Consider the following 72089-nt stretch of genomic DNA (forward strand, 5'->3'; position numbering starts at 1 on the left):
GAAGGATGTTGTGCCCATTCTCATCCCATTGTTGTCATCTTGACTTTTGGCAAAACACTTGTAAAGGAACATTTTAACTTTTTAGCCCCTTTGCTTTGTCCCCATACATCCTTCTTTGCCACTTTAGCAAATTGCTCTTATGCTTCTGCAGAATGCTGATATTTAATATTTGATTTTGCCATCACAGGTATTACAAAACATGTATTCCCTGTTGTTAGTTATACTCATCTAGTACACATACATTGGTCCAAGATAAATCACTTATACCCAAATTAACACATTTTAAATGCATAAGTGCCATAATATCTGGTTGGGTTACACAATTTTTTTTAATCTGTCCAGCTTCCCTCTCAAGTTTGATCAGGGGTGTAAAAATATCAATGCTTTAATCTACATCAAGTTTATGTCACTGAAATGAGCATTTTAATTATGTCTGGGTTTTTTTCTGGTTTGGTTTGTGCAATAAAGCAATCAAACAGGCATGACCAGGATTTCTTTCAGACAAAACTAAACAAAAAAAAAATATATTACATACACACCTACTGGTAACTGTGGTTAGAAATGGTCATTCAGTCCCTCAGACCTGGCTAGCATGATAATATGATAGAGATTGGAGATGGTGTCTGGTCCATAAACCTGCTCACATCAGGAAAACTGAGATCTGGTTGCTCAGTGCCTTGCTGTGCAAATATTTCTAAAGATTGAGGTTCCAATCTGTTCTATTGCAGGACTACTCTTGTTCTGCTGGAAAAAACCATCTTTAATAAATAATCAAAATTAACCCTGTTGAATCTTGTTAACCTGTAAACCCTGTAACCTGTTAACCTGTAAACCCTGCTGCCTCCTGACCTACGATTTTTAATCTCTGTAAAGAATTTGACTGCATTTTCTATACTGTCCTGTTAAATTTTTAAAAACAGGCCTAATTCTGAGTCAGAGTAATTTCAGAGGTCTTTTGGAATATTATAAAACTGCTCAGAATTCTGTAGTTTATTATTCTTCAAGCTCCTTTTTTACCTTTTTGCATTTTTTTTCAAATCAGTAAAATTCCATTATTTGAAGAAAAATATTTTTATACTGATTATTGTTGCTCAACTCCAGTTGGTTAAATGTTTTCCATTCACTTTTTGATCTACTGAAAAGAGATCAGAGGTTTGGGAATGACTACAAAAAACTAGAGAAATCTTTGATAGCCTTTTAGGTTCAGCTTTCTTTCCTGGGCCTCTAATTTTAAAAACAAAGTTAATAAGTACAATATGATTAGCACTACATATCTAAATTCATGAATAATAGATAATTGGAAACATTTGTCATTCATTTTGATAAGCAAAGAAATCTTATGCACAAACTACTGTCTTCTAAAGTAAGGGTTATAAAGCCAAAGGCCAGCTTTTTGTGACCACTCCTAGACAAACAGGTAAAGGATTAGTATACAAGCAAAATCTTTCTTGCGTCCTGATGTGGGTAGCTATGTGCAGTACTGCCTACAGTCAATTCATCAGGACAATTAAATAGTTTTAATTTTAAAGGCAGTTAACCACAGGCTCATCTCTCAAGATGATGTGATAAATTTTTCATGCCTTAAAACTTCTGAATCACGAATAGATACATTTATATAATACTGCCTAAGGAGCAGATTGTCACTTGCTAAAGGTTCACAAGAGGTGATCTTCCTCTCAGTTAAAAACTGTGGAAATTTAAGGTTTTATGTCTGGTTGGTTATTTCCATATCTCCAAAATAGCTTTTAGTACTGTAAATAAAAGCTTTTTTCCAACATACTGACTTTAGTTTCACTTGGGAAAGGGAATTAATAAGACTTAATTGTGGTTTTACACTGAAATACAGGAGTTAGTTTTCCTATAAAAAATATTCAGTTTTCTAAAGAATATTCTCTAATGTAAAGAATAAAGACTTTTTTAAAGCTAAAAGTCAATGTCAAGCATGAAGGATGGACAATGAATTGTATGACTAAATAATTAAAGAGATGAAAATATTACTATGCTCACAATGTGATTATGTATTATATTATTACTTCTTAATATTAATATCATCAGTTTCTAACAGACATCACATGCAGCATCAGACGAACGACAGAAGCATCATGACCTTTTGTCACTGCACAAAAAATTTGCAAGGATTGGCACGGCTACTTTTACCAACATGGCATTTTCTTGTGTTCCAGTCTTTCAACTGACCCCAATCTGAATTCATGCAGAAGAATAATTTCACTGTAACTACTGGTGCATTCAGCATCCCACTTACAGTAAATTGTTTACAAGATCAGGACCTCACCAAAGACACTGAGAGTTACCCTTGGCCACATTTTTTAAGGATATGAATGTACCATTGAAATTAAAAGGAAAGAAGAATTAGCAAAAAGATATAAATCTTGAGCACAGACAAAGCCCACTAATTATCCTCTAGGCTCATCCCCTAGCTGTAGTTTTCTCACAATATTTATATTCTCATTTTTAAGAAATTAATTTTATAAGGTGATGTTTTTCTTCAATGAATGATTTTTCTAAAAAAGATATTTAAGACTTTTAATAACTTGTCAACTTGGTGCTTGTCTCAGTTTCTGCTACATAATGAAGTCTTTTCTGTGACTGCAGCACACACAAGTAGAATTTTTAAATGAGAAACCTAATTTTGGCAGGTCTAGGTCTAAGTCCCCTGGTTCTCAAGAGTCTTCTTTATTTCAAGTTCTATTAGCAATGTACGATGCTAACTCATGTCCAAGCATATCCCAGAAATCCCTCCTGAGATATTTAGCCATGTCACTTAGAAGAATACTGAAATGAGCAAGAACAGAGTTTTTTTTTTTTCCTTTGATTCTTTTAAATTCATTGCTCTGACATAACCTTTGAAATAGATATCACTGTGTGAACAGGCTGAATAAAAATAGGTAAGATTTATGAAAAATGAAAGCATTTATAATTATATTCAAATCCTGCTAAGAATGAAATCCCACTGATTTTAATGGGATCAGAATTGGACCCTACAACTCATCTAGTTAAGCCTCAATATCGCAACAAAGAATGGTCATTGTTTTGAGACCAGTTTTAATACTTGAAGTGGGGTCATGCATGCATAGCATGATGAGTTTCATTCTAAGCTCTGAATTTCTTTGCATTAAGTCAGGTAATTTATGATATTTGAACAGCTTCTGCAGTTGAGATGAATCTTTTTAACATTTAAATGAACAGTAGGAGTAGAAATAGCGGGGTACTGAAGAATGTACAGTAAACTGTTGAGCAAAGCATAGAAATAGGAGAATAAATGAATTTTGCAAACGGTTCCTTTAGTTTGAAGAATTTAAAAATCAAACCAAAGGAACATTTCCTCTGTATTCATGCTGCTCGTAATCTATGACTGAATTCCACTTCATATTCCTTCCCCATTGTCCCATAGATAAAATATCATCATTGGAGTTACATCACAAAGAAGTGATTGGGTGCTAGGAGGCAAGATGGGGAAGCAGAACTTGATAAGGAAGCAGTAAAAGTCTCTTGAATTTTACCAGAAAATTCATACTGAGAAGTAGGCTTGTATACAGAAAGGCCTTCTACCTCCTGAGAAGAAAGATGTTGCTCCAGCATCTTTAATTTTTGATTTCACAAGCATCATTTGGAAGAAATGTACTACAGATAAACTTGATTTATTCCCTTGCATTCCCATATTTGAGATTAAAACAGACTGGGCAGATGGGTATTGATCAAGAGTCTTCCAATTCAATCTCATCCAAACATGTCCCTTCATAAATTTAGTATTCACGAAGTCAAGGAAAAAATGCATAGATGTACACACACTCATTCCTGGCACTGACAGTCTAGAACATGAATAACAATGGTGTCATGGAACTATTGAGACCTCCATTAGAAAGTGGCGAAATTATATATGGAGAGATAGCTGTGAACAAGGAAATGAGAGTGATGATGGGAATCAGTGTTCTTCACTTACCATAACTGCTTCTTTTTCTATTAACACACAGAAAACCACTGTTTAGGACACAGTTGCCAAAAAAGAGAAAGAAAATAAAAAGTAAGGAAAAAGGTGCTTCCAGAGATTTTCAAAGGCAAATCGAGTATTTATTTATTCAAGGTAAAGAAATTTTTTCTGATGCTGCCATCTAGGAGGTGCTCTCTCTGAATAATAATAATTTTAAACCACTATTAGGATGGTATTTTATTTTAGTGCTCTAAAGTAAATAAGGCTTTAACATTGTTATTGATGGTCTGGATGAGGGAGTCTACCCTCAACAAATTCATGGATTCACCAGTTTGCATGGGAGTGTCGATCTGCTGGAGTGTAGGAAGGTGCTGCAAAGAGATCTGGACAGGCTAGACCCATGGGCTGAGACCAGTGGTATGAGGTTTAATCAGACCAAGAGTCAGGTCCTATATTTTGGCCACAACCACCCCAAATGCAGCACTGCAGGATGAGGAAGAATGGTTGGAAAGTGGTGAAGTGGAAAAGGACGTGGGGGTGGTGGTTGACAGTGGCTGAACATGAGCCAGTGTGCGCCCAGGTGGCCAAGAAGGCCAATGGCATCCTAGCCTGTATGAACAACAGAGTGGCCAGCAGGACCGGGGAAGTGATTGTTCTCCTATATTTAGCCCCGGTGAGGCCACCCCATTAGTCTGGTGTCTAGTTCAGTTCAGGAAGGACATTGAGGGGTGAGGTGTGTCCAGAGAAGGACAGTGAAGCAGGTGAAGGGGCTAGAGCACAAGCCTTATGAGGTGCAGCTGAAGGAGCAGAAGTTGTTTAGCCCAGAGAAAAGGAGGCTCAGGGAGATCTCATTGCTCTCTACAACTACCTGAGAGGAGGTAAGTTATGTTACTGGCTAAAGTGACTTAAACCATCAATAATAATATGCAATTTCCAGAAGAGCTTCATGTCTTGATGGACATCTCAGGTCTTATCAACATCAAGATAAATAAAGGATGTTAGAATGTGCATCCAGACATGTTTTAATACTTCAATTTTCATCCTTCCCATCCATTACATAGATTACACGTTGGTTAGTACAGTTTTCATAACAAATAAATAATACCAATTCAAAAGATTTTATTTTGGTGGTTTTAATGTGCTATCAACAGCAAAAAGCTTTGATGATGTGTTTAAGTACAGACTTCTAAGACAGTGAACGCTAGAAACTGAGGGTGTTTTCTTTTAACTCAAATATTAATGGTTTGTATTTTCTGAAGTAGAAAGTTACACATTCTGTTTCCCGTGATGAATTGGAGTTGTTCAAAAGATCACTGTGTGGGATGCATATATGTTGCCATGGATCATTACAGCAGCCTATCATGCGAACATGTTTTTAAATAAGTTTTGCAGCACTTTATTTAACAGGCCATAGAAAATAATATATCCTGTGAATTTTATTTGTAGTATTATGCCACTAATGACATATTTATAGAAAAACAGAACCAATGCTTAATTCAATATTTTTAAGGTTCTAGTTTCTAAATGCAGACATTTCTTAATGACATTCTATTAATAACAGATTATTACCCTGAACTATTTACTTAGCTTCTTCCTAGTTTTAATGTGTAAAAGTAGCATTTATGCCCTAGAATGTGAAAATACAAGGATTTCTCTACTAACCCTCATCTCTTTTAACTAATAATATGAAATTGCTATGATAACTTGGTCTTTGTCCTATCTTTTGAATATGGTTACTGCAGCAGTAATAATTTTCCTGTTTTTTTAGTAAGAAGTAAGGCAAATTGATTGCTTTTTCTATAGTTTGCTTCCCCATTCTCAATCAGCTTTCATTCAGGTTTAGTCTAAATTCATAACATACATCCTCCCATGTCTTTTCATAATTGCGTATTTTATCAGAGTTAGAAAAATTCAGTGTAGTCTTTGACAAATATATATTCAAAATTGTAAGTGCATCTAAAAATGCATAAAAAATATGTAAGTGCTATTTTGATCTTAATATCATTAAATTGCATTACAACCAAATTCCTATAATAATTTCAAGAAGGTCCCAAGTGGACATGCACTATGCTCACCAATGAAGCCTTATCTTCCTACCACATCTTATTTAATATTTAAATCTAAATATTGATCTATGGTGTTTATAACTATATATATATATATATATATATATATATATATATATATATATATGCAACATAATACTGATAATTTTATTTAGAGAAATAACCCAAAAATAATTAAGTTTCACAATGTGTACTACCTATTTTAAATCCCAGAGAAGCCATCAGGGTTTAGAGTGAAGATGCTCATAAACATCCTAAGGGCTCTGGAGGATTATTTGCTAGGTGCATTATATTAAAATTCTGGTAAGTATCAGTTCTTTAAAACATCAACATCGGAGTTCTATAGAAGTTCATAATTTATCTCTTGAGGGGCAGTAATTTTCCCTATAGTTATGTGTTTCCGCATCATTCTCCAAAATTATTGTATAATTTATAGGAGTAAGATACCACCAAGCATACATCTGCATGTACTAACTCCTATTTCAAAGTGTCCCTTTTGTACATTGGGTTCTCAAGTCTGTCAAGATAAAGCTCAAAAATACTATTCTACCTATATCTCAAGTAAAGAAAAACAAAGGTAGATTAACACATTAATTTTCATGGTTTGGTTTTGGGTCTTTTTTTTCTTCATATAGTAAGTAATGGAGTCGTTTCATGTACTATGAAGAACATGAGCTTTACCAAATAATCCAAAGACTTCAAGACAAGCTGATAGTTTTTCATTTTTAAATCACCAAGGCTGCTCCCTTTTGGGGGTAAACAACACACAAGTAATCTTTGAGCTGCTTACACTTACATTTATGCTGTCCAGTTATTCATTCTGAGGTGACGTACAAAACACTTCAGCTGGAATTTTGTATCAATTCTGCTGCTGCAGACACAGCTCTTAAAATGGTTGGAATGGCTTCTTACCTTGATCAGGATTTACAGTACTTAAAATGTATGTACAAATATATATATGTATATGTCAATACTGAAAACAAAATATTGTGAAAAAAGTTTAAGTTTGGGTTTGGTACCACTGGAAATTGATGGAGGCTGTTAACAGAAAGGAGAAATAAATATTGTTCCAGTTTTTCAGTGTTCCACAGACACAAAAAACCTAAGGATAGAAAATGCAGCTGGCTTGTGGGCTGATGAGAACATTGTGTCCAGTTTACATTATAGAGCATTTGTTGCTTTTAAATGATAGCAATATAGCACTGACAGTTGGCTAAATAACACAAACAACTTTTTCCTCCCAGCACAACAATATGTAATAATGTAGTTGGAAATTCACTCTTTTTTGTTTCTTTGTTTGCTTTTCTTACAGCTTTTAGAAATAGAACGTTAAATATATTCTACAAATCAATGTAATCAAGTAATAACTTGTTTCTTTATCAAGCCCTTCTTACAGCAGCACAGGACTCATGTTTTGGGGGAATTTTTAATCCTTTTCAAAACCACTATTGAGGAGCATATTTGTTATGGAAAAAGTTTGGAAATGATTGATGTGGAACCTAACAGATCTGTGATTCTGTCTTGCTTGTCCTTCTGTTTCTTCTTTGTTTTTGCAACAAAAAAACCCTCTGTATTATTCAGCCACTGGTATCTTTTTACCATTTACTTGACACTCATGAAATTCTAGAGTCATCTCTTTGATATCAAAAATAATTGAAAAAGTAGTACTAGCCAGCTTCTCTACACCTTTTCTCCAAAATCATTAAAGTTACCACATATTTTCCATTGAAAATGTGGTTGGAGACAGAATGTATTTCTTTTGGACAACATTTATTATTTAATGTCCTCTAATTTTTACTCAGTTTATTTTGCATTCTTTAAGAGCACTAAAAAGTACTAAATATCTTTACTACTTCTTAACAGTGGGAGTGGAACTGTAATTAAATACTATTATGTAATAGTCACTAATAGTAACTTTGGTGTTTGCATAATTTCTCATCTCTCTTACCACTTGCCATTTTCTAATTTCTAACCTGTTCCCTTATTTTACTAATAGAAGCATGAATACTGAAATACGTAGTGACATAGAAAAATGACATACATGTCCTTTATCTGGTACAAAGGTATTAGAGCATATAACTTCCCTCTGTGTGGTAATTCTATCCAGCACATTAAAAAAGACAATCCTGCCTTGTAAATTTGTCAGACCTTTTTAGAACCTTATAGACACACGAGAAATAAACAGAAAAGGATCCCAGCCTCTACAGGATGGTTCCAAAATATTTGATTATTTAATATATCTATTAATAATGTCTAAAATCACTGCTAATGATATCCAAAATACAGCTTAAATTTATAAAATGATAGGTCTGAAATTTCTTTATTATAAATAAAATCTGGATTTCATTATTTAAGCTACTTATCAAGGGGATTTGCATTTTTAGTAAGTTTTTTGTCTTATCTCCGTGGTTTTGTGACTGTGCGTTTCTCTCTGCATCTGCACAAATTTCTACACTTTCCTATTGTTTTTACTTTATTATTGTTTTTCTATTTGACCAGAAATAGATTTGCTATTGTCTAATAAAGGTTTTGTTGCTATTCAGAAACTGTTACATGCACACAGTATCTGTAACACTGTGGCAGTGGAGAGATTTTCAAGTGACTTGACCACATAAAGTCTAAGGAAAATGTAAACAGAATATTTTTGAAGACTTTTTATTATTTCAATAAGCTTTTCGACTCTAAAGACCAAGAAATGCATTCCAAACATTTTAAAAATATACCCACCTCTTTTTTTTTTTTTTTTTTTTTTTTTTGTTTTGTTTTGTTTTGTTTATCTCATTTCATTCCACTTTATGACTTAGGTTTATTCTTTTTTACCCAAAGCATTTCTTAGGCTAACTTAACAAGTGCTGGGAAGTGGGAATTTGCAAACCTTTATGGACTTCAAAGTAGGGGATATCAATCTACATTAGAGACCACTCAACAGAAGGAGGATAGTAGTGTTTCTTTTTAATAAACATTGTACTGCAATTTTCAAAATAAAATGATGGATTATACAATACTACTTTTCTCTTAAATGCAGTTTGAATTTATAACATTGTAATGATATGCAAGGTGAAATGTATTCCTGTAATCCTTTAAATATCTAAAATAAAATTTTAAAAAGTTTAAACTGAGGGTCTTTCTATGTTGATTAACTTTTTTAACTGTAGGCTCATGAATTTCCAAGTTGAGACTTATGCCCATGTATAGATCTTTCAACAAAAAGAACATTAAGTGACTGTAAAATAACTAAACATTGATATGACTGTATTGTTGCTAGAAAGACTCCATACAGATATTGAAGATTAATATACAGAAAGTTTAGGAATGTATGAGGGCATTCCTGAAACAACAAATCCTTTCCAGTTAAAGTCTTTTGTTCCAGCCTACAACAATTCTTTATCAGTGCAGGAAATAAAACAATATCTTGTACAAAATATAGCTAACTTGTGAAATTCACTACTGAAGACTGACTCAAATACTTACTGAATTCTGAATGAAACTGGACAGTGACAAGACAGAGGCTATGAGCACTGATCCTCTTTTTCTATATTTTTCAGAGGAGTACAAGGGCGTAGTGCCTTAGGAGCCTAAACCTCCTCCTGAGTTTCCAAGAGCAACTCAAGCTGCTTGCTTTCTAGCACAGTTTCATCCTCTGAGTAATTAAACTTGTTGAGAGTATTCAGCTTGACATTAAGAAATTACATTCAGCTTCCCACTATGCCTTTTAAGTAGCTCTTGAGTATCCTAAATATTTTAGTTGGTCTGACACATATGGCAAATAAATGTATAGACCATCTGTGTCTTTCAGAAATGATCTTCAGGTTCTTCTCGGACATTTTAGACATTTTAAATATCTCTAATGCCAATATATATGAGTGGATTGGGTGTCCAAATGTAGAGATCTGTTATGTGTGTTTACTTCCCATCAGTCTTCATGTAAAAGCGGTGTCTAAAAATCTATTATAGTAATTGTAAAACTTGAGTTCCAAGATCAGTTGCTCCAGGAGGTTATGGGATCTTCATGAGTCCCCTGTCCTGTCTTCCTGCCCAGTGTAGATGACCTGAAGGCCTGGGCTGCTTCAAACTACATGATATGCCACAGCATAGGAACACAGGTGAAGTCACGAAGGTTTTTGTGGTGGTCTGACAAAGTCTTCCAGGTAACTTCATACACATACATGCACTTATCTTCGACAAAGACCTCCTTTATGTGGAGTTTAATTTTCTCTCTTCTTCTTACCTTTTTCCACTCCTCTTGCATTCCTATTTTTACAATAGTGCCCAACTTTGAAGACACCCTAATGGACACAGTTTGTTACCTTCTAATCAGAGAGATCTGGAATTAAAATACTAAATGGAGAAATAAAATTAAAATACTGAATGGTTTGAATCATACAAACACTCTACCGGATGTTCTCTTCTGCTTCAGTATGTTTCAGTCCTGAAAAAAAATTAGGAGAAAACTGGTTTTGAGTGATAGCATAATTCTCCACAGGCATCAAGAAGAGATGAATATTGTTGTGGATGGTTTTCTGCCCACAGAGGGAAGTCTTTCCATTTTCTTTATTGCAAATCTAAGATCTTGTAACCCCTTAAAACAGATATAATTAAAATATATAATTATATAATTAATTAGTATATTAATTAATATATAATAATTAATTAAATAAGATAGAATTTTAAAAAATCTATTGTTAGACAGTATATATGTGCATTCTTTTGAAGCTGGCATGATAGGTCCCATACAAGTTTTTTACATTTCATCCATTATAATTGGCATTATTAAAAAAAAAAAAAAGATAGGTGGATGGTTGATTCATTCTAATATGCAGTTCATCTTCAAAAAGTGAAAAAACACTCCTTACCCAATTTAAGTGAGATTACTGTATTATACAGATGACAGTAGTTACCCTGGATTGCGTTATTTCAATGACATGACCTTTAGATTCTTCATCCTCTTTGAAAGGATCTTCCAAAGAGCAATGGAACATATTACTGCCTACTGCTCTGTCTCTCAGGGAAAAAATTAATTTCTTTAATTTACTGAGATCATTTTCCTGTGAAGTTCTCATGACAAGTTTCTGGTTCTTTGTACAAATGCATTTACTCTTGATTCATTACAGTTTGGGAAGTAAAGTCATGTACTCTATTCTGGTAGCTCTAAATTCTGGTTCTGTCACGCAAGTCTGCAGATAAATTGTATCTGGATGGTCATGAGGAATCTTGTATTTTGTATTTTGTGTGTGTGGAGAGATTTCTTCATGTTTTACTTTTTCTATATAATAAAGTAGTGGTGTGATTTTTCTTAGAATTATTTTGTTAAAGTTGCTTTGAAAATTATTTTGCCCCTCTTGACTATGCCCAGTAAAAATTACTAAAGACATTTTCTGAGTGTATATTGCTGTGACTTAACTTTGATATTAGTCCTTTTTTTATATATACATCTTAGCCCGTTTCGTTTCTGTGACACGATGGGAAATTCAATTTTCGCATTTTCCTAGGACTTACTCATTTTGACAATTTTTTAAATTTTGCTTGCAGATAAGATGTAGAACTCACATACCATGGCTTTACTGATGTAATTCAGAAATTATTTTTGTGACTGCTTTATATATTCAATTAAGATGTGATTTTTATTAGTAAAGGAAAGCATCATCCTACCTATTTTATTTGCATGAATACATGAACTCCTTTATCTCCACAAAATCATTATTATAATATGATATTATAACCATAGCAGGAAATATCCCGCTCTTAGTTTTTACTTAATTGTTTTTCTATCTATATTTTATCAAAACTGATTTTGCTATAATCATTCATCAAGCAGATTAATAGCAACAGCAACAAGACATTATGCATCTGCAATCACATTTCCATGTCTAATCCTATGAAGAAGGTGTATCTTCGATCTGTATTACATGAAAAGTCTTTAATTGGAATAAGATCCATTGTCCAGCCACAAAGAATTGCTAAAGCTTCTTCAAATTCTTTGAAATTCAGAGTTGAAAACTAATTAAAACCAAACCAACCAAACAAAAAAGCCAACAAAACTCAAAACTAAACAAAACTAATGCAGAGCCAAGACAAACAAAAGACAATAAACCAACCTAGTAAAATTAACAACTAAACCACAAACCACTGCTCTTTTATAGAAAAATGTCATGGGAAAATTTTAAAATAGTGGATCAGGAAATCTTTATGCATTTCTATCCTGGAAGAGTAATAAGACTCTTCCCCAATCTTTTTTTCCCTTGCTTTGGTGTGTCTGTATCAGACTATAAATTGAATCTAAAAAAAAAAAAAAATTAAAAACCGAAGTTGAGCAGGAAAATCTTGGGAAAACGGGGAAAGCCAAATGAAATGTTTTTCTTTAAAAATGGCTTAAGGTACCTTCCATCTGTTTGTGCAGTTAAAAATTGTAGAATATATTGTTTGAATATAAAGAAAGCTGGCTTTCTTAGGCCACCTGGAATAGTCCTTTTGATCTTCTGATACAAACTTTGACACTTTCCCTTGTAAAAACATTGTTTATATGATATTTTAATTTCTATTGTAAAAGAAAAAAAATAGTCTGTTTTGAGCTAATGTAATTTTGAGCTTTATGTAATTACTGATAGAATAGGAAAAACAGTTATTTTGGGGTTTGTTTGTTTTCTTCAGTTCTTTCTCTACCAAATAAACCAAATAAAAAAGAAACCAAATAAATAATGAAAAAAATTCAACTTTGTGACTCCTTGTCCTTTCTTTTTTTTCGTGGCACATGTCCTCTTTAATTACATGTCCTTGTCAAGGAAGAGTCTAAAATTTCAGTCTTGCTTCACAATTTTTTTTCCCTGTCATGTCATTGTGTCTGAGAACTGGTAAACCTTTCATAAAATGCCTTTGCCTAGTGCCTTAAAATCCTGCAAAATAGATAAATACATACATACATACATACATAGAACCAGAAAAAAATCATTCAAAAGAAATAATAAATATGTCAATTTTGTGGCTGCCACATCAAAATAAAAGAAATTTATGTTATTATCATACTATGGCAGTCATTGGCTAAAGCAGCTGAATAATGCCAGCAGTCTATCATGTTTCAGACTTTATTCCCCACTAAACTCTTGCTAGCCTTAAAATCAAGTCTTCAGTGAGAGGGAATAATATAGAGCTCAAAGTAGGTTCAGAAAGATCAAAGGAGCCATTACTGGGCCAGCATTCAAACATCAGGGAGGAAAATACGGTGTTCCTAATTCTCCCAGATACTGTGGTAAAAGCCAGTGAAGGGATTAATAATGCAAAGCAAAAATCTTAAAATCAATAGGATGCTTTACTGGTATTCACAGTTGTGCCTGTAAAGCATGGGGTGGAGAGGTTAATTAATCCATTTAAAAGTCTATGCTTTGAATTAATTTGAAATTGTCTACAGTAAGATCAGTTTACAAATCTGTTTGGGATATAGGAACAGGTATTCATAGCTTTAAACTAGTGCATAAGTGGATCAATTGCTATCTGAAAATCTGCTTTTTATAATAGTAAGAAAAGTTTGGTGTTGTTATTTAAGTACTTTTGCATGTCAGAATAGATCAGATATGTATTATCAGCCTAATATAACACTTCAGAATTACACTGATTTGAAACAAAATAAAAACCAAAATGGAAGATGGGGAAAATGCTTTCATGTTAATACAAAACATTTTGGACATCTCTTAAGTGCAAGGAAGTATTTTACAATTTATAAATCCACCATAAATAATGTGTATTTGTATAATGCATTGACATGATATATACATATATTTATGTTTTTCTAGTAAATGATATATTTTTAGCAATGGGCAGAAACTGATACACAGAAAGGCCCACCTAAACATGAGGAAGAACTTTGTAGTGGTTGACTGTTGACTGAAACAAATTGCCCAGAGAAGTTGTGGAATCTGCTTCACCAGAGTGACTCAAGAATGGTCTGGATAAAAGCCTGTGCCGTGTGCTCTGGGATAACCCTGTTTGAGCAGGGAGGCTGGACTAGATGACACCCTGTGGTCCCTTCCAACCTGACCCACTCTGTGGTTCTGTAATCTCAAAATTCCTGATAAACTAAAAAACATACCAACACAGGTTATATTCGAACAACCACCAAGAAACCCTTGCATTAATCACACTCAAGGGAGCATAATCATATTTTGATAATAATAATGTGACTTAGTTGCTGTTTGTATTCTGCCAGAATAGATCACAAACATAATAGATCATTTGTCCAGGTGATTAAAAATATTCTATGCCTTGTTTTACCATATTGGAGAGATGGATTTTCTACCATGGGCTAAGAGGTTCCTGGGCAGGGCATCCTTATCCATTTATGAAAAAGGGAATCCTATTCATACAAATCAGCATTTTAGAGGAAGTCCAAGTCTAATGTTGTGCACTAAGGAACATGGTGAGATTCAGAATGTGTCTTTTTATTTCTTTGTGTGTACACAGTCTTAGAAGAGAAGAAGGTGATTGAGACTGTATGAGAGACTGAAATGTTCATGATTAATGATTCAGTTGGCCCTTTGCAAAGCAGAGGGTGCTTTGTTTGCTGGTGATGAGCAAGGTAACATCCCAGGTGCAGAGGGCGGTCATGTCCAATCAACCTCTTCTTTCCATTCCAAACAAACTCTTCTAAAATAAACTCTACATATATATATTTATAAACACTGATCACTCAGTTTTATTTATTGTAATCTGCTCCAATGGATCGATTAACAAAAATCTGAGTTACCTTCATCTTCAGGGGTAGATCATAACTGATAATCAGGTTACCTTCCTGGCAACATCAAAAGACAGGGTTATCCAGCACTGCTGTTTAATACCCACACCACAAAATCAGGAAATAAGGAGAAACAACACAAGAGATTGTAATTTTGGAAAAAAAAAAAAAAAGGGGGGGGGGGGGGAAGATAAAATCTTTGTTTTAGTGGTGAGGAACTATGTTCCTTTTCAGGAAAAAGCTAAGTTTTCTTTGGGGGTTTCAAAAAAATATTTCTGAAAATACTCCTAGACTCACCAAACAATTGGTTAGGGAGCAATTAGTACAAGGGAAAAAATATAGCTGCTCTACTTTATAGGCTAAATCCTGACCATGCCATTTCAAAAATTTCTTCAGCCTTCAGATTTCTTTAATCATACTGAGAAGTACCCAGGAGGAATTTAAAAGGCCCTGTGAAAACATTAATTTTCCTTCTTGTGTGGGTGTATGAATTTTAAAAAATGTGTTGCTGTATTAGTTCTAGATTCCTTCTCTCCCCTCCCTGATCATTCTTTGCTAAATGAAATATCTAATGTCAGCTCCTTCAAGATTTGTTAAACTTCTGCTTGTTCTTTCTTTTTAAAAATACAGTGTTATCCCAGCCTGCCCTTGAAAAAATATTTTTTCTGCTTTTCTGCTAAATTACAGGTCTGAATGATTTTTTTTTACTGAGTGAACAAGCAAAAAAAAAAAAAAAAGTTGAGAATTTGGTTTTTGCAGACAGAGGAAAACTAGCTTCAGTTTTTTCATAGTCTTTTGTCTGTGGTAGGATACACTCTTTCTAATGGGCAGGTTTTCCTTTCCTGCATAAAATCACAATAAAATGCTTTGTAAAGAATTTCTTTGTGGAGGTCAAAATAGATGTTTTTTCCCATATAGCTGTGGAATGCCAAAAGACTCTGCAAAATGTCATGGCAGACCTTGGATTTTCCTAGGCTGCACAGCTGCTGCTCCATACTGCTTTTAGAGGGCTTGACTAGGATAAATAAATTACTTTTTATTTCACTATAGTCTTTCATTGTCTATCTCAATGTTTGCATGAATTATAGAATAGAAAAAGACAAGTCAGTGGCTTTTGCACATATAGTTTCGAAATTATTATTTTGTTTTGTTTTTGAAGTAGAATGAATGAGTATTGGCAGTCAATAAAGCAGAATGAACAAAACAAACAAAAAAAACCCTCTCCGTATTTCTTAAAGGCTTCCAGGTTCATTTACGTCTGAAGCTCTCTTAATCCTAATGAGCTCCATACAGATGTAAGCAGCAGTATTAGCCAGAGGAACAAAATTATTATCAGGACAGTGAACACAGAGTCTCTGGTCACCTGCACTGCCAGTGCTGTGCAACTGAACCTGGCCAAAAGACAGTGAACAGATCATTCACACGCGTCTCCCAGAGCATGCAGGCAGCAAGCAAAGAGGTCAGAGAGCAGGGAAATCTGCTCATTGTCTGGATCGAAGAGAACAGCTAGCCAATACTTGCAGAATGCAGCTTCCTAAGCACTTGGTCAAGACTGATTGTTTGGAAGCTATCAGAGATAAGCAGGACCTCCAAATTTTCCTGAATTAATAAAAAACCAACATTTTGGTTTATGCTTAGCAGAGAAGTGAGGACTCCAGAAAGATCAGTTTGGAAAAGGACACTGTTCTGTTTCCTCTAAGGAACCTATAAAAATTTGTTAGCATATTATATTGCAAGGGGTGCAGAAAATAATAACTAATAAAAATAATTCTTACACCTTTAGCTGTTGTTATTATTAGAAAAAACCTTGGAGTAGAAAGTCTTATGCTCTCTCTTTAGTTTTCATGGTTTTCATTTCCACAGAAAGAGTATTGCTTTTGTATTTATTTCATTTATTCTTTGTATTGTTTGCTTGGATTTTCGAAGAGATGACTGGAGTAATTGTGCAAGGTAGAGATATAAATTTTCTTCCTCACTGATAACATGAAGCAGAAACTGAAATGTCACCACATTCAATTTTATGTTGACAGAACAATATCACACATAGTTTTCAATATGTGCTGTTTTCTGCTTTTCTACCAGTTTGAGTATAGAAGTCATACTGTAGAAATAGTTAAGCAGGAATACAAGGAAATTCTCCAGGGTAATTTGAAGGTTTTTGGAATATTTCTGCACAACTGTGGGTTAACCTGTGGCTCAGTATTTGCAGCTGTATTTGTTGTTCTGATGAACAATTTCTTCAATCAAATTAATTTTTTTGAATAAGAATAATTAAATACTGTAAAATATTTCTAGAACTATATTCAAAGATTATCAAACAAGACATGTTTGTATGGGGAGGCAAATACAAACCAAAGTAGAGATTTTGTTCTGTAGTAAATTCTGATAATATAACATTGTCAGGGGCATACTAAATGCATTTGGGAAGTAGCATTATACACTAGTAAAGACAATAATATTGCAGTCCCAGGGTCCCATATAACAAAATAATAGTTGAATTTTAATCTCTCTTGTACTGCCGGATATTGCCTAAGGCTCAAACAGAACCTTGACATTCAGGCTACCATTCTGTTTTCTGTACTAGATGTTTACCTATAATTTCATGTTGCTTCCTGTAAATGCAAACTGTTGGCATATTTCTAAGTTCTTCCCCTTGCTTCCAAACCTTCCAAGCCAGTCAAGGGTCTGGCTTCCATTAAGATGAAAACATATTTCATTACTTTCTCACTTGGCAGAGAGCCTTAGAAAATATGTAGTAACCACCTCACCAAGTTATCAGCATCATCTTCTGTTTCTTAGACTTCAAAACCTTTCAGAAGACTGTAAATAAGCTTAACATTTTTTCTTCCTTCCAAAAGTCTTTTTCACTAGGTGAATGTCCCTACTTTTGCAGCTACAGGACAAACTCTCCACCTTCATATGCAGAAATGGCTGTAGTATGGATGTAGTAGTGAGACTATTTGATTCCTGAGATCTGAGACAGTAAAGCTGTTTATGGAATTACATATGTAATGGTACTACTTTCTGCACTTCCTCATACCATTTATAAGCAGAAACATTAACTTTCTTTTGTAATGGGAAACATCTTCTTACTTTTCTGGTGGACAAAATCCAGCACTGTTCCAGAATACAAATACTCTGAAAATCAACAGACTCTTGAGATGGACCTACACCAGCATCCTCCTCTTTCTCCTTCTTTTCAATTACTATTGCCATGCCAACTTCTTAAAGTAGCTACCTAACTCCAAACCATGTTTATCTCTTCAGTACCATATTCACAAGACAAAAATAGAGGACAAGCTTTCCTATATTCCTTTTCAGCTTTTCTTTTACAGAAATTGACCAGCAGCCCTACATTGAGATGTCCCAGCCTCAGCAGAGTTCTGAGAATGAAGTTTTAGAAAAGTTATCCTCAATTTAATATTTTCATTGGTAATTTCAAGATAGGGTTTCTCACTTTTGTTTTGTTTTGTTTTTAGTTTTGTTGGAGTTTTTTTGTTTGGCTGTTTTTGGTTTCGTTTTCTTTGGTTTTGGTTTCTTTTAAGGCCTGGGACGAGTGTTGAATCCCAGGATAAGAGTATAGAATGGGAAATGTTTACTGCAAGAATTAAGTGAAACTAATATATAACTACTGCCTCATAAAGACATTGCAGGCAGCCTGTGCAAGGATTCTGAGGGAGATTGACAGACTGTCCAGCTGTGCTAGACACGTCCTCCAGAGGCTGATGCTTTCTGTCTGCTTTCACTGAGGATGAGCATTGCTCTGGTCAGGGACTGCAGACAAAATCAAACAGAAAAAGAAAAGTTCAGTCACAGAGAGAAGACAGCACGAACTATCATTTCAAAGGTGGCACTCATCTCATGCTCCTGAGCCATCTGAAATTGGGCCACTGGACTAAGTTATCTGAACTCCTTCGATAGCTGGCAGAAAATGAGTGAACTAAACCAGTCATATACATGTGGGACAACCTGAATTTTTTGACAACAGCCTAAAATAAGAAAGTCAAGCTAAATCTGTAGGATACATAGAAAATAAGATAGTTTCTTGAATATCTGAGAAACTAATAAAGTTCTAAATTTTTTTTTAAAAAAATTATGCAGTTGGCTAGTATTCAAATAAGTATTTTATTTAAACAAACTAACACATTTTCTTTGTAGAAACAGTATTTTGAATTCTAAATTATTTTTCACTAGATCTAATTGTAATTCCTAAAGCTTTTAATGTACGCCTTTAGACTAGAAATGTAAAATAAAGAATAACTTTACATCAGAAGCATTAGCAGTTTAGTAGATATGATTCTACTTTAGGGCTTGGGAACTGGTCAAAACTGGTCAAGATCACATCTACTCTTATTTTTTTAACACTATTTTGAGCAAAAGGTAAGTAAAAACTCTCCTGTCGTCTCCTTCACCCTTCCCCTTCTTCCCTGAAAATTCATATTCCTGAAATGTGCTCTTCCGGTGCCTAGGGTCTGTGGTGGATATTGAAACTCAAAAGATTGGACAAACAATGGAAGAGTCAAGAGTTAAATAAGGATAAGAAATGAATAATAGACTCTCAAACAGAGGCTGAATGAGCAAGTCATTTCAGATACTGTTTTCACTAAGCAAACATCAAGGCACTGTTTGGTGTACCAGATTGATTGGGATTAGAAGTCAAGGTGGTCTGACTGAGCTACAGGTTAACAGCTAATAGCAAACATTCATATTCACCGTGATGGGAGGAACAGATGAAACATCAGAATCTGAAAGAAGCTACTTGAAAGTATCTTGTGTAAGTCTTTGACCTCTGTGTAGTAGTAAGTGGAGAATCCACAGTGACATAATTAGATATCACATAATCACATTCAGTTAGTGTTTACAATACAAGAGTCAGTACTGAACACACTGTGCTGCCTGCATAGAGTCTGACAGCTTTAGCACTTCTTATCTAGCCCTCTGTTCCTGACTTGCAATGTGAGGATTTAAAGATGGAAGAGATACTGCCTGGATCATCTAATTTGTCTGCAGTCATTACAAATTTCCTTTTCAGCCTCTAAAAGCACTGAGTCCTTTATAAAAAGGGAATCTTTGAAGCACTGAGCCTTATCAAGGAGACTAAAGGAGACTAAAGCAACATCCCTCAGTAATTGTAAGCCTTCAGTCCTGCAGTCTTCCCTTTAAAGTAACCAGGAGATCTCATTCTTGCTCAGATGAGGAATTAATGAATATACAGTTCTATTTTCAATAGTCAAACTCCATCTGTTACCTTTTGTACATATTTATATAATTATATTATATAGATTATAATTAATTTTTATGTATGAACTTTAATATTCAACACATTTCTATATTAATGGAAGTTTAAATCTAAGTACAAATCTAAGGTTGTATCTTGGTATGCTTGATTTTTTTTTTTTTTTTTTTTCAGATAGCCAGAATAAAATTACAAGATTTGCACTTCTTACACTTTAAACAGAGCATCTGATGTTTTAAATGCTAGTTTGGCTGTTCTGGAGTTGTGGTCAGGATGCAATGCTGAACAACAGCTCTTTTCTTTCCAACTTTTTATCAATGACTCCTGCAGAGTGGTTTATGCTTTGCCCTTTGTTCATCTGATGTGTTCTAAAAAAATGCAATGAGAATGGAAAGGAAAGAAGGAAGGGGGGAAGGAAGGGGGGAAGGAAGGAAGGAAGGAAGGAAGGAAGGAAGGAAGGAAGGAAGGAAGGAAGGAAGGAAGGAAGGAAGTGGCGGAAGGAAGGAAGTGGCGGAAGGAAGGAAGTGGCGGAAGGAAGTGGCGGAAGGAAGTGGCGGAAGGAAGTGGCGGAAGGAAGTGGCGGAAGGAAGTGGCGGAAGGAAGGAAGGAAGGAAGGAAGGAAGGAAGGAAGGAAGGAAGGAAGGAAGGAAGGAAGGAAGGAAGGAAGGAAGGAAGGAAGGAAGGAATTTTAGTAAAGTAGAGTGTTTTGCATTAGGTTGGTGTAGTAAATGCGAAAATTACGAAACTCAGAGTGCTTCAAATGTTGCACTTTGTCGTGGAGACATCACTGGTTCAATTGAGGACTTCTGTCTGTATGATTGCACAGCACATATAGATCCAGCTCTAGACTGCTTCCTGCCTTTTTTGTCCATTTAGCTGGACAGGTGGTGAAAATTAGCTTGTTGTAGCTATAGTCAAATCCTCTCTTGACTAAATAGAGCCTGGTAGAATTGAACTGGTGAGCAGAAGGAAGAGAGATTTAACGTGGATGCAGAGAATGAGATTAATTTAAAGTCTGCCTTAAAAAAGAACAGGTGTTAGAAATTTTCAACAAAAAAAATCATATTTTATACACACATTCCCAAATCTTGTACCCAGTAGCATAACTTATAAACTTGCTACAAAAAGTATCTGTTAAGTTTTTTTTTTTTAATATTTATTGCATTTATGGATTTCTCTGATAATAAGATTTATATTGTTAACTGAATAATAAGGTCTTAAAATTTCTGGTGTACTTGAAAAATCCTCTAATAACCCCACACAGTTCAAGTTCTAAAACACTTTTTAATACAAACTTGCTTGAAAATCAATGCTTTTGCAAAGTCTGTAAAGTCACTTTGCTCCTCTTCCCCCAAGAGAATGATGAATGAAAAGTCCCTTTGAATTCTACTCTTTTGTATTCCTTATCACCAATCACCAAATGAAGGCAACCCAAATTAGGTATTCATGAACAGCTATTCCAGAAGTGTTCCTAAACAACCATATGTGAAAACATTTCTTATTCTAGAATAGCTGTACTTTATTTTGACTTGAAATAACCTGCCCTTCATCTAAATGGGAACAAATCACTGATGTTGAAACAAAACTCTTGGACTGTTGGCTTGGACTGTTTGAAAATTACTATTGAGCTTTACAACTTAGTGGGAAACATCTTTAAACATAAATATGTTAATATTGCAATAGCTGTAGCTGGTGTATCAGCCTAATAAAAAAACAGAACCAAAGCAATGAAAAGGTTCAAAGCTGTAGAGCCGTCATAGAGCCCACAGTTTCTAATCAATGTAAACTGTGGTCCAGAAATGGTAGTCAGAATGTAAAAGAAAGGAAAAAGTCCGAACATCAGCCTCTAGATCAGGACATTCCATTTGGCACATTTTACTGACCCTAACCTGGTGCAGTCAATGAATGTCTGTAAAAGGAATGCCAAAGCCATATTGTTTGTCATAAAACACTAATTGAGAATGTATTGAACATACCACAAGACTCCTTTCTTAGTCTGGCTTTTTAAACTGCAATTTCAAACAACCAAGATGAACTAAAACTATCATTTTTCATGTTCACATCCATTGCTAGTGGCTAACAAAAAGGGCAATACTTCATAAGTCACACATATACCTCCAGATCAATGATCTCTTTTTACCCAATATGGAACAGTTATTGATACTTTTAAGAGAAACCATTAAAAATATCTGAACAAGTGAAATATATGAACTTTACTTATTTTAGGGTGTCAAAATTCAAATAGATAGCTTACTGATTTTTAAATTCCCTCTCACATTAACCAATTTTGTGACTGGTCCAGTTAGAAAAAGAAAGTCTGTGAAGTTGAGATTATTTTCCCAAAAATGAACTAATAGTAGAGAGAGACCTTATTTTCAGAAACCAAAATGTTTTTATTTGCATAATCATCCCTCTAGGTAGTTAGCTGTTACTTCTAACAGTGGAACCACATTATGTCTTGGTAATACAAATTCTCATTTTCTCAATTCAGATTTTCTCAATTCTCTGATTGCAACTATCAAAACCTGTCTGTATGAGAGCTGGCACGACTTCATATTCCTGCAATTTCATTCTGCTTTCAAAATATAGCTTGGTACCTCTTAAATTCCTTGCAGTTTATTATTGTTATTTTAAAGCATCAAAACTGTGCCTGATTAAACTTATCTGTTACAAAAGAGCTGTTACCCTTCGTGTTGACCTCTCCCTGTTCTACCTTCCCTTTCAAACATATCAATATATTGCAGGGAATAGTAGCCCCAAGGCAGAACAACATTGGGAAGATCTATGCTTATCAAACTACAGAAAACCAAGGAAAATTAGATACTGTTTACATAAAGGAAATTGGATTAAAAGATTTGATATGGTCCATTTTGCTTAGAGAAAACAGTTACTGAGACATAAACTAGGTTAAATTTGAAACAAGTGAAAACAAAGACAGAGTTCTATCACAATTTAAACTAACAGATTTCTTAAAAGAAACAAATCCCATCAACTTTCATGAAGTTAAGTGTTCCATTTGAAGTTGATGAAGTCTTTAAAGAACATTAGATGTCTGAAAACTTTGGGTATTCATTAGTAAATATACTTTTTGGCCTATCTGAAGTTTAATTACTGATTATTTTGATTATTTTTTCAGTGAACTCTGTGCTAGATAGAGTTTCCAAAGAAATAATAAAAATTCCTTAATGGATATTGTGGGAAAAGAGGGCAATTAAAGTCGTTATACTGAATGGCTGGTGCATTTTTCAAAGAGAATTATCTACCTTTCTCCCTCACTATCCGCCACTCATCAGTACCTCTCTGAGTCCACAGAGAGAACACAAACAGTAGTAGTTTGTGTGATAGACACTGGTTTGCCTACAAGAGTGACAGTGCTATTAAATTAGAGCTTATTAGCCCTGACAACAATGCACTTGATTATGCTGCTGAAAGCTTTTTTCATAATAAACAGAGACGTTTAAGTTTTTTCTTCCAACTAACTCTTTCATGTGACTTTATTGATAACAACATTACAGTCTTTTTGCCGAAAACATTTATGTAATCACACTGGTTTCATTAAGGGTTTTGGAACTGGTTTGGTTTTTGCTTGTTTGTTTGTTTTGTTTTGGTTTTTTTGTTTGCTTATTTGGGTTTTTTTTGTTACACATGCTTTCAGCACTGTCTGATTCTGGATGAGCTTTTGTGCATAATCATGCTGGAAGAATTTTCTTTCATGAGGATGGCAGCCCAGTTACCAGAGGAAAGTTAATCAATACAGACTATAACACAAAACTCCCTCATGAAATTTAGTAGAGAACAGAGTTATTGTTAGAGGGGAGAAAATTGGTTTAATGGTTCATCTTCCATAATAGGAAAAATAAAAGTTCAATAATCTCAAATTACATAATTTTTTAAGAAGTATCAGGTACAAATCTGTCGAAACCATGATTTAAAATGGTTTACAGGAAAAATTAAATAACCCATATGGATGCAACTCCAGACTTCATCCTAATAACTCAGAATTACAAAAGTCTGTCTTGTCCAGAGCATGTCAGCCATGACTTCAAGACTATGAAGTGTCAGAAGAAAGTCTACTTTCTCTGCGTTAGGAAGACTGAGCAGACTGCAAAAGACAGTATACATCCTAGAATGTAGATTTCCTCTCAGACCTTCATCCAAGGATGTGATTTACAGGTTTCTCGGTGCTTTTCCACCAATGTAGGAGAGGGGTGATAACCAGTCGTGTTTCTGGCATATTAATTGCATCGGACATTGATGCCTCAGGTTTTAGCTTTTATATTTTTCAGATTCCGTGCTGCTTTAGTGTGTAGTTCTGAGCTTCATATTAGGGGGTGCTAAGCTCTTTTCACAGAGTAGGTAGACAAAACAATTCCTTTCCTAGCTTGGGACCAAGGACAACCACCCAAATTTCAGGCTTAAGAGCATAAACATGGACTGAAGAGAGAAAAACAAGAAGGATGGGACTTCATAACATAAGCTGTAATTGGACAATTAGCTCCAATATGTTAATGGACCAAAACTTAGGAAAGTGAGAGATCTTGTGGCCAGTCATCCGTTTTGTGACCATTTTGGTTTCATCTTGAGCGTAGCCCTGGCTGGGTTCTTGTACTGCCCAAAGTGTATCGGTTGAAGCTTTCTAATAAATACCTACTTTATTCTTTAACTCCATCTAGCCTCTGTTCTAGGTCAGCCTTCACATTGCATCAACGTATAATAAAGTCTGTGGAAGTACTGAGGTATTGCTGACTTGCAAGTGGAAGGGAAAAAGGCCCAAACCATCCAGTAATTTCATTCTATTTAAATTAGGCATTTTGTAAAACTTCTATTATTTTTAAAGTAGTTTTCTTGCCTTTCATGAAGAACATTTAAGTCACAACAGTAAAGAAAGAGTTTGAAATTACATCTATGTCCTATTCCCTTCAGAATTCTCAGCTGTCATATCATTGTTGAATTTTAATTTCTAGGAATACTTCAGAAAAATATGGAAGATGTTCTGTTTTATACCAGCTCCAAAAAAAACCAATTAATGTGAGAACCATGGACCATTTGATACAGAATTAGAACCTTAACAAGTCTTTTTGAAATATTATAGGATTTTTCCTAATTATTTTTTCTTTTCTTTTAAAATATTACACAAATTCTCACAAATTATGATACAGAAATTCCTATATAAACCATTATTGAAAACTTTCTTTTTATACATAAAGTACCAATGTAAAATTGTATGATAATATTTTAAGACACAATAAATATTCCAAATCAGTTTTTAGCTCCAAATGTATGTATTTTAACATTTGCAAAGATAAAGATGACAATAAATTTGGCATTGATTTGTTGTGTTTTGACATTAAATTCCTAAAAAAAGTGATTTCAAATTGACAGAGATTAACAACATAAAAATTTCCAGTAGTTTGTTTACTCACACATTATCTCAGAGCTAATTACATAAATGGTATTGTGTGTATCTGAGCCAATACAAACAGTATCTCTTGATATGTTTGGACTAACAACGAAAAAAACACAAGGTCCTTGCATAGAGATGTTCCCCAAACCTCTGTGAATCAAATCAGTCACAGAGAGAGAAAGATGATTCATAGTTAATCTTCATGAAATTTTATTCTGGGTTCTTCTGTCAGCAGCTCACTTAAAGCACAACTTACCGGTTTACAACACATCATGCACAGAGACACAATCTGCATTTGTGCTCTTGGTCTCTGTGTGTAGGCAACAGGTTACTAATGAGACCTTGAAAATGTTGTGCAGCAACAGGAAACAAAAGAGGGAAAACAAGTTTCCCTTGAACCCTTGAAGTTTCCCTGGAACTGAGGCTGATAGGAAACGGAGAGTTACCAGTGTCGCATAGTATAGTGACCAAAATGAAAAAGATTTTCTGTCCACTTAATTAGGCAACACAGTAACTATAAATCTCTGCTCAGAAGTATAGTTCTGGCCAAAAAAAAAAGGGAAGTAAACTACTACATTGTTCAACTTTCCATATTTCTCTGTAAATTATTAATAAATTGAGGAGATGCAGATCATCTTCTTCATATTTTCAAGCAGTATGGAAAGGATTTCAAAATATTTTAAAATTCTAGAGAAATATTTTTCCTCACTGTCTGTAAGTATGAAAAGGCATTTGACAGAGTGAACAATGTTTAAGAGCAACATTAGACAAATAATTATGTATAAAAACCCTATGCATAACTATTCTATTGAAATCACTCTAAAGATTTCCTAAAGTGTAGGTTGGATTCCCCACTCCCCCCTCCAGCTTCTCCATATCCCGATCAGTCATTATAGTCTCTTTATTAATTTTGGATTTAGAAATGCAATAATAAAAAAGCATACTAGAATCATAGAATATACTGAGTTTGAAGGAGCCCACAAGGATCATTGAAGTTCAACACCTTGGCCTAAACAGGACAAACTCAAGAATTGCACCATGTGCCTGAGAGTATTGTGATGAAGAGAAAAGAAAACAGATATGGCAAAGAATTATTTATTTTTCCAGGGCAGAAAAAAAAAAAATAAACCTTGTAATATATTCCAGGAAAGAAACAACAGTCTGTTCCAGACAAGTGGATTGTTGTTGGATAGATCAGATTTTTGATTCCTACATATGATGTAAAGATAATACTGATTTCTGTGTACCACTGAATTAATAAGCAAAAATTTTAAAGTGTTGCTTTACTGTTATCAGCAGTCATGAGATAAGTCTGAACTAAGTAGTTTTCTGCAATTAATTCTATGAGATATGCAGGGAATCTCCTTAATAAACACTCAAAATTATTATGAAAGACAATATTTACCCCCTTGTACTACTGCTGTGAAACAGCATAATAAATTGGAACAAGTTTCAGTTCACTAGGTGAGGTAGACTGAAAATCCATTAGATTAATTACTTCTCATAAGTATAATTATATTTACAGTATGCTACATTTCTAGATGTCTAATGGGCTTCAAAGAAGTGCAAGGTATAATTAAAAACTTTATCTCTAAAGGCAAATCACTAAGCTTAAAAAGAAAAATTCTTCCAGCTAAGACAGGAAACAGCAGGCTTCACTTTCCCTAATTTGTAACTGCGTTATCTAAATAAAGAGCTCACGTTCTGCAAACCATAGCTAACACTGAAAATACAACATGGTTTAACAGTGAAAAATATGTGTTTGAGAAAATCTGTAATCCTTTAAAATGGATGCTTTCTTAGTGGATCTAAGCTGAGGATGTTTTTGTTGTTTATATCGGGTAAATACCTGGTTCAGCAGTTTCAGCCAACTGAAAATGCAATGTCATATGTTACTGAGTTTGTATAGAGTGAGCAGTCATGAAGAATAGATAGACTTCCATTGAATGACAAAATATAAGTTTTATTAATCCTGAAAATTGATTTAAAATAGCATAAGAATATAAAACAGAACCAGAAGGGAGATTGAGAAGTGAACTATAGAAGGAGTTTTACTCTGCCTATAGCTGGATGTCTAAAATTTCATAATTTGAATTATACGTATTAAAATCTCTATGTTATTAGCAGAATAAAATAAATACTCACAATGTATTAGACTGTAAGAGAAAAAAACTAAACAAAATAAAACAGGTATACAACATGTATGTATCTCCATCTCATTACACCTCTTTCTCCCAAGGGTGATTGTATGATATACGTTAGATATAGAAAATCAAACAAGGTGAAGCTCACCTCTAAAGGTCATATGATATTGTTGAAAAAAATATTCTAGAATCTTTTTTTTGTCATATAATTGTCTAAACCTTCCTTAAAAAATGGAAATTTCTTTCTAACTTGTAATGATGATATCATGCTTTCAGTAACCTTTTACTTTAGACAAATGCATTTTCTTTCTTCAGCTCCATCCCCTGGGAAATACAGTTTCAAGATTCTGGTGTACTCAGATGCAGTCGCCCATAAAGACTCTGAAATGGTTCTCATAAAACCCTTTTATAATCTTTTTAGTTTCCCATTTACACTATTTTCTCATAGCTTCTAACCTATTGTCCTTAGAGTGTGCAATTGTTCCATGTTACATATCTGATAGCTCTGCTTCCCTGGACGGAGCTGAAGTTCAGCTCACTAGACCTGCATCGAGAGAGAGAGAGAAAAGTGACACAGGATTTTGTCATCTCTACCCTCACTTGAATTTTGTCATGCTTTAGGCAATATTTTCCCTGAAATCACAGTGGAGTTACTGCATTTTTTAGGTAAATGGGGCAGGACACAGCATTATTTTTAGTTGTGGCAGATTGTTCTAAAAGCCAATGCAGACTGTTGTGTATGGATCTACATTTAAATCATGGGATCTTAGAGCATTTCCAATCTCCAGGAAACAAGTGACCAAACACTTTCCTAGACTGGGCAAATGAAATCTTAGTGCTTCACAATTTTGGTCTTGGAACTAGAATAACAAGAACAAAAAAGGAAAACTAGAATAACCTAGGGAGCAGGATTATTCAAAGTCTCACTCTGAGACCTCAAATCCTACATCTCATTATGCAAAAACAATCTTTAATCAACATACCCTTTTTCAAAGACAGTCATAAGTGCAGTGACATTTCTGAACATAATCCATGTAATCTTATAATTTAAATTGACCACAACTAAAGCTTGGATCTCATCTAGAGACTTTCAAAGTTGCATATTTACTTTTCTTTTTATCTGCATCTTTTCAGTCAGATTCTTCCTTTACAGAATCTTATTTTAGAAGGAAGTTAGAGATGAAACATTTATTGAGAAAAATAATCTAGAATAGAAGAAATTTCTTATTTTTCTTCTTTTTTAACACAAAGAATTAACAGATGACTGAAAACCAGTAGACTGAGGAGGAAAACAAAACTAAACAAAACACAAACAAATAAACAATCCCTCATAAAACAAAACAACAACAACAACAGCAACAAAACCCCACCAAAACAAAAATAACAACAACAACAAAAAAAACAAACAAGCCAGCAACCAAACAAGGAAAAAAAAATCCCAACCCCCCCAACAGCTCAGTTCAAGGGGCTTTTATTTCTTAACTTATTACTTTTCATTACTCTCCCTTTTATGGTATTACAACATTCAATATTTTTATTGGAGTTATAACCAGGCTATTCTAGTGTTTAGAGCTGCTGAATATACTTTATTCTGAAAATAAATTTATCAATTTTATTTAACTAGAGACAAAGCAGGCCATTGATGCTGCTCCTTTTCATAAAACTGTCTGTTAGGAACAGTCTAAATTGACAAGCAATTGACCTCCTTGTGTCCCTCTCAGGAAAAATGTGAAAACTGACTTAATCAGGTTAAGATATGCAATCATATTGATGTGGGGGTATGATTTAGCATCTGATTGCACATAAATGTCACATGCATTTAGGATGAGCATCAAGAAATAAAAGATACAGAAAAAGAGCATTCTTCACATAGAAAATATTTGTAACTCTTCCTAGAGTTCTTTTATGCAGCTATATTTTATTTTTGCAGTGATTTTCTTGCCTTTAATAAAGAAATCTTCAGTGGCAAAAGCAAAGAAAAAGTTTGAACCCATATCTTGGTCCTATTTATTTCAGAATTCTAAGGTGTCATTTCATTGCTGATGTTTAATTTCTGGGAATAATTGAGAAAATTCTGAAATATGTCCTGTTATGTACCAGCTCCAGAAAAATCAATCAATAGCAGTGCCACGGACCAATTGATATAGGATTAGAACTTTATTGAACCTTTTTAAAAATACAAAAAAAAAAATAAATAGTGTCTTATATTCTTTTGGCGCCTTGTATCCATAAATATATTTAAAGCATACTCTCCACCTAGCAAAATTAAGGGACACATACAAATAATTAATTAGGTTTCTTATAACAGCTTGTGGGGTCTGTTGCTCTTGAGAATACATTATTTTCAATAATGAGGAACATGTAACAAGGAACCAATGCTGGCATGTTCATTCCAAAGTTATGTTTTGGTATTCTAATTTATAATGCTTGACTTTGAAAACAGGCATTTGAAGACTGTTAACTACATCCACTGCCTTCCCTTCATCCACTACTTGGATGATCTTATCATAGAAGGATATTAAATTGGGTAGAAAGGACTTTGTTGTTCCACTTGTGGACAGTGAAATTTTCAGGGAACAGCTGTACAAACTGGGTATTCACAGTCCTTGGGGACTGAACACTGAACCCTGAACACTGAAAGAGATAGCAGCTGTTGTGGCAGGACCCCTCTCGATCCCCTACCAAAGGTTTGGGGAGCCTGCGGAAGTCCTGATGACTAGAATCTTGTCAATGCTTTTCCATTCTACAAACAGGGTGTGAAGGAAGACCAAGGGGACTACAGGCCTGTTAGTCTAACCTCAGTTCCTGGAGAAATTATGGTGATTGTAATGGGTGCTACTGAAAGACATTTAAAGAATAATGCAATCCTCAACCTGGATTCACAGAAACAATGTTCCCACACACATATTGCTCTGACTCAAGGAATCAGGCAGCCCAGTGTCTATCGATATTACTAAAAACTGTAATAAAAGAAAAAAAAATTGAATGCCGCTACTTTTTCTTAATCTCTATAAGTCAGATAAGTGTCTTCAATAAGTATCAGTCCAATGTTTTCTTTAGACCTACTATTGCTATTAATACATTTTAAAAAGCTGTTCTTATTATTCAGTTTAAAACTTAATTTAGTTTTAGTCTTTCATGTCTTCACCCTGTATCCATGAACTGTCATTCTGTAATTCATTACAACTACTGACCTCACATTCACATACCATAAAATTCCCTATTTATTTGGAGCTCCACAAAGAATTTCCCGTCCAGCCAAACGCCAAACTGGTCTTCTGCTCTGCTTGCTTGACTTACAACATGGTGGAATTACTTGCTTCCACCGTGGAATTGCCTGACGCAAAAATTAAGAACTTGGTGAATAAAAAATCACTTTCGGCCATCATTTCCGTGCACTGGACAGGGTTCAGATTGCTTAGGCTTTCTTGGTTCATATGGGCACAAAATAATTTTCCCAAAAGAAAGGTGATTGGTAAAGATTAATATATCTTCTGGTCAAAAAGTGAATGCTGTGACCAGTTGCTCCTGGGATATCGGAAGTTCTTCGTAAACGTGCTGACAACTACTTGCATGAATAAAGTCAATAGAAATGTTTTCTTGTCAAGGTGGATGAAAGACAGTAGAAGGGAATATGAATATTACAATTAAGACTGTAAAACAAGCAAAACCCAGTCAAAATTAAATTAGATATGATGTTCTTTTAATTTTATTTTAAAAACTTCCATTTGAGGCAATGTATCTAGAGTTATAGTATTGCCAAGAAGGATGTAGATTAGAAAAAAAATTAAGATCTGGCATTTTTATCCACGCACATTTGAAAGAGACTTCATTGTAGTCCTCGCAAATTGCATCAGAATTTCCTTCACATTGTCTTGGTCTTGTTTGTTTTGTATTGTTTTATCATCTTGCAGAATAAAACAAAAGACTGTGATTATTTAATTCTAAAACTAATTAACTGTCACAAAGTAAAGTATCCATACTCCAGGTCTCATGCTTTTTCTGTAGGTATAGAGCAGAAAACAATTCACTGTCTAATATCAACCCCAAATTGAGGATTTAGAAAACAGGGACCTCCTTGTACTCTCCTAATTATAAAATTTCACAGAATATAAGAATAACTGTAATTTTTATGTAGATATAGATTTCTTGCATGCTTTCCAGGTTTCTTGTTTATTATTTTTAATAAAATAATTAAAATGTATCCTTCTCTTACTTAAAAGCATGATTATCACAACCAGAGATTTGAATGTTTTGTCTATGTCAAAATAATAATAATAAATTTGTAGGTAAAGTTGTTGTATTTTGGGAATATTGTCCTTTCTTATATTTTTGTCACTTTTTCTGTCTCTCTCTTTTTGTTATTATTGTTGTTGTTGTTGCAAATTACTGGTCACAAAAAAATACAAAACCCTATTAATGTAACACTTGATCAATACAGTGCAAAAAGCTTCTTTATTGTCTGTCTAAAAAGGATAAATGCACATTTTGATGTTCTTTTACAAAACTTCCCTGTCCTTGCTTTCTTCTCCTTTACTGACTATTCACTATACAACTTTCCTTTTACACTGTTTTAGATTTTATAATTGAGTCTGTGAATGATGTTGGATTAACAAATGCCGTAGAGACAAAAGTCTATTTTTTTTCAGCAGAACAGTATATCCTCAGTGTACAGTTTTTTATGGGATTACTGTAATCTTTCTTCTCCCTTTATTTCCTTGTTTTATTTTCTGAAAATCACTTTAAAGAGTCTTTAGAGATTGCCTCTTCACACAAATCTGAGGAATATTTCTTAACACTTGACACCACCTGCTCTAAATGAAGCACACTTAAATCTGCATGTAGAAACCTGTACACTTTGGGGAAATGCTCAATGTGAAAAAATTGACTGAGGGGGAGAAGAAACTTAAGAATTTGTTGAAAGCCCCTTGGTTAGGTAATTATTCCTAATTTAAAATAAATAAGTAATTTTAAGGAGAAATAAGTGATTTTTAAAAATACAGTTTTTAAAAAAAATTTGAATGGAAGGGAAATGGCTGTATTGCTAAAAGAATATTGATGGGGAAGAAGAAAGATGAAAAAAGCCATGGGGTTTCAATATTTTGATTTTCCTAGTAAATGATTTCATGGTTTGTTCATTTTCTGCATTTCGTCTTTAAAAAATATATATATTTAGAATGTAGAATCTGTTGAAATGTCAAGGTCCTTAGACTTATTAGGTAATCTGAAAAAGATATGCTGCAGTCATGACATTTGCATTTGATTAGTGAAGGCAACATAACTCAGTATGATATTCTGTTAAGAAGGATTAAATATTATTACATGCATAAGGTGGTAAAAGAATTTACAAGAATTTCTGTTTATTTCTGTGCAGTTGAAAAGTGGAATTTTGAAACTAAGTATTTAGAATAAGGTAATAAAGAATCTTTCTCCTATTTGTTTTAGCAGCAGTTTACATTCCTTTGCCTCTTCTCTATGAAATTCCTAGAGCTGTTTACAGCTTCTGTTTTAGACACCAATTCTTAAGTCTCTTCTAAGTGTAAGTCATTTCTCAGTACAGACTTGATGCTTAACCTATAGATAGGCAAAAACAAACAACAGGACCATTGCTTCTAGATTGTTAGGAGAAAGGAAAACCAGTGAAGAACAAGTGCTGAAAAAGAAGACTTCAGCTTTAACAACAGCTGCACTGAGGAAGATAAATTAATTGTATAGAATGTAATTTTATATTAAAAAATGTTGATTTGAGTGTCACACATCTCAGCTTTCTCATATCACATAATTTGAGATGGTTAGTGAGACCTGTTATTTCAGTGTCCTAAATAGTTTTTATGTCATCTGAAAAAAATCCTTGAAAAATACTGCTAGCAGTGGAAGCACATCATTAGAAAAGAAAACTTCTGTCTGAAAACTTAAATCTATTCTTCTCAATAGATACACTTTCCTCTTGTATCCAGCTTCAACTTCATGAACAACATGCCAAAGTTCAAGAAGCATTTGGACAACTCTTTAAGACACATGGTGTGGTTCCTGGGTCTGTCCTATGCCGAGCCAAGAACTGGACTTGGATGATCCCTGTGGGTTCCTTCCAACTCAGGAGATTCTAAATAAGATTTTTAAAAAAGAAAAAAAGATGGAGAGAAAGTAGAAGATGTCATCCTATACTACAATATCAACAGCAAAGACATAAAACCTAGCTCAGAAAAAAACATGCATTAGCCTATTCAGAGTAATCAGATGAGAGGAAAGAGATGTCAATTAGTACAATAAGGTCAAATGTCCATTCAGAATAGCATTTTTAAGTTTTATATGGAGAAACACATTGAATGTCAGTGCACACATGCACATTTCTACAGTTGGTTTAACCAAGATATTTTCTAGTAATTCCCCTGTATTAATGTATTGCTTCCAATATGAAGTTTCCACTGTATTATATTTCTAAAATACCACAACGTATTAAAAAAGAGAAAATGTTCTTTTCAAGCACTTCAAGGTATCTTTTAGAAAAACCCTGACACACAAAAACCCTAAGAATCCTTCACAGTCTCTAATCCACTCCATGGAAAGAAAATAATGGGATTAGATCACTATCATGGTTTCTTTCATTGAATTAAATGGAGACGACTGTGCTCTTCAATACAGCAGAACGTGGAAACACTTTTGTTGGCATTAAAGTCAGATGTCCTCATTGTGCTCATTATGTTTAATCATATCATTATCAAAACCCATCCTTCACCTGACTGAAAAATCCTAGTATTAACAGCTGCTTAAGACTAAATAAAGAACTAGTCTGAACTAATTTTCTGTCTGGAATTTTAAATCATTGGCTTCATTATTAAGTGGCAGAGTGTAATTTTGATCTCCATTTCACTGCAGTGTTTCTACTGTGTCTGAGAAGGTTCTTTCATGTCTTCATTTTACAGTTCAGCCATTTCATAGATATGTGGGTGGCTGGTTTAGATGACCACTCCTGTACAGTGACAATATTGAATTCATCAAAATGTATTCAATCTAGTAGAATTATGGCAAATATATGAAAGGATTTATTGAATAATTTCTAGAAAATGATTTATCTTTAATATGATCATAATAGAACATTTAAACATATCAGTTATATTAGTTTTAGGCACATATATCCTCTGTGGTTTATTTTCAGCCTGTAGTTTTATCACATGTACAAGTTCACTGAAAATGCAATATTTCAGGATTTTTTTTTTAAAACAAAGATTCATCCACATAGGAAAAAGCTACCTTTTAAAAGTTGTTATTAAGTCTAAACTTAGATTTTATACACCATTCATATATATATATCTAGACATAAGAATTCATAGGCATACTTTCATATTATTTTGTCATGAAAGCAATAGTTGTAATCACAAGATGAAAAAAAAGACAGGTTATTAAATATTTTTGTCAATCATTTCGCAATAAGATTCAATTTCCATGTAAACTTCCTCCTAATAACTCTGAAGTTTCTTTTTTCCTTTTTTTTTCAAGAACATTTAAGAAGGTATTTAGAATTCACTGATCCTCTCCTATTGGTTTTAATATGTGTTGAAAATATTAAAATATTAAAATATTTTAATCATTAAATGGCATCTTCCTTATTTATCTACATTGACTTTGCTTTTCCTATAAATTGCTTTTCCTGAAGTATCATGGCTCTTATCTTTGCCTAGTTCCTGAGAGGAGGCAGTTTAAAGTAAATTTCTACTGTTCATCCTCTACTTATTTACAATTCACTGTCTAAGGTACCTGCAAATTTTAGATATCATTGCCAAGAAAAATGACAGAATTCAGGAAAAAGAACAAAAATAGATACAGGGAGATGGAGGGAATGACTTCAGAGTAATGATAAATAATCTAAAAATAAGAATTTAGCTAAACAAAAACTATGGGGGATTAAAGAGATAGCAAGACAAAGAGGGAGAGAAAAGAAAAGAAAATATTTTATATGGAAAACCAGCTATCCTAGAAGTAAAGTGGTAAGATTAACAAATGGAATGTTTAGACTGAATATCTGTAGATATTCTGACAGGGAGATGTAATAGGATTTGGAATAGTCTCCTAAGGATAGTGGTAGAAGATTCATCATTTAGCATTTTCAACACTAGACAGGACAAAGCACAGGAAAAAATATAGTTGGAGAAAATCCTGCCTTGACAGAGAGATGAAATGAATAATCTAATAGGCCTTTTCCATCTCTAACTTGTTGCTATGAAACTGCCAGAAAAGACTAAATTTAATCTTCTTGGTGTCTTTTATTCTTTTATACATAAATTATCTTAATCTTTCCTGTGCATTTTCTACCTCTTCTGTCTCCTTTAACACAGATTTAGAACGTGTATTTAAAATGCTTTTATTCTATTTCCTCAACTGTTGCAAGTTAATTTTAGTTCTCATATGAACGAAACATGAAAATGAATAGTAGTTAGCTGTGTATTAGAGATGAGCAAGAATTTTTTTTTTCAGTGTTTTCTCTTGGAATTGTCAGGATTTTCACTAAGTTTCTGTAAAATTTTAAACAGCAGTTCCAAATGCAGAAAAAAATAAAAATAATCTCTAATTACTTGCCATGTTTTTAACATTTTATTTAGAAATTATGTTTAAAAAGATGATTTACACAAGCATTTTAAAAAATTCTAGAGTGATACTGCTGAAAAACACATAAATATCACTGAAATCTTTCAGGCAGTACATTTTACTGTTCTGTTACTGTTCTTGATTTTGTTTGCGTTCATATGTGCTGTTTTCTTTCAGCAAAGGAAATAGCTGTGGATACTTTATTCTCAGAGGATTGTATAGACATGTGTCACAGTGAAGTTACCGTGCAAGCGTACCTTCTCATCTCTGAAATTGTCTTCGGAGAGCCAAGCGCCACGGGAGACTTGGGAGTGACAAGCCACAAGAGACAGACCACAAATTTCATGAGAAGGTCCTGAGAGAATCAAAGCTTTGTCACCCATGTCAGAAGGGAAAATCACAAGGCGAGGGGAAAAATTATTGTTGTGATGTGCCAAATACATAAGTGGCGTTAACAGTGTGATTCATGGGAAAAAACCCCAAACAAGACACTACTTTGTGGTTTCATTAATTGCTTTCAATGACTTAATTTTCTGAAGATCTCTAATTGCTCTTGAGGTCAGAAAGCCAGGTGGGTTTGGCATGTTTTGCTACTGACTTAATGAGTCTGAGATAAGCAAATGTCATGATCCATGGAGGGATTAATTATGGCTAAATTGGTGATACTCCTTATTGCATGACTGGAGGAACTGGTATTTTATTTACACAACTTTTGAAATACTGACTTTAGTTCTGAAAATTGAAATTTTCCTTTTCTCTTTAAACAGCAATAATAAAAGCAATTGAAAGTTACTGTTCTTTTAAAGATTTATAGTTTATTTACCATTTCATGCCATTACTTAATAGCTTAATTGAACCAAAAAAATCTGAAACTAGGAGTTGTGCCTTCACTTTTTCTCAGTATTTTGAATAGTTAAATGGCTCAAAATATCATGACTAATATGTTGTGTAAATAATTTAGTTCTGGCAAAAGTGCACATTGATTTGTACAAAGACAACTGAAAAGTGTGGCCTTAATGAGATATTTCATTTTACTAATGCAATTGAACAATGAAATTCCAAATCTCTTTAAGAATTTGTTTAATATCAATGTGACATATTCTAAAAGACACTTTGGCATGAGGAAGGACGAATGTACTAAATAAATAGTATTAATTGTTTTAAGATTTTGCAGCCTTTTGTAATGGCTACATTCACATTAGAAAATAAAATATAGTAGCAATTGGGAGCAATATAGCTCATCCATGGCTCTTCCTCAGCCAGGTCCTAGGAACTGCATGGACAGCATTAGCTGCCATGAAGCAAAACTTCTAATGTTGCTAAGGAGTGTGCTTGCCTGCTTTCCACTGTGCAGATATTCAACGTGTCCCATGGTCTTTGGTGACCAGCTTCGAACACCTTCTCTCTTACCAGGGTTTTGAAAATGATGAGGAGTGGAGTTCTGCCTTCCTTCGGGCTGTCCTCACAATATTTCATATTGAACTCTTTAAATCCCTCTGTTCTAAAAGATGTTTTCCTTTTAACTTGATAGGTTTTAAAGCAAGTTTCTCCTGAAAACACTACTTTTGATATTTTGATATATTGTGCCTTTCCTATGAAATTCAAACCCAGAATACAAAAGAGAAAAAGGAGATCTTAAAATAAATAAATAAAATGGCAAAGCATGAACATCACAGAAAAATCTCAAAACAATGCCTGTTGTAATAATACTTGACATTCAATTACTCGGTCTGGAAGATGCACTACTTCACTGGTATCTGCACATATGCATAAGTAGCTACTCTGATTAATATTTGTACAAGAATGTGAAAAGAAATAATGATTTGTAACTTATTATAAAGACCTGGAGTAGAAGCTTGTTAAAAATATAAAATTTCTGGTCGTTTAAGTGAGGATGGCACTTTAAAATATTATCCTAATAATTAATAATTCTTTTGATATTTACTGTATTATCATCATTCCAAAAGAATTCTTTTGGAATTAGTGAAGATGTGATACAGATTTCTAACAGTAGTTCATAATATAACATTAAATTGAGAAGTATTGTGCTTCAATTTTCAGTGTACATTATCATTATAAATAAGCGAAATACTTTTCTTCTTTTGGAAGTAAGAGGAAAATAAGTAGGAAGCTATATGGGAATGGAACTATAGGCTACAGAAAGTCTTATCCATATCCCCTTTATTGGAAAAGTGCTCAGAATGGTGCTGTGAGAACCATCTTCAAGCATGCAATTTGTAACTGTGTGTCTCCCATCCAGATACTCCATTTCTGCTTTAGCTAGGTGCACTAGTGCAGGGAGGCTGTCAAAGTTCTGGCAGCTTTTCAAAGTACTGATAGATAAAACGATTGCTTCAGGCTTACAGATGTGAGTCCCACATGTAGTTATCTTGCTGTAACATATGTGTGACTGGTCTGCAGTTCTTTTTGAGAAAGATGCACACAGACCTCATAATCTCTCTCCTTGGATGCTGGGAGTATCAGCCTTCAACTTTAGGAGTGACTTTCATTCAGAGAGAATTTATCAAACAGCCAAATTCATGAAAGTTTTGAGCAGAAAAGGCTGGATATTGAAAGAGGTGCAACTTTGCCATCAGATGCTCACCTCACTGACAAGAGTATTCACACTTATGATTTGCATAATGCCTGACATGTAAAGGAAAGCAGCTAAATCCCATCAGTTTGGAAATATACCTTGAAATTAATATGATTGTGTAATGGCAGCAAGAATGATAATGATAATGATAATGATAATGATAATGATAATGATAATGATAATAATAATAATAATAATAATACCCCTTTAACATTAGAAAAATACCAGTTTGTTACAGAGCTTTCTTGGTACGTACAGAAAAGATGAACAAGAAAATTATGAATCCCATTGCATTCACCACCTATTATTTAATTCAAATAGCAAGGTATTTTCCTGAATCCATTCTTAAAACTTATATAGAATTAGCAGAATGAAAAGCCCAAACAGAACTATTCTGCAAGGAATAGAACATTTATGACATTATTAAAAGCTAGGAGTGATAAACGTTGTGTTGAATCACTAGCTTCTTAATAACAAACAGGAAATAAAAATTATTAAAAAAAGAAACAAGGGAGGATGGTGCAAAAGACTGACCACAGTGGTCAAAGCTAGGGGGAAAAAAAGGATGGAGAAAATTAAATTATAAAGTAAATACCATGATTGCTCTATGTAGCTAGTGCACATCAGTGAGAAATATTAAGTGTTTGTAAGCATTTTGCTTGGGGATAAAATGCTACTGAAATTTTCCTTAACTAAAATACCTAATAATACTGAATCTTTGAAATATGAAAGGATTTTAAGTAAAACTCTTGTCTTTAACTCACTCTATGTGTTTTGTACAGCTTATCAAAGTCAGGGAAAAATTCATGTGCAATTATCTGACATGCTGCTATACAAGTTTTTGATCTGTGATATGTTTCTATTGAGAAAATGATAGCAAAATATTGCACCTGCTGAGATTGTTCTTATAACACATTTCATCATTTATCTTGTCCCACACTTGAAGGATTAATCACATTTTTAATACTTATTCTCAAACTTTTTTGTTCCTTTGTTTCCTGTGTTTGAATCTTATTTTTTTTTCAATTTGATTTTACTTTCATCTAGTATAATTTTACATATTATTGCCCTGATAAATCTATACAGACCAGTCATATTCAGAAATGCACAAAACATTGTTTCATATAGCAGTAAATGTATTACAAACTGTATATTATTATGAATATTGTTCAAAATTTTCAGTTTGGTCATTAAAGCTGAACACTATAGTGTAATATTCTGCAGTTTGTTTTCTCAGCAGGTGTTCAATTATTACTGTACCCATAACTATGCTTTGTCTTCCCTTCTAAATGAAAAAAATGAAAATGATAGATAGATTGATTTATATTGAAATTAAGATGACTAAAAGTAGATGTCTAATTGTAGATGTGAACATTTGAATTAAGGGTTTAATGTTCTATTTCTACAGCCTTAGGATACAGTTGTCTAACTGTGCTCTTTGAGATCATGTAGAGAAATCAAGACACTTCTATGGCCTGGCAGTTGTAAACCAGGACTTAGTCTTTTATGGGGCAGCTGAAGACAAGTAGGTACTCCACAACACCCAAAAATACCACTAAAAATGTATGTTTGCCCAATTAATTGACCATAGTCACTACTATCAATGTAACCTGGAAATTCAACTCACCATGAAGTAGACATGAGGAACCAAATGTATCCAAGCACACAGAGTGACTAAAACACCCTAGGGATTCTCAAACATTTTGATGGAGTTGGCAGAGACATCAAACAACACATGAGATATTCAGGCTCTTCTGGAGTGGCAAATGAAAGAAAGGCAGAGCACTCTAAAACTTCCCAAATGGTACAAGACCTGTGTATGTATGCTGACAAAAGAAATTACTTTGTTTTATCTAGTCAGGTAAAACATATTCTAAACACTTGGACTCTTTGGAAGCTGCTCAGAGTTGTCTAAACAAAGAGATTTAAAACCATCACACATTCTGACATACCATAACTTCTGCCACCTAACTTCCAACTGCCTGAAGCTATTTGAAACACAGACATGGTTTGATTCCTTTAGCTAGAGTTACAAAAGATCTATCAATTTATCAACTACTTTAGCCTCAGTCATAAAATTTCATTAAACTTTCAAATTTTTATTATTATTTTTTACTTACAAGAAACAAAAGACATTATAGAAGTAACTGGGATTTCTGTATTTATTCTCTGTCATTTTTCCTTTTCACATTCGCTTTTACTTTACTGTCTCTAGTACAGTGTTTAATTTTCTTTTCAGGTGTTCTTACAGAAGGTGTAAAATGTTCACTTCAAAATGAATGCAAAAATAGTCAGTGGAAATGACCCTGTCTGATCTAATATGTTAAAAACAGATCTTATTTAGAAAAAAAATTAAAAAAAAATATAAAAACCACCACAGAACAGGCAAACTCTCAAGGATAAAAAGGGCAAGGAAGATAGAAAATCTGGAGTTTGACACCAACCAAGTTTACAGCCCAAGACAAAAAAATCACTTAATACACTTGACACAGTTTGTGCTCCCAAACTCTTAGGACATTTTTGAGCCAAGGTTTGCCATCCTTAGGAAACTGAGTGGTATTTCACACACATCATGTAGAATTTTTTCTTTCTTTTTTTTTTTTTCTTTTTTTTCCTTTTTTTTTTTTTTTTTTTTATTTCTTATAAAACAAAGAACAGACTCTGGAAGTATTTCTGGGATACAACCATAGAGCATTTTGTCTAAAAACATTGAGGGTGTTTCTTAGATAATACAGGCTCATTTGAATTCCAGACCTACTTGTCATACTTCAGCACAGCCACCTATTTGAGGACCACTAGTAAGCAATGACAGGAGTTGGTGTGACTTCTGAGAATTTTATGGCTTCCTACTTCTAATTGCTGAATTAATAGAATCTATTTTCCCACAGGTCTCTCCTCAGAAGCAGCTGTGGGTCTCAGAACACCTGGAAATCTAGTTTATTGAAGCTTGTCAAGGGAGCCAAGCTATTCTCAGAGGATGTACAAATCACAGACATTATAAAAATTAGCTGGGCGCCTGGAATTTGAAAACTGAATATACTATTATTTATTTTTTCCCAGAGTACAAGTCAGAGTTTCAATACTGCTTTTTAAATTAGGGTTCCAGGATCTGGCTGACTAAAGATCCAGAGAACAGAAGAGCAAGTTGGTTGTAGGAGAAGATTTGGAGTTCTTTATCTAAAGACAGTTAGATAATGATGAACTGCACCAATATACATGATGACAGTTGAACAGTGAGGACACTCATGAGAAAAATTTTGACAGCTACTTCAGGAATCCTTGAAAATGAAAAAAAATACTATTAAATGGAAATTTATTTGAATTCAAGAGACCCAAAGACTGCCAGTTGTTTTCAACTAATAATGTTCTATTAAAATTAGTTTTTCATTTGTTTATGTCATGCTAACATGGAACTTAATCAGGAAAAAAGTGTGGCATGTTCCAAACTTTTAAATAAAATCTGTTAATAAATGTTACCTTTTAACACAGTTCTTAAATACTTCTACATATCATTTTAAATGCAGGGACTGAATTCAATTTTTATTACCATTATCATTATAAAGAGGGAATATTTTGAAAATTGAGAGATTATTATATTTTATATCATATTATTATTATAATTTGAAGGTGGATGGAATGTTCACTTATGTGGCAAAATCTAGATCTTAAATTACTTGCTGGGGTAACACCTCTTTGCTGGTGTAGTAGCACTGAACAATTAACAAAACAGTGTAAAGTAAACCTAAGTAGTCTTGATGTTGTAACTGTCTCATTTACCACTCCATTTTTAAGGTATTTAAACAGAGATTCAGAGAAGACAAGACTTGACATAGCCATGTCATTTTATCCTATGATGTTACTATATTCTTGTCCTGACCTCATTAATTGATAGTGAATATTATATTGGCGAACAATAATTTTGCATCTGGAGATACTGAACTAGTTGATATCTTAAACTTAATGCAAAGCAAAGAAAAAGGATAATTCTGCTGTTCGGAGTCTAAATGAAATCTCAATTTTTAAATACATGAATATATTGGAAACTATGTGACAAGGTTCTCTTTCAAAAAAATGCAATTTCCTGGCTTGATTAGGGACACAGAAATCACAGCAACTGTGCTCAAAACAGAGATCATGAGATGATGGTTGTATCATCAAACAACACCTGGAGAATCATTTCCAAAAATTACAAAAGTTCAGCGGAGATACTTCTATCAGTTTTAGCAAGCTAAAACCAAACCTGTATGACTAGAGCAGAAGCCTGGAATTTGGATTGAAAAAGAAAAGTGAAATAAATGCACATACTAAAAATTCTTTCAAACTTTGAAAGTTTAAAATTATTGCATCATTAATAATTTGGAGTACCCAAGAGAAACTATGAGTGGATAGCACACTATAGCTAATTTAAGGTTAACTGTATCCTGTTAAATCTTGAAAAATACATCATTTTGTCATCTCTTTTAAGTGTAAAATAATCCATCAGGAGATCAAGTCCTTGAGGAGAAGGACTTGAGACCATGAATGAAAAATGGAATATGACTCAGCAATGCATGCATACAGCTCAAAAAGCCAATTGTATTCTGGGCTACATCAAAAGAAGTGAGACCAGCAGGTCAATGGAGGGGATTGTGCCCTTCTACTCTGCTCTCACAAGGCTCCATTCGGAGCGCTGCATTCAGTTCTGCGGCCCCCAAAATAAGAAAGACATGGATCAGTTGGAGTCAGTCCAGAGAAGACCACAAAGATTATCAGAGAGCTGGAACGCTTAGCTTTGAGGATGCACTGAGGGAATTGGTGTTATTCAGCCTATAGTTTGGAAGGTTCCAGGGAGGTCTTCAGGAAAGATGGTAAGGGAACCTTTTAAAGGGTGTGTAGAGGTAGGACAAAGGCTAATGGCTTTCAAAGGAAAGAAGGTAGATTTAGATCAGATATCAGGAAGAAAGTAACTGTGAGAGTGGTGAGACACTGGAACAGGTTGTCCAGAGAAGTGGATGACCCCCATTCCTGGAGCTGTTCAAGAAGAGGTTGAATGAATCTGTGTGCAGCCTGGTCTAGCGAAAGGGCACTGTGCCTATGGAAGAAGGGTTGGAACTTGATTATCTTTAAGGTCTCTTCCAACACAAAATATTCTATGAGTCCATGATTCCTTTTCTCAATTCATCAGGTAGCCATTAAAAAGTAGTTTTAAGCTATTCTTTAACAAAGAGTATGGAGATAATATGGATCTTCATTCATTGTGAGTAAAAAGAAAATAACAACTGACAGTACAAGACCCAGTGAGAGTACTCATATATGAAATCTCTGTTGCTTGTGTGTTTAAATTAATGAAGTGATTGTGAGAAAGTGGTGGAAGAATTGAAATGAGGAAGTCTGAGGATGAAAAAAAAAAAGAAGAATTTGTAATACTGCCTGTTTCCCTTTAATATGTTTGCTGCTGAAAAAGGCACTCCCATTCTGTCCTATGTCTCCCAACACGTGTTCTCTCAGTGCCTTTGCTTTACAGATTTAAGTATTTAGATCGCCTTGAGAGGAAAAGAGGGAATTTATTTACTTGGTAAGAAACAATGTTGTTTGCATTATTTGTCATATGATTGCTGAGAAAGCTGAGGGACTGCGCAGTGAGGGAAGAAAGGGAAAGAAGCCACCTCCTTCCCTGGTAGCCCACACCCATCACCCCCATATCAGTTTAACTGATAGCAGAGCAAGAGCTAAAGTTGGTATTTTGGATCCAGTTCCATGAATATCTTTATCTTAAGTGACACTTTAGAACACAAGTGTCTCAAGATTTAGCATATTAAGAACTGTATAGTCTCAGCTGGAGAAACAAAAAGATAAAAAGAAGAGAAAAGTGAAACTGGGAAAGTGGAGGCAAACAGTAGTAGGTTGGGAATGACTAATGTGAAAAATTGAAATATCTTCACTAGCTGAACCATTCAAAGTGAAGCTTTTTGCTCTGTCATTGTGATGATTAATTTAGGCAAATGGAGCAAAAAGTGCTAACAAAGAAGTGAGAAGCACCTATCAGGTAGCTGATGAAAAACTCAATTTACCCATCAGTTGGGAATGTGGATTAACAGGGGAGACAAGTCCAGAAGATGTTGCAACAAGCTTTACTACACAGTAACAAGAATAGGTTTGGGGGTTACTTGAGAGGAAGTTAATAATAAACGGAATGTTCCTAAGACTTTGTGGCATTTGCATGGGAGTAGCATGACACTTGCTGCTTTTTGGGTTTTGTACATCGATCTTAAATTTAAAAGAATTGAGCTAAATCACAGGATTGCACACTGTTATCTGTAGTTCTTGAGGGTTTCACTAAATATCAGAAGTTTCTGTGCTCTCATATTATTTAGCCCAACAATGTATGTGTCCATCCTATCAAAATGTTCATGTGAACAAAAATACTAGGCCGCCTCAGATTTCCTCCATTCTTAAGTTGTAAAAGCAAGATGCTGTCATGTTGTTGGTAGGCATGCAGTAATTTGCTGATTTTAAGCAAATCTAAATTGAAAGCAAGGTATAATGCTTTTAATGCCAGTGAGACAGATTTTAATTTTCTAATGGAAAGCATTTAGAAGTAGCAAGACATAAAAAATTCTCATTCATAAGATAAATTATTGCCCAACCAGATAGTGTCAAGCAGTGTAGGCAAATCTGAAAGGCTGAAACAAGACACATAAGCTTTCCTGCCACTTTGGAAAGTAGAATGTATGAATCATTGAAAGCAAGATGGTACACTTCAACCAAAGATAAATATTTGCTTCAGATGTGCCAGAACAGGAAAATGTTGACAGGAGGGGTTTTTTGTTTGTTTGTTTTGTTTTGTTTTTGGGTTTTTTTTGGTTGGTTTGTTTTTTTAGTTTTTTGGAGGTTTTGTGTGTGGGCTTTTTTTTGTGGTTTTTTTTTTTAAATAAATTCTTGCCAATTCAGTTTTTCATACACTTAGAAAATTCCAAGACAAGCACCCAAAGACCAACTGTGGTTGCAGGTTTTATGGATGTGGCAGTCAATACTTTTCTTCATGACAGGAAGAGAAATATTTAATGCAGTTGGAGCACAGACTTGGGTGAGATTTAAATAGAGGATAGGTAAGATTATTTCAGAGCAGTTTTGGAAGCATGCTACTGGAATTCACTGAGCAGTCTGTATAATAGTTACTGCTATGAATAATAATATCAGTTTATTCTTGAAATTTGGAAGAGGCCCTTTTCATGCTAGAGATGATTTCCACATAAGGAAATAATTTTTTCCGAAATTAGTGAAAAGAATTCACCCTAACTGCTGTTACAAAGAGACATTTTCTAGCATGTTTTCTTCAGTGAAAGATACATAATTGAGTTAGCTCTGCACTCTTGGGCCAATAGAAAATATTTTTTGTTTCTGCTCCTGATACTGTTGTGAATATGTGTGTACTAACTTTTTTTGTCACAGCAAATTTCAGGTGCAGGTTGTGGTAGTATAGATTATGTCCCTTGAATAGTTGAGCACCAATTAGTACTTATTTAAAAACTCTACTGTGACATCTGAAATATTTGTTTTTAGTCCTAAGTAACTGGACATGCCCTGCTGTAAAGAGGATGAAATTACCTGCAATCTGTTTTCCAGTATTTTAGTAGGAAAAAAACCCATAAATTTTTTCAATCTATAAATAATTTTTCACTGTAGAATTTTCATGCATTTTTTCCTTGCAAAACACATTGCATCACATCACTTACAAGTAAATTTGTGTTAATTTATGCAATATATTTACTACAAATTTAGAAGCTTCTTTACTAATTTGATCTTTTGCTCTAGTACATAATCTCATATCTGTAATATATATATATAAAATGTTTATGATATAATAGTACAACATCTATTTAAAATTATGTCACCTGATAGCTCTAAATTATCACCTGATTTTTTCTCTCTGATTTTTATTAATAATTTTAAAGATTACCTATCTTTATTAGGTGTCGCCCATTATTAGTCATAAAGGTCCTAATTTTTTTCTTTCATTATGTGTCATTTGTTGTTTTTTTTTCTTTCTCCCTCGATTAATAATCCTGATTTTAACTTTGAAGACAAAGCATTCACTTTTGCTACTCCATTAGTCTAATTTGTTAAATGATCTCCTACAAAACTCTAGTTATGAACACCACATTTTGAATTTACGTTTCTTTTGAATATGTAGCTATTCAGTCATCCATTTAATGATGCACAATTGCCTACATTGTTGAATGAAATTCTGAAATCTCTATTTAAAAGAGGTTTTAGGTATTTTCTTTTGAACATATTTACTTTGTATGGCATCCTGTTATACTTTAATTGAATAGGCTAGATAATTTGAGCAGTAATTCAGTCTGTGAAACAAAAGTAGCACACCAAAATATGAGTTAACTGATGGGCAGTTAACTCTATCAAAACAATTTATATCTAGAAGCATAAAGGAAAAGATTACTAAAGGCAAATCAGATTATCTTTTTTTCTGTACATAACATAATAGTTTACATGCATCTAGGAAGATATTCCCTAAAGTATCAAAGATACTGAAAGTACACAAAGAAACATCAAAGATATTATAAGTAATTTTTATTGCCATATAGAAACTGCAGAAAAGAGTAATAGTCAAATCTTCTAATACTACCTTCATCTTTCAAATAATAAATAACCCATTCTTCTCTTTTGAGAAGCACACTCAGGAGACATGAAAACTTAAATAAAACATCTTTCCTGCTGACAGAAGTACTTTTTTTGGCATAAAAATCATCCTTAAAAAGAACATAATGCATTTTATTTCTAATGCATTATGTAGATTCAAATATTAGAGATTGTTACTGAGTTATAAAGTAGAATTAGGAGAAGTGCTATCAATAATAAGGAAAAAATAGATGGATGGCTTGAACACAGATCTTTGGCTTAACACTTAAAAGAAAAGCTGACAGCAAATGTAGCAAATATTAATATCAGTTATAGGAAAGTTTTTTTCTTAAATGGTATCTAAATATCCTAAATATTTTCATATCAATCTGATAAATATGGATTTTTTTTTCTCTTAGTGAGTCTCATAGTAGCAGGATAAATAGTGTGTAATTTGGTTGAGTATTTATTGGGTGGAGTGTCTTTTCGATCTTTTCCATGGTTTTAACAAAGCATGGGGTGTGTGATTGACAACATATTTGCTCTAAAAATCTGTTTATTCATTTAAAGTCTTTTCATTCACCCAAAATTAACCTTTAAAAGAAAAAAAAAAACAAAAAAACAAATACAGTCCTTGCTCAAAATGCTTGACTATCCAAAATGCAAATATAGGCATGAGAAATTGCTGATTACTAAACCAATTTGGCTAATTAGCTTTTATTTCGGAGCAGGGTGGGATTCCAGCCAGAGAATCTTGGGACTTAATATGGCCCCATATATATGTGGTCTCACAGTATGGTTTTCCTGGCTGTGTTTTACAGAAGTGTGTTATAATCCTGGCCTTAACAATGGCAGCTCACCTGATACGTCTAAATTATGTAAATGTCAGACCACAGATGTCATTGAAATACTGTAAACCTGTAAATTCAGTTTTTAACTATGGTTAGAATACAACCTTTACAACATACAGGGTCTCATCTTCCTCTACCGCTGATTAGGTCTATTCAAAGATGATAATTTTATCATTTAGAGAAACAGCTCCTTACGGATTAACATGGGTTTGTTTGTTTGTTCATTTGTTTGTTTTGGGTTTTTTTAAGTTTTACCTTATTCCAAATAATCTTTTCACTGACAATGACTAATATAGATACTGTTTTCAGCCAATAGTACAGATATTTGTTTGTAGGAGAGGAAATATTTGTCCTAAGATGCTCTGGACTGACTCTTTTTCTGACATTTACTCTTATAGCTGGAGAACATGCCCTTTGAATTTACAGGTACAGATCTAAGCTTAGATAACTAAATGTTATTCAATATTAAAAGAGAGGTGGAAAGCATTTGAATTTCTGGAAATTAATCTGTTCTCATGACTTCATAATAAGATAGGAAATGTGCTGAGAATAATTCAAGTGCATTTTTGAAGTAACTGGAAGTTGTAAAATTCAAATTATTATAGTAATTCAAACTATAGTGGCTCCCAAGGTTAAATCTCATTTTAGACTGAACTTGAAATTTTCAACACATCACTTATGTTAGTGCTGAGATTTCTAAGTACTTCCTGTTGTCTTAAACTCATCTCTGGAAGTCAATGCAAACTTTACTTTTTTACATTAGGAGAAAATCAAGGACAATCTCAAACACTTGACAACACCACTCTAAAAGCTTGTTTAAACCTGTTTGCACCTTAAGTATTTTCTTGCTGAAAGAATAAAATCCTTAATGTGGTAACTAAACTGGCTGCATGATTTTTCTTTCTGGAGCCAGGACCCAGAAGCATGTTTGATCAACCTTCTCAACATATAATTCATGATTTCGACAAACACATTCCATCTGTGAGAATGGACCAGCAATAAACTGAAAGGCTCAACATTATTTAATCTTAATTACCTGCCAGTAGAAATCATCCCTAGGATGCAAATGTTCACATATAAACTAGCCATATTAACTTTCCTAGTCTACAGAGAAAAATAGCAAGTTTTACAGCAAAGGCCTTTTAATCCTGAAACATTTGTCTGAGCTAAGTCATAGGAAAAGTTGCCCTAAATTTCTTTATCTATCTGACAGGAAGGTTTGGCTTGTGCATTGTGTATATGTCTACAGGGTAGCCATGTAAATCTTGAAACCTACCAGTCTCATAGTAGGAATATTTTTCACTATACTAGAATGGACTAATGTTTCTGAAAACTCAAAAATAATGCATATTGCATTCTTTATTGGTAGTATTCTTTTCCAGTTGCTTAAAATTACTTTCAACACATCCATATCTGTTTGGCTCACTTAGATATGTCTGTGTTAATTGACACTACACAATGTGGACTTGCTCAGAGTGGAAAGGTTTTTTTTAGAATACTTTGGACTTGGATAAGGCCAAAGGTGAAACTGAGATCTTTGAATCATCAAATAGTGTAATTCTTTGAGCAGAGGAAAACAAAAAATGGACTATGCTTATGAGCACATAGTATGATCATCATTGTAAGAAATCGTAACACATGAGGCATGCCTATCTGTGTGGGCAGGAACTGTTCCTGCTCCCAACTCTCATAAACATCTAGGCAGCACAAAAAGAAAATAATCATGTCTGAATCATCAGAGGTTTTGTCTCAGATCATAATGCCCGAGTTTCATCATCTTTCTGTCTCCTTTGAATGGTATGGCCGGCTACATTAGCTAGGAATGCAGAAATATTTGGCTTTGGATATAGCAGCTGTCATGACCTGACTGGGGCTACCCAGCCTGTGGGTGCAGAGAGACTCGGCCCTGAGTTAACAGGGTCCTGTGATACACACCGACATAGAGGAGTTTACCTTATAAATTTCTCCACTTTTTTTTTTTTTAGAGTAAGTGCTGCATGAGAACTTCTAAGGGACAAAAAGTTCACTTTGGGCAAAAAATTAAGTCATTTTTATATCACAAAGGCATTGAACAGCCTGCTTTAGCATCCAGTATCTAATGTTATTTTCTATTTTTCACCTGGGATAGCCAATAGATAACAATATTTTCTCTTCTTACAGACCAATATTCATGTTTCCAGGCTGTTTTTCTGTTTTTGCAGAAAATTTGTGGTTACTGGTAGCTATAGACTCTTATCAGGATGTTTTTCCCTTTTATTTGACTATCTTTCCCCATTTCACAGGAAAAATTACACTTGTAATTCCATCTTTTTACAATTACCCATGTTATCCGAGGATGTCTCTGGTTTCTAGGTACCCAGCTGTACTTCAAAGATGCCAGCTGCAATTTTCAAGGATGGTTCTGGTTCACAAGCCTAGTTCTCAGGCTGGCAGGCATTTTCTCTGTATTTCAGCAGACATTTTCTTCTGTTCAATGACTATTTCCTTCCATTCAGGTCACCTTTCTGACTGCTTACATATATAGCTTAAAATACTTGTCCAGGTTACACTGAAACAAAGTTTTCACCTCTTTTTTCTCACCACCTGTACAGAAGTACTGTGGACTTGTGCACAGATGACAAATAAATGTGTAGGAGAATATGAGACATTATATAATTTCTGTTCAAAATAGGAGTCTGACTTGGAAAGCCTTAAGCTCTTCTTTCTGCTCAGCAAAGGTGTAAAAGTGTGTTGGCATGGAAAGGAATGTGGAGAATGGTCTATAGATGTGCGTCACTCTAATTCAAGTCGTTCTGAGGAAGATTCATGCCCCAGAAAGACACAATGGAGTTCTGGCCAAGAACCTTTATCAGCAAGCAAATATTTGCTTGACTCATCACAAATTATGTTCCTTTCCTATTGTGCTTATCTCAGCCCAGGCTGTACCCATACTCCTCTCTTCTTCTGCCTACAGGTACAGATAAGGAAGAAAGGAAGAATTGTTACTTTCTCTGGGCCCCTGTACTCTGAGGCAAAAACTGCTCTGTTACGTGAAGAATCCTCCGTCCTTACTTTAAAATAATAAAGCAAATACATTTCAACAACCAGAAGGATCAAAGAGCCTTAACAGGTTCTCAGCCTGTGGGCAGAGACAGGCACCTGGCACAGCCTTGTCCTGAGGGGACAGTCAGAGGGCAGGACAGAGGCACTGACTGTCTCACCTGTGAGATAGGATACCAGGACTGGAAACTGACAATGAAGGAATTGCAGGACCAGACTAGGAGAAGCAAAGTGGTGTGTTTACTGCCTTCCTTCTCGTTCTCTTCATCTTCAGTCATCCTCTTCTTTCTGCTCAGCACCTACAGCTGGTGCAGAGTCAAGCAGAGCTGGAGCCAGCAGGAGCTGTCACATTTGCAGAATGGAGCAGTAGGCAATGACCTCAGAATGGCCCCCTTGGCCTCTTTCAAAGAATTTCACCCAGCAGAGCTGCATCCTCTGCACAGAACACCAGAAAGGGAGAACTCCAGGCTGTAGTGGCAGCCACCAGCCATGGGCACTACCCCAGGGGCACACACTGTCTGCTATTGTACCTCTGGTGTGCATCTGCCGTGGGGGTGGACATGTGCACCTCCATTGCAAAAGCAGAATCACTGACACATAACCATTGCCTATCCGAAAGGCACGCGCTACTACTTCAAAAGGAATAGACAGATACAGGCAGAAGGTGCTAAAAATCAACGACTCCTTTCAGTAAAGCAAAAGACCCAACAGTAAAAAAGAATTCTGATTTTCCAACACATGCCCTAGGAGCACTCATATGCAAAAATGGTGCTCCTAAGCTGGGGAGAGATACCCTCATGGCTCTGGGTAGTTTTTAGGCAGAATTAGCAAAGCTGTTTCACCGAGGTGTAACCAGCCATCACCTGCCCAGTCCCATCCTCAACACTGCTGCTGCTCTCTGCTTCACCAATGGTCAGTGTCTGTGTGTTACAGAGTCACTTGAAAGTCTCCATTGGGCTGGGAAGAGAGAGAAAATGTGACTTGGGGCTCACAGAGCTCTTTTTCTGCCCCTTCCCTATGTACAGACCACCAAAAATAGTGGAGGGAGGAAGAAGCTACCCACCATCAAGATCCTTGGGAAAGAGATAGGACGCCACAATGATGTGAGTGTTCCAGCTTCCTCCACTCAGCCACCAGATCATTCCTCAGCTCAGCATCAGGTGTGTGGGTTCTCACTTACCACTTTTTTCCACTTTTTTTTCCATCTGCTGCGGACCTTTCTTTCCTCTTGAAAATTAGAGGCCGGAGCAATGTCCACAGGACAGATTTTGACAGTCGAACGTCAATGTACATAAATCCTCCATAACAACACCAATATATTATATTCCCTAATATACTTCCAAGGACTTGATCCTGAAATTATTAGCACTCTGTGTCAGTTAGTTTATATATCCAGTAACTAGTACCTTGTACACATGTAAAAACTGGATTGGCTTTTTTCCCCTGACTGAAAAGGTATGCTGGGGCAAAAAATATGGACGCATATTGATTTTTTCAGAGGTCATGAAGAAATCTATTAGGTTGCTTTGGGTATTCTTTTATTCCAAAATAATCTTCCACTTTTTTTACAGCAAGGCTGCAACTTTTGTTGCTGAACTGTGTCTGTACTACCAAGCTCATTGTAATTACAGGATCTTGAGAAATAAATGACAGCTGTATTAGAAGTTCGGCAAATTGCCCTTCTAACAGCTTCTGTGTCATCTCCATTGATGTACCAAATTTCAACAGAAAAATCTCACATATTATCCTGGTTAGAGAAGTAAGATGCTGATGGCAGTTTATTTACAGAACAAGAGTGTGAGGGGCACTAACTTCCTTTCAACGTTAGAATATCAAGATCAAAGTATAGATGTTTCTTTTTGGAAGCCTTGAAAGAATATTATTCACATCCTAATATTGATCTTGTAGGTCTAGGCCTGTTTATTTAAAGAAAGACTTCATTTTTAAATAAACATGAACCCAATAACTTATTTGTCATTCTCTTTTCCCTTCTTCAGGTTCTCTGAAGAAAAAAACCAAACCAGGTTTTTTCAGTATGTGTTTTAGCTTAGATTGAAAGAAAATGTTATTTCAAACCCATGAGAACTGATAGTTTGTTGTTTGTTTTATTTCATGGAAAAATGAAATATTTTTTGTTACGAGAAGTGTCTAGACTTAGCTACTGTGTACATATTTCTTCTCATTACAAGCAGTCATCAGGATTGTTCTCACTGACTTATTTTAGTATTTTAAAGACAAAGAGATTGGCAGTAATGTCTGCCCTTGTCTAGCAGCATTTATTTATCCAACTGAGGAACTGAGCAAAGTACAAAAAAACTCTCTTTCAGCTCATACTCATTGCTTTCTTACTTCAGAAGTCACAAAATGCAATGAAACAATCAAAGCTTTAGAGTTCAGAAGTTCCTTGCATCTATCAGTAGAAGCCTGTCCATAGATAACTTTGAACCTTAGTGACCTGGAAATGGAAACTCTTCTTAAAGGATAGTGCATAATTCTCCTCAACCTGACATGCTGCACAGCATTTTCTACCATTTAGCTGGTTCAGAGTTAATGGGTTTCTGCCAATGACTTGGTATAAATCTGAAGTGCCACTACAGATAAAACAAATGATTGGTGGTAAGATTCATAGACTGGGTTTAACAACTGCAAACTGAATGGGGGATTGACCTCTAATACTGTTGAATATTGATATGTTTTATTTGGCCCTAGATAAACCAAGCTCCAAATGACACAAACCTAACAAATGAAAAAATTAAAACAAAAACAAAAACCGAATACAAAACAATGTAATAAATAAGGGCAACCAAAGAAAGAGAGGAAGAGAGGGAGAAGTAGCTTCATTTAGGAAAGACTCAAAGCAGAAGTACTGGTGGCAACAATGACAGATTTGTGAGATTATGGAAGAAGTGGTATGATGTGAGTTTCTACAAAAACATCTCCCTTTGAGCACTACATTTATATGCATGAGCACTATTTTATTTTCAGAGGCAGACAGGTGTCTAATAGAACATTTTAATAATTTCTAAGAATATGAATCCTGCAACTGATTGAAAGTAAAACTTTTTACATAGCTAGCACTGAGGCATGCCAGTAAAATCAATAGAAAACGTGAATTTTGAAAGTACAGGAGTGACTATGAACATATTTGAACAAGATCCCAATGCTAAGCAAACAAGGGGAAATAAATCTGCTGAAAATATACACATGAAGAAAACTGTTACCAGTTCAACCATCCTCTTCACATGCTTTACTTTTCATACAGGTGCCTTGCAAACATGCATAACATGCAATTGTGGACTACTAATTGCTCATTTGCAAAACTGTCATTTCTATAGGTCTTTAATGCTGGTATCTCACACAAACCTATCCATGAGGAAAGCTTCAGTAGTACTCTTGTATTTTTTATCCAAAAAATAATATCTTTAATATGACTCATCAAAATGGTAGACATCTCCTAGTTTTCTACAATATCTTTACTGTTGTAAGGAAAGCAAATAAATCTGATAAATGACTGATGAGCAGCAGAATCTTACACAAATGGGATGATAGTAAGATAAGACACTAAGAGAAGGTGTGATGGAATGTAGCACCAGAAACTTCCCATTTTCCTTCTTGTCCAGACAAAGCAACCTCAGCCTCTCCTCATAAGACTTCTCTCTTAACCAGCTTCTTCATTCTTCTGTGAACAAGTGTGTATGTTTGACAAGTTAAAAACAAAAGTGCTTTACATGCGAGCCTTGTGCCAGATCAGTGCCTCATTTTGCATTACTACTCCTCATGAAATAAAAGGCCTGTGATTTTCTCAAAAATAATTCTAAAATCATTTATTAGTTTTAAAACCATGTAAACAGAACAATAATAATAATAATAATAAAAAAACAACAAAAAACACAAAGCAACCCAAAAATAGCAAAATCTTCAACTCATTAAATCTGACACTACATTTTGAAATAGACACAGAGAAATTATGTAAACACAGAGAATCACAAAATGGCTGCAATTCTAGTACAGATATCTGTTTTTTCATTAATTTCCTTCACTAAACAAACTCTTATGTCACATAGTTTGATAAAGTTAGGATTCAGTTTGGTTCTGCATGAAAAAGTTTCACTATGCACCTGTTTGTGATTCACCAACAAATAATTTTAAACTATTTATTCTTGACATAGTTACCCAGAATTTGGCACAATGTATCTACTTCATTAACAAAGTTTATGAAAAACAGAGTGTTTTCTGGTTTACAGTGTGTTAGAAATAGCCCCAAAATACAAGTGGCTGGAATGAGAAGGGCAAGCTTTATTCCCTTTTTATTTCCATATATGCCTCATTCTTCTTGGTTTTCTCTGTGCATCAAAGCAGCCTGTTAATAATTGGTTTTCTTTTCCTCTCACACAATGCAAAGTTGTAGTTTAAGCCATTGAACTTGCCACAAAAATGTTGGATTGATGTCCCATGAAATCAAATGCCTTCTTCTCACATCATAAACAAGCAGAAAACAGAAAAATTAAAAAATAGAATTAAACCTATTTTTTCATTGTAACATTTCTTATTCATTTATGTTTCCAAGATATCTCTTGTCACTTTAAAGAGTTTGGCTACTGCAAAATTAAGTGCTCCATCAGTTACCACATAGTTGTGATTCTGTATTGCCCGGAAAAATTTTCATGTTCATACAATCCTAGAATCAGAGACTGGTTTGAGTTGGAAGAGACTTATAAAGATCAAGTTCCAACCCTCCCTCCATGGGTAGAGACAGCTTCCAAATTACCAATTCATTCATAGGCCCACCCAACCTTGACTTGAGCACTTCCAGGGATGAGACATCCACAGCTTCTCTGGGCAACCTGTTCCTGTGCCTTACCACGCTCACAGTAAATAATTTTTTCCTAATGTCTAATCTAAACCTCCTTTCAGTTTAAAGCCATTCACCCATGTTCTAGCACTATATGTTTTTTGTAAAATATATCTCTCCAGTCTCAGACTGCTCTCACTAATCAGGGAAGAAGGACATATTCTTTTCATATTTCCCGAGAGAGTAACTATTGCATGTGATGTAATATTTCCACCATTTCTTGTGATGTAACATTTGCTCCAAAATACATTTTCAAGTCAAAGATCATCATATGAACGCAATGGATTGGTAGGACTATACATCTACCAAGTAATAACCTTACTGCACTAATTTCCCAGACAGAAAGCTTTGTATATGCCTATTTATACAAATGCACACACACACAAACAACAAACAGACACAAGCATAGTATGCATATTAATTAAAAATATCTGATATGATTGGGGGGAAAAGAATGAAAATCACATAGACTAGGGAAGCTTCAATTATCAGTTCACAAAATGTGAAAAGTGCAACTCTATCACCTAGTTGAGCAGGGTCTTAAAGTTCCCAAGGGTCAGGTTTGTTCACTGGATGGTTTCTAAGGTTTAGACTGTATTTGGCATTTTAGCAATCAGAAATTGATCCCTGACACTCTTTCCATCATGTTTTGGACCGGAAGACTCAAACTGCTGCAAGTAATAGAGATGTATCGGCAGACCTACTTGGTAAAGTCTGTGTAGCCTCTTTCCTCCCTGTACCTGTCCAAGCTAAAGCTATTACTGCCTATTGATTCCTTTCATAAGCAGTACATTTCATCAAAATCATCCCCACGCATGAAATTGGTACAACACATGAGGAACATTTATTGTGCAGTCTATTATTGTCCCAGCTCAGTGAACCATCAAGAATGAAGTGAATCACTGAAGCAAAGCAAGTTGAACTACAAAGTCCTGAAATTAGTGAAAAATGAAAGTATGTTTAGGCTGAGGGATTTTTATTTAATTTTTCTAAAACTTCTCTCTTTTGTGATACCTCTAATAGGAAATAATTTTTCTGCATTTTTCTCTCTTTTGTCTTACCTTCATATTTCAGCTTCTGCAGTGCTCACATATTTAGGGCTTTCTCCAAATCCTATTACAGAGTGTCTGCTCTGTTTTGCTGCAGTGTTCTCTTGATGATCAAGAAGAGGTGGGATGGGTCAGGGTTTGGCTGTGTTCACTTTAGGGAGTTGGTTACCATGGCGATGTGGAGGCTGTAGGCTCCAGGAGGAAGAGGCATTTCCCCATGAAGTTTGCCAAGGGCAGGCACTGGCAGTGAGGGGTATCCTACTGCTCTAGGCAGGATCAGGGCATCTGGGGAGTAAGGGCAGCCCCAGTTCTGGGAATTGTGCACCTTCATGGGGATGGGGACAGACCAAAGCCAGGCTGACACAAGGGCCTGATGGTGGGGGATTAGGCTAATAGCAGACCAAAGCAATGGCTAGGACAAGACAGGGTTGGGAATTCAGGTGGACACTGTGCACGGAAGCTTCAGCTTGAAAACCTCTCTCACAGCTGGAGAGGAAGCCCCTCTGAGGTTCCGTAGCAGAGCTATTTGGGAAAGTTAGTGCAACATCTTCTATTACTCTCTTTTGAGGTGACTAGTAACACACTCTCTAGCTTGGTACTGAACCCAAACGTCTGTACCCTGGGGACAAGGGGAACTCAGGGGTAAGACACTGACCCAAATTCCTAGCAAAATTAAACCATCTTGTTTCTGTACATAGGCTGACCACAGAGCAGCTGAAATCAGAAATTCCATATGATCAAATGAGTTTAAGACGACTGCAGCCTCTAATGGCTGCATTAAAAAAGAAAACCTTCCAAAGCAGTAAAAGCTTAAATAATATATGAACTCCACAGCATCAAATATGTAAATATATAAAACTCTATTTAGCACTCACCATGAGCTAATTTAGTACAATTTATCATAAAGCTGATAAACAAGGTCAAAAGTAATTTACAAAGGACTTGAGTGTGAACTGCAGAACATGAATATGGCTGGAAAGGTGAAGCAAACTGCCTGAGGTATTAGATGTAGCTGACAGATCAGAAAAAGATCTCATGTGAAATGAGATAAACAAATAATCTCTGTCATGGTGAAGGTAGTCTTTAGAGAAGGCAGTAGGTGTGCTTGCTATACTTTGAACAAGGATGAGAAAGCAGAAGGATTTTTCCAAGCAGACACCCACTTTCTCACTTTCAGTGCTCAAAACCATGTGTGGTTGCCAGGAATTTCTTATGCATTGTAAACAGGGGAAAGGTACTTTAACTTTGCCTCAGAGCTTTTTGCTAGTAAATAAGTCCCAAAGGCTGTAAGTGTAGAAGAGTAGTACAAAAACAGTGAGTGTCACAAAGAGAAACATGTTGGAAAAAAATATGAATTTAAGGATAACCTGAATTTTTCTAAGACGGGACAGAAAGTATCATATATGTAATGTGGGGATGCCACAGATGAACTCAAAAAGCTGAAGCTGAACAGAGGGCAAAAAGGCTATGAGGAACATTGTAAAAAAACCCTCCATCAGTAACATCAGGAAAGAAAAAGGGAAAAATCATCCTCTGTGTGGCAATCTGAATCAAAAGCAATCAGGAAATGCAAGCACTTGCCAATCAGTAAAGTGCAGTTGAACAGTGAAAGAGAACTTCTGGCAGGTAAATGCTTCATCCTCATCTACAAGGACTTACTAACCTCACATCAAGCTCTTCTACCCTTCCTCAATGCTGAGCATTATTCTCCACTACAAATTAAGCATGACTCTTTGTGGGTCAGAATTGCAGAATGGGAATCTGAATGATTTGTGACGCTGAAACAAAGAGCACTTTGTCCTAGTCACTGGTGGAAATACTGTTCAAGTAATCATGGTTTGTTACAAGAAAAATCAGGTGAGATCACATTGATCAGATTTAAATGTAAGCTTTTCAAAGTTAGATGCCTATTGTTAGTGACTTACTGGAGGTGTCTTCACAGATGATATAGAAAAGCAGGCATCTCCAGAGGGTGATTCTTTCACCTGCTCTAGACACTGATGTTAGAGCGGATTTGTCACTCTCTGATAATGCCAATTGTTCTCCATTGACTCTAGAAAGGAACTGTGTGATGACTGTAGACTAAAATGAATGACTTTAGATGCTCTAAACTTAGTGACATGAACCCTGAATTAGATTAACAAATTAAAAAGATAGGAATTTTGTCCTGTCCTTCTGCACATAAAGTGAGTTAAGACTTTTTTTTCCTCGTGTCTTTTCAAAGCTTCCTTCTTACTTTTTTTTTCTTGGGAAGAGGGGTGGAAGCAGGAAGGATGGGAATTCCATTTCTTCCATGAATTTAAGATACCTTACATGTGACAGCAGAGTTGTTACTAACAATATTGCTCATTCAGGAATCATCTTTTGTTTGGCTTGCATAATTTAATGGTGGTACAAGTAGATTGTCTAGATGTTTAAATGTATATATTTCTATATTTGTCTGCAAGTTATCTGTAGCAATGTTTCAAATTGGATTGTCAATTTAGGGCAAATCTGACAATGGTTTTCTCTTTTATTTATGTTGCTAACTAAATAAACTAAACTAAATAAACTAAATAAACTAAATAAATTAAAAAAACTAAATAAACTAAATAAATTTAAAAAGCAGAATTCAATTTTGTGCTGTAAGATGGATTGGCCCTGACTCATATATACGGTGTTAATAAAGAACCTTATCAAGAGCATATCTGTACAGCAGGGAGATCTAGTTGGAGCAATGCAAACTAGAGCTTTGGGAGAGCCAATATTTAACTAAGCAGTGATCCAATACTGGAACTTATTCCCAGAAGCTTCTTTTAATTACAAGTACAGACCTGAAGTTCCTACTGGGTTCATGAAATGAAGCATCTGTTGGAAGACAGATCTAAATAAGTGCTTATAGTGATAGAAAACTTCTATTCCAAGCCTTAAAAGCAGGAAAGTAACAGGATATAAGCCTCCAAATATTCTGTCTCTCATAGTAGTGCTTGGTTTATTTGATGACTGATCATGTTTTCTGCACACATCTTAAGATTATTTGGTTTATTAGCCTTTCTCACATTCAGTCAAAGACTAATAAAAAATAAATATGCTCTGGTAGTAATGTGGTATAACTTTATTTGTATTTCACATATTGTTCACATTTCAATGTATTTTATCTGAATAACCTCTAAGATTTCAAATGGGACAAACTGTTTTAAAGTACCACAGTTTTCATCCACAGATGTTATAATACTTTTCATGAGGTAAAAAGATGTTAAAATATTTTTCAAGAGGTAAAATCATTGTCAGTTTGGCAAAACTTTCCACACTGAGAGCTTATGTGATTTGTCCAGAGTCAGCAATACCATCAACAATGTCAATGACTTCTCAGTGAAAGTGAATCCACTCAAAGAAACATGCTGGAGTCCAGATGATCTGTTCAGTGAGTGCCTCCTCTACATTAGAAATGCCAGGAGTGGCCTGCTAGGAATGTGTCTAAGAATACATCTCTGAATGTGTATGAATGCTGTATAGTAATAAATACTATGCATGCTTAACATTAATTGTCATCTTCAAAGTACTTTCAGATAGACATACACTGAAACCATGGTGTGGATCTCAAATCCTTAGTGTGTGCTGCATAAAGGGGTTGGTTGCTACAGTTTTGTTTTTTTTTTTTTAGTTTAATGTGCTAGTTTCTGCTAAAGCTTCTTACAAAACAAAGAATCAAACCAGAAATGCCTAGGGAGAGGAACAACAGCCAGAAGGTGAGGCAAAGACAGAGCATGAGAAGTAATCTCAGTTGGCAGGTCCAGCCAGCCACAACAGAGTGATAGTGTGGGAATTTGTTGAGAGAGATTTTCAGGACACCACTGTCCACACACAAACCAGGGTACACATTATGCAGTTCATAGCACAGCCTTCTGCATTACTGCTACTCTCAAATGTCTGTACATGGCAGAAATAGTTTGCCCTCATATCATTTGTTCTTCTGTATAAACTGTACCCACACATTTTTATACACTTAAAATTGGCTGAAAGGACTGTGCTTTTAAAAATTTTCAAAATGGTTAGTAAATCTAACAATGTTGTTAGTGACATAAGTTATCACCGTTTGTAAGACATGAACTTCCAAGAATGGGAGGGTAGACATTCTCTCAGAAATATTTTCATTTGTCTCACATTTGACTGAATAAAAAGCAAAGCAAAATGAGTGGGGAGTAACAGATAGCTGATTTATAGAAGCGAATGTTGTGCACGTGTTATTGTTCAGCATTCCAGAAAGCTGCTTCTGCACCAAATCAGACTTGGATCTACTTTAATTTGTAGAGGTGTATGTGCTTATTCTGTACACTTTGGCCCACCTCCTAAAGGCAGTTTGGGGGCCTAAATTCATTGAAAGAAATGGAAGCTTGGTGCACAAATACCTCTGAGAACCTCGCCTTGTCTAATTACATCCTATGAAAACTCTGAAGTTATAACCATCCTGGAGAATTGAGCAATGCCAGGCAGCATTCCCTGGTACTGAAAGAGTTTATACTGTTGAATTTTTAAGATAGTTGCCAGCATGATTTTATCTTGTGCCAAAGGATTCTTGGCTAAGGCTCATTGGTTTGCATGGAAGTGGAATAATTCCCAGTATGTAGCTTGGATACATGCACTTTGTTCTGTTGTGTAAGAGTTCATTAGTGGGGACATAGGATCTTTCAATTGCTTATAGTGCCAGAAAGTAATCCTGCATATGTTTCATAGACACAGTATGAATGACTCTGGGAGAAGTTAAAAAGTAGAGCTGAAGGTTTGGGGTTGTCTTTGAAAGAGAGGAATTTCCTAAGGAATAGAAAATTCACAGCCTCACTCAACAGGAAATCAAGAAAGACAGGAAAGCAAAAAAGACAGACTGGGAAAAATCGTGTGCACCCCATATTAAATATTTTGTGGCAAAATACAAATCCACTCAAATTCATTGTTGGCTTACATATACTTTGGTGGTAACAATGAAAGAGTGTGTGCCTTTCAGAAGGACACTGAAATATGATAATATATTTTGGCAATTTTATATGTATTTATATTTAACAGGGTTAGGGGGAATACCACACAATAGTGTGAATGACAAAATCTTATCAGACAAAAATTAGTTGCTCTGCAGAATCTGGTCATTTATTAGACTATTCTGTGCATAAATATTTTGATACACTATGGAAAAAAATATCAAATAATGATCCAGGAAAGAGCTTGCAAGTCTGAGATCTCTGCCAGAGAAATCCTAGGATTTTCTGAATGCTGCTTTGAGAAAATACTTTTACCTGCTATGATTTCAAGAGTTCTAAGTACTGTTCCAATTTTTTAAAATATCTATGGACTTTATTATTAACTTCTTAAAGACATGTTGCTTAAAAGTTTGTTTAATATGTATTTTTAACTGAGAAACAATCTTTTAAAATTCAGATATTGCTTACGGATAATTTAAGATTTACTTATTTCTACAGTAGTATTCTTTCCATGATTACAGTAGCATTACCCCAAGACCAACACATTTTTGGAAAGTTTATTAAATCTCTTTGATGAGAGTGTTTAAATATGAGAATATTAATATTTTTCTCTCAAAGTTATTCACAGATCATATATTTTTCTTCAAAAGGATTGCTTTCATAATGATTAAAAAGGAAAAGTCTCTTCCTAACCATTCACAGTGTTTTAAGGTCCTTTTGACAGAATGCATGAAACAGTACAACAGCTCAAAAATTTTCATGATACTGGCCCTCTCCCTTGCTTAGATAAAGACAATTTGCATGATAAATATCCAGCTAAAATTAAGTTGCACTGTAAACTGAATTGATGACACTTCTGTATCCTTTTCTGAACCCTGTGATTTCTGTTCTTATTTGGCTCCAGTCACTTTATTTTTTATATTTATACAAAACATATTTATGAGGAAGGAGTTTTGTCGTAACTGGCTTTACAAACTGATTTCTCCGTTTGTTGTTGTAGGAATTTATTAGCTGCTCCATCACTTATATGGTGTTATCTGCTTGACAAATTTTCCATTGTTTTCTATCCTTTGTCAAGACTATGAAACAATCAAGGATATCAATGTTAAAAAAAAAAAAAAAAAGAAAAAAAAAAGATACTTTTATGTCCAATTGCTATTCTCTAGATCCCAGGAAAAGTAATTTAACTTTCTGTGTTTAATGTGGCGATGACCCAGGAGCTTGGTGAGCCTGGCAGCCTTGGCAGGCATTCTTGACAGCTTGTCAGGCCTGAGGCTACTGCATGTTGTCTTTCCTCTCAATAATTAATAATTAATTAGAGTCCATGTTTTTTTAATGATGGGTTGATTTAAATGTACTGGTTTTCGGGGGGTTGTATTTTTTTAAAACACTCATTTTTTAAAAGCAAGAGAGACAAGTAAGAGGAATGATGCATATGCCTTCAAACAAGTCAAACAATCACTAGAGGAATAAAGACCTACCATACACATGCATTTATCTGTGTATATAAGGATGCATTTGCACACAAAGTATCTAGTCTCTACTGGCCAAACACAAGTGACTAAATACCTTTTTGCAAGCCCAGAAAACCAAACACTGCCTGAAGCACCTCATTTATGGATTTAGCATGCATAAAAGCACAAATCCCAAAGCTGTATTTTTTTTTTTGTCTTAATCAGTTGATATGTTCTGCAGAAATGCAGGAAAATTACGGCTCTAATTTTCAAAGACACTACAAGGAGCCGCAGAAAGACAAGGGAGAAGAAAATGAAGCCATTGTTAATTGATGTGATGTTAATTCTCTCCTCTTATACTTCATTTCCATGTATATTATTTATTACATAATAAACCTTTCAAAACATATATTACACATTATGCACGATACCACGTATGCTGTATATTGTATGTTGTATACTATATATTATCTCTATTTCTCGTCTGTAAAATTCCGCTCATCTTACCTTTTGTTCCCTTGCAGAGGCCCAAGTTCAGTGAAGACTCCTGATGTTGCTGAACTAGAGGAAGAAACCCACAATTGCCCTTTGAAGCACAATGTCCAACCTTAAAATGTTCCATGTTCCACACCCGGTGCCTAAATAACACCTTTCAGAACAAAAGATGAATCCAAATATCCTCAGCAGGGTTAGAGTCCCTTCCTTTGTAGATATTAGATGCTTTGTTACCAGAACCTATCCCTCTATAATCAGGACTCGGAAACTGATCCTATAAGGGTATCTGCATAAGACACAACACCAGCTTTGTTTCCAGGAACAGTTCATCCACAGATGAACAGAGGTTCTTCTGTGGTGTTGCTGTTCTCTTGTACGTAGGTGATAAAATACCAACAGAGAAGAAGTGATTTCACACTATGCATGACAGCTCCGCACCCAGCTGCAGTCCTTGTTATACTAAGCCTCCCTGAGTGAAATTCTATTTAGTCCAGTAAATGTAATTGCCTTTCTACTATTCTCAGGGAAAAAAAAAAATCATCAGTATTCATCCATAGATTTATTAACTTTTAAACACCTGTACTTTATTGTATCTATTTAACATTTGTGAAAGCTTTGTTTGACTGACACTAATAAATAGCACTATAAATACATATCTTCCAAGCCTTCAGACTTGACATTAGTGTCAGCAATGTCCACCTGGGGGGTTGATAAAGGATGACCCAACAACAATCTGAGACATACTTACAGTCTGTAATTTGAGAATAACAGTATTAAACATAAGGGAATATTCTAACAGAAAAGTTCAATGTGGGAGTAGAAGCATTGTCTTTTAGGGTTTTTTTGTTTCTCCTCTCTCAATTGCCAGGCGGTAAACAGTACAAGATTACAGCAGTGTGAAAGCTGTGATCTCTTAGTTCTTTGGAGAGGCATCCTACAAGAAGGAAAGTGTATCAACACAATAGTATTATCTATATTTTCTGATTAACTGAATTCAGTTGCTGAATCTGAATTTCATTTGGGGACACTCAGTTGATGGGTTAAGATTTCTGAGGCAAATTAATCACCGTTAGGACCGGAAATAAATCTCAGGATCTATCTGTACTTCAGTGTTGTTCATCTTACAAGAATTTAAAGTGTCAGTTTCCAGTACCTTCTAGAATCACTATTTGGTGAAATGATGGTACAACAGAAAGGATCAGAGATACCATTTTCTGACAAAAAGATGGGAATAGGTCTTGACAGTTTGACTGCCTTATTTCTGTCCAAAGGCAGTAGCAACCGTGCCAATGTTGTTCTGGACAGTTGCTTTTATCAAACTGCTTTTATTGCAAAACTTCCAGTGATGTGGATCAGACACTGACTCTAGATGATCTGTTTGACTGTTTCACTATTCTTACTGCTAGGAGACATTTTTGTTTGAGTGTGCAACCTAAATCTGCCTTTCATATAATTCCTTAAGTTGATGTCACAGTGGTGTAAGAAAAATAGATCAAAACATCTCAGATGAAATGCTTTCTTACATCTTTAGCCATCATTATCTAGAACTTCTTGAAAAAATGGTGGGATATTATTTTTAAAATCTTAGTGACTGCATTTGTACATATGCTGGAAGCTGTAACACCTGGATTATGTAACTGCTGACATGATGACCTTTTATAGATCCTGTGTATTATACTGTATGCAGATACCCATTTCAATGCAAAATAATAATAAAATACACACAGTTTTTATAGCCCAAGGGGTAAGTAGTATCTGGCAGATTAATTAATTGAATAGTAATCCAGGAGGAAATGTATTCCTGTGGAGGCAGTGGAACACTCCCTTTCCAATTGATCATATTTAGTTAAGAGGATTGGCAGTAGTTTGTAATTCACTCAGGTGCTGCTTTGGGCAGGGTCTGTGTTACTTAATCTAATAGCTCTTTTTCAACTTTGATGTTGATAAAGGCCCCTGAAACTCATCTTCCTTAATTGTGTTATAATAGAAAGAGTGCCCTAGGGACAATAACAAGGAACAAACCCCAAAAGACTGAATTCATTTGCTACAATTGAATATGTTAGGCTGTGTGATAAAAGCTCATCTGTACACCCACTGAGAGAGACAATAGCAGGTGGAGCCTATAAAAAATGACCTTCCAGGTTACTCCCAGGTCCAACACAGGAGCCATCAGCCTATCAAAAGAACCCCACAGTTCTACACGGGATCACGGAGTTCAATGATAGATGTGGAAAATCCAAACTAAAGACTCAGAGAAACAGATAATATATCTGGGCTTTACTTAGGGCTACCTCAGGAGAGTCTTAAACCCAGAGTCCAGAGATGAAATCCATCAAGATCATGTGAACACTGCACCTTTTTGACTGTGAAGAGTTACTGCTAAGAAGTATGGGACACATTCTGGGATACAGGGGAAGAGCATTTTGGGATGGCATAGAACTTCTTATGGGTTCTTTAGAGGAGAAGACAAAGGCAGAAAAGGGGTGGATCTAGGTAATCTGAGGAGCAATGAGCATTGGAAAATCGAGGGATGAGGAGACAGAGATGTTTTGTCATATGCAAGTAGTTTGCAAGTCAGTAAACTTGTCTGCAAGGGATCAGTGCAGCCTGCCCTATTTTCTTATTAAACTCCATTTCTAAATCATTTCCTGAGGGACTCTCTATTGGACATGCGTGTGTGGATGAGCTCTGAGTGCCAGCAGCTGGAGTAGGATCTCAGGTCACATGGTCCCGTGAATGCAGTAACTGGAGCAAGTATGGATGAGTTCTAGGATAGTGGGTTGAATCTAGCCAGCAGCTGATCTTCCACCCTATCATCTCTCACTCTCCTCTCCCACAAGACGGGGAGAAAATTAAAGGAAGATGAAAAGAGTTGAGGACTGAGATAATGAAAATTTAACAAGGAAGGCAAAAGATGTGTGAGAGAACATAACCAGAAGAATTAATTCATGGCTTCCAAGCAAGAGGCATGTGTCAAGCCAGTTCCTGGAAAGCAGGGCCTCAGAATTCTTAATAGTTACTTGGAAGTGAAATGTTCTCTCTTCCTTCTTTTTTCTTTGTGCTCTTGATTGCTGAACATGGTGTCATATGGTATGGAGTATCTGTCTAGTTAGTTTGGGCCAGCAGTCCTAGTAGTGTCTCTAGTTAACATTTAACATTTAACATTTTTAATGTCTCTTCAACCAGTGGAAATCTACTTCTGTTTTTAAATATAGGTCTGGTTGTATACAAGGTAAAGTGGGAATAAGCTTCTCATACAGGACCCTGCCCCTAAATGTGCTCAGACTAATAATTTGTAGAAAAGCAAGGATGGAGAATGTCTGATTCCTCATTGGGCATTTCCACCACTCCTCTTCCAAATACATGACTCCTGACTTCAGTAGAAAGGTGATGGAAAGAAGAGAGTTCTGCTCCTTCATTCTGAAACCTGAGGGGTTCCCATACTCTTTGCCCTGCTTCAACAAAACTTCACTGCTTGACATAGCATGTCTGTAATTAATGAACAAAAGAAATAAAACAAAAGTGTCATTAGAAAGGTAAAAGGGCCTGTCTTTAAAACAAAGCAAAGCAAAAAGCAAAACAGAACAGACATGACACTTTGGCGACAAGAATGATCCAGCACCTAGCAGATCAGTTAGTGTGTCACTAGTAACAAGCTAGCAGGTGCAATATTAATAAAAGGCAGAAGAGGACCCAGAGCTCTGTGAGTTATGCCATCAGTTCTCTGGATTGTGCCGGATATTGATCATAAATAAGTAATCATTCCATTCTGCTGTTGATTAAAATGTTAGTAAAAATACAAAGTTACAGGATCAGAATCTAAACCATACCATAGCTATGAAAAATCCATAAAAGAGGTCAAACTATTTTTCCTCCTGCTTAGTTCTTCTTAGATTAATACAACCTTCTTGTCACATGAAATTTCAAAAGGATAACATGTCTGAAAAATGGTATTTTAAGTTTCCATCTGCAAGTGACAAATCATTTTTCTTGAGCATTTGCGTTATATTGTATATACGTTTGTTTTCAGTTTCTGTGGTGTAAGACCAAACACAGACAGCAAAGTTTATATAAATCATACATAAGCTTACTTATATAAAAATTTAAAGCAGGTGAAAATTACTTTCTTTCACAGTACTGAGTTTCTGGACCAGATTTAGTGTGCACTTTATTTTCTTTTGCAACTAACAAAAAATTAAAAAGGTAAAGAAGGCGTTTTATTTCTACTGAAGTACTTTTTCTCTCTCAAGGCTCAGAATATCTTCCCTACAATGTCAGTTCCTGCAGCCTTTATTTCAATGATCAAAATGGCAGATTGATCCTCTTAAAGTCTGTTCAGAGGCTTTAAATGAAACTGTAGAACATTATACTGAAACCAGCTGGCTGTTATGTGAAGTGATAACATCCAGCTGAGAGGTGGCAATAAGTAGCTGGTAGGCAGTGACATCTTAAAACAACAGCCCTTTCTGAAATAACACCAGAATAGTGGCTCAAATTGCTGTCTTTCAGCATGATTTACTAGGTTTCATTTAGAGATGCATCTTCATGGTTAAAGAAGTTTTGGATGAAAACTAACTTATACCTGCACACTTGGCGCATGTCTCACTTTCAGTGCTGTTTTTCACAGCGTAAAATTAGCTAATGCAAAAAACTGTATTTGAAATTCCTGAGTTATTGTTCATTCATACCGAGAATATTTCTGATTTGTTATGGAAAAAATATCCCTAATAAGCAATAAATACATGAACTTAAATAAAATAAGCAAGGAAATTTGTAAAGAAATTAATACAAAATTACTTATATTATGAAATAAATACAATATTGATAAGGAAATTAAATGGGGAAAAAGAAGTTCTCACGATAAGTATTAATTACGTAAAGAGCCTATGACCAGAGTATCTGAGTGCTCATTTAATAAGGAAACAGAAAAAAAAGAAAATTATATGAATTGACACTGTATTTAATATACAAACTGAAATACATTCATCTTGACATGATATGGCGAAGCCAGATCTTTTCCCAGTCAAAACTGAAAGGGATTTTTGTGTTGTTTTGACTGAGGCAAAAGAAAACTAACAAACAAAACCCCTTTAAATCTTCCTCCAATAGAGTAAAAGGTTAATACTTTTCTGGAAAAAAACCCATCATTTTGAAGCTTTTAAGGGGCAGGAGGGGTTGTATTTTCTTTTCTGAAACTTTTCAAGAAAATGATATATCATCAAAAACATGAAAAAATAGAGGATATCGTAAAATGGAATATTATAATTTATTTCCTTTAATTTAAAATTGCTTTCTCTGTATCCAGTAGCATTAGAAAAGGGGAAAGAGATGTTGCATTATAATGCCTTCTTGATCTTACATTTCTGTTCATCTCTGTATATGTGTTAACATTGCAGCTGCATCTCCCCTCTCTAAGACTTTGAGCACTTGCCTCTGATTTCAGTACTCCTCAGCTGCTTCAAACCAAAAGGCCAAAGCTGTGGCTGGACTTCGAGGTGATGAACAGTTGCCGCTGTCTAAGCCACAAGTTTCTTCGTCACATGAGGTAGCAGAGTGTATTTCTGGTGCCTGGCTACCCATTTTCTCCCTTGCCAAATGGCATAGCTGGGATTTGAGATCCACCTAGCAGCAATCAGTGAATTGCAAAACAGCGACTGCAGCTTGCTGGGTGACAGATCAAAGGAGCTTGGTTGTGAGCACAGGAAAGAATGAGAACAGTTACAAACAGCCTTAAAGGAAATTAAGCTTTAAAAACATGAAAACACTAAATGAACCACATAATTACCTGGGGAAAGAGGAAGCAAAAAAAAAAAAAAATCACAGAATAAATGGATACAACAAAGAAGGAACATTTTAGATTTGTTTAGTTATTTATGTACATGGGGTTTTTTTAGTACCTGAAAGGTCTCAGTAGGAAAGTAATAAGATAAGGTGGGATTCAGCTGAAATATTAATTGAAATTTAGAGAAAACACTGAAAGAAACATATTTCAAGATATCACTGATTATTTATGTTTCTTTATGATTTTATTAGATTTTGAATTTGCAAATTTTATAGGAGGAAAGATGACAAATTTTTAAATGTCTTTCAGGAAAAAAGGCATTCTTCTCCAGTAAGTGTTGATATCTCAGGTTATATATTTTGATGATGCTGCAAAAAAAGAAAAAAAGAGAGAAAAAACCCTTACAACACACCTTTGGCAGAAATCTTTAAAATCAAAGTAAGCTTGAGGCAATCACAATGAGTGACAAATTTACATGAAAGCCACCAAATTTGCATTCCTCTACAGCATTTCTCCCCTAAGACATCCATTTTAAACTTAAAAGATGTAACATTTGTTACGAGCACATTTTTCTTATCCCATAATCTATTCTTGATAATAAGAGTTTTCTAAGCTTCATAATACTTCAATCATAAAATTTATTAATTAGGTTTTTGTGATATATCTCATCCCTAATTCAAAGCTTTATTTCTTGAACAACCTACTGAATTTACTCCAGAAGATGTTATTTGTATGTCCTGATGATAGTCTATCTTATAGAATAATTATAATATGAATTTACTGAAGACTTTACTATTGTGTTGCGGGGTTTTTTTTGTGTGTTTGAAGCAGCTATGTGAATTATCAAATAAAAGACATTACCAAGGATGAAATCAAATGGATGAAAATGTGGGTCTTTTTCTGCAGAAAAAGTTCTATACTATGTGTCTATGATTGTCATACTTACAGTCCTTTGGGCAAATTTATAAAGCAGGGGGCAGAAATTCTGCTATGAAAAAATATATGTTCTACAAAAATTGCAATTAATTGCATGTCATGGTCGATCAGATGCATTAATTAACATAACCAACTTCCCAAATCAAGGGAAAACTTTCACATCAGCATAGAAGACATTAGGCAAAATTCCTCTCTCTAATTTTTCTGAATCATATTGAGATTATTCAGCATTAAATAGAGTGTAAACAATTCCAAACTATAAAGAAGCATATTGTGTTGGCTAATAAGGAAAATAAGAAATTTAGATCCTGTAAATAGGAAAAAGGAAGCATTTTATGAAAATGGTTTTCAAACTATCTCAGAAATCTGTTCATAATAAGTCATGCTCAGATCTGGCCATTTCTCTCTAAACATGATTTCTGCAGGGAATAAAAAAAGAAAACTTAGAGCACTTAAGAAAACTTATGCTCATACAACTGCATGAATTGTATTGAATATGAATCTTGAGCATGAACATTTTCAGTCATAGAATTTGTCTGTCTTAGTTAATGGAGATTTAATTTGTGTAACAAATTAGTTCTGAAGACTTGATGTTGTCCTTGCAACATAGGCAGTGCTATTTTTGGTGACCTGTGACATCCTACCCTGTGTCCAGCTGATGCACTGAGACTTAAGCCTTCTGTATATTTTATGTCACCTCTGACAGCTATTATGACAGATCAAGTCTGTGACAGCCTAAGACAGTCAAATAGCACTAGAAAATTCATTTTATCTGTAGGTACCTATCATCTTGATCCAAATATCACTCTAAGACTTCAGATTTCAAGAGAAGTTCTAAATATTGGGACCATATTGATGGATAATATGCCAACATGCCTCGAAGGTATATGCCTCTTATAGATATGTCACCTCTCTGAGCTGAGGGAAGGGAGTGGGCATACACCCTTTGAGTATGTTACTTAATAAATAGATAAACACTTTTGAAAAAGAAGTCCACCTATTATGTTTTCAATAATTTGTCTTTCTGAAAATATTTGTAGCAGATTTACAAATTTCACACAGATCTACAAACAAAGCTGTGACCCTACATACACATGTGTACTTTATATAATCTCTGTGCGTCCTCTCCTCATACTCACATTTACAACAGAATAACAGCTTATTAATAAAACCAAAGACTAGTAGAAGTCTAGCAAGTAAATTCCCATTTCTCAGTATTTTTGCAATGAGCAATTTGTTTAACTTATTCTCTAGTACCTATCGGGAAAGCAATCCAATTCTTGAAATATTATTTTTTTCCTCAGCAGAAAAAAGTAAAACATATGTTGCATAGATCCCTTTGGAAAACAGGATTCTAGCT

Source organism: Motacilla alba, chromosome 1, assembly GCF_015832195.1.
Source record: "Motacilla alba alba isolate MOTALB_02 chromosome 1, Motacilla_alba_V1.0_pri, whole genome shotgun sequence".
Lineage (NCBI taxonomy): Eukaryota > Metazoa > Chordata > Aves > Passeriformes > Motacillidae > Motacilla > Motacilla alba.